We start from the raw sequence: 72,089 nt of genomic DNA, 5'->3' as shown, positions 1-72,089 counted from the left end.
AGCCTGGTGAAACAAGGACAGTGATGGGCGGGATATGCAGTAGCCATAGAAGAAACCATCGTGGAGGCTAGCTCTCTGCCATCACTCTGGTCCGCTCAGCAGGCCAAACTATATGCTCCAATCCAGGCCCTCCAGCTGTCAAAAGGTAAGAAGACAAACATTTACGCAGACTCCAGGTATGCTTTTGCCACACTACAGGGCTCTGTATAAGGAGAGGAGCCTCTGACAGCTAGTGAAAAAGATATTAAACATAAAGAAGAAATTAAGACCCTATTAGATGCTGCCTGGAAACCAGAAAGGGTTGCAGTCATACACTGCTGAGGACATCAAAAGAAGGCTATCCCCCGGGCTCAGGGAACAGACTAGTAGATAAGACCACTAAACCAGCAGCCGAGGGCGTGGGGGTGACAAGTGAAGCCCCTATTAAAGCTTTCATATTGGTGGAGCTACCTGAGCTAACCCAGACTCTCCAAAATACACTGAAGCCCAAAAGCAACTAGCCAAAGCAGAAGGGGCCATCAAGACTGAAAAGGGATGGTGGGAATTACCAAGTGGCAAATTATTGGTACCGGAGGAGCTGGCACCCACTCTGGTAAGCCAGACACACCAAGCGACCCATCTAGGCCATGATAAATTGGAAGAGCTAATTTGAAAATGTTTCTTGTTTTCCCACCTCTCTTCCCTATGCAGGACAAAATCTCAGAACTGCATTGCCTGCTCACAGGTCAATGCTGCCTCTTGGCACAGACAGAAACCTCCAGGGATTCAGGTAAAAGGCACGCTGCCCTTTGAACACCTGGAAGTGGACTTCACTGAAATTAAACCTCACCGACACTACCATTACCTGCTGGTCATGGTATACACGTTCTTGGGATGGGTAGAAGCTTTTCCTACCCGGACTGAAAGAGCATCAAAAGTAGCCTGGTGCCTGCTTAGGGAGACAGTTCCCAGATTTGGATTTCCTACCAGCATTGGATCGGACAATGGCCCGGCTTTCTTTTTTTTTTTTTGGCCCGGCTTTCATAGCTGATTTAGTATAACAAGTAAGCAAAACTTTAAACATCAAGTGGAAATTACATACATCATATAGGCCCCAGAGTTCTGGGATGGTGGAAGGAGCCAGCCGGACACTTAAAGAGACACTCTCCAAGTGGATCTTAGAGACTGACTGTTCCTGGGTGGACTTGTTTCCGACGGCTCTGCTCAGACTCAGGATGACCCCACAGTCCCATGGCTCTTCTCCGTACACAATTGTGTATGGCAGGCCCCCTCCCATAATAAAACAGGTGTCAACAAATTTGCCCCAGGTAAGGGGAGATGAGGTTTCTCAGCAGATGGAACAACTGGGTAAGGTAATAAATCAGGTAACTAAGTTTGTACAAGAAAGAGTGCCGTTCCCCCTTGGGGAACCGATTCACAAATTTGTGCCTGAGGATCAGGTGTGGTCAAGGACTGGAAACACGACTCCTTGGCCCCACATTGGAAGGGTCCATATACTGTTGTTCTAACCAGCCCTGCTGCAGTTAAAGTTGCAGGTGTCACTCCCTGGATCCAGCACATGAGGGTGAAGAGAGCATACCACGCAGACCCGGAGGACGCCAAGTGGACTACACAACAGGATGCCATTGATCCCCATGAAAACAAGATCATCTTAAAGAAGAAACAGTGACGATGCTCTACAATCGACTGCTGCTACAAGGACTTGCTGATATCCTCTTGAGACTAACCATAGTTTCAGTACAAAGAGGGACCTGTGCTATGATTAAGTTTAATGTTGTGTATATAGTCCTGACTTATCTGGCTATATCAGCCACCCTAGATGACATGAAAGGTCAGGTAAAAGTTATGTCTGATGATAATCTTCCTTTTTGGACTTCAGTCCTATCTTGGGTGAAGGGTGTTTGGTGTAAACTATATTTACCATTGTTATAGTTGTCTTGATAGTTCTTCTTCGTGGACCCTTTATTTTACAATGTATTACGAACCTTGTAGCACAAAGGTTGATGTCGTTCTCCCAAACTGGAGGTCGGAGAGTCAGGGTGCAATATATCCCTATGAATGATGCTCACACTATGAGTTAAGAGCATCAAAAGAGGGGAATGAAGGAGGAAACAGACAGAACAGGCTCCATCTTGAGAGCAGGACTCCATCTTGGGCCGGACTGTGGACTTTGAGCTGGACGCCCAGTATCTATGGAAACAGCATACCAAATGGAAAACCAGGCCCCCTGGATGGAAGAGCCCCAGGGTTCGTACCTAGACTCTCTGTTGCCTAAAAGAATACCCTAATTATCTGTGTACTGAATAGAATCATAAATTCTATTATGCTTATGGGGTATGACCACAGGCCTATTGATAATTGTCCACTGGTAACCACCTAGGCTTAAGGCATATGAACCACGGGTTAACTTTGTATCTTTCTTTTCCTTTGTTCAGACTAATTTGAGGGAATTTGGGGAGGTGAGTTTGGGCACGTACACTTAGGGTATATAAGGTTTTCAGAAAAACTGGCCAGGGTCCTTGGCTAAGAGGAGACTCTGCCTTGGGCCCGCCAGTGTAATAAACTGCACTCCCCTATCTGCATTGTCCTTCTGAGTGAGTTTGTTTCCCGGAAGGCGTGGCTACAGCAGAGTCACTGGACACTGTAAGAAAAAAACAGATCATAGGAAACATTCTCTAGGACATAGCCTCGATTTACTAAAAATAGAGACAGAAGCAAAGAACCCAGTCTTATTACAGCTGTTTTTTACTTCACAGAACAAAAAATGCTGGTGTCTACAGTAAAGGCACAGTTGAAGAAACAAAAATAACCCTTGAAAAGTTAAATTACTATAATATATCATCCTCGAGTCTTTAAAACATAATTAAGGATAAGTTTGAATTAGCTGATAAAACTATTTTTACTTCTAATAAATAACTACACACACACATTTACACTCCCACAGACTCTAGCCTTCTATGTTACTTTTAAAATTTTAAACGTCAGCATTTTAAAGCTTGTATATACTTTCATTATGTGTATATTAACATAAGAATGATTGTAAATTATTTACTTTTAATTTTAAATGTAGGGTTAAAATGTTTTTTTCATGGGGTAACAATTTTTAAGCTTGTGTACTTTTAGCAGCTTTCAAGTTTTTACTTCAGTATTTTCAAAATCTTACATTTAAGAAAATTGTTGACTGGTATCTTTAAATATTTCTCCAAATCCTGTGGGCCAGTTTTCATGACCTCTCCTGGGTTAATAAGGTTATGTGGTTATCTCTCACTGTAACACACACTCTACCACCAGGGAACAGCTTTGGAGGTAAAATATAAGTCTTATAGGTGTTCTAGTCCAGGGATTATATCAATAACACCTCAAACCAAGATGCCTTAGGAGTTTAGAACATTTTATAAAAAACTTTTATAAAACACATGTCAACATTGTAACCGGTTAGTAACAAGAGAATGACTTCACAAGATTTTAGAATCTGGTAACTTAAATTTACATAACCACAGCACATCTACTTGCCAACAAATGTAAACTTTATTTTATTTTATTTTTATCTCAGCCTAGGAGTCTGCAGTCCCTGCTTCCACTGGTGTCAAATGGAGCTGTTGTGTTCATAAAGTGTCTTTTGTATCATCACGTGTGGGAACTTAGTAACCTTTTCACCACCACAATTAGAAATAACAAAGAAGCACACATCCATTCAGTATAAATTCTGAGCATTAATAGTTGGCCCAGGACTGGTCGAGTTATTAGACTGGTTCATATCTGGTTCACTGTGTTTCCATCTTGGTAAAACAAGCATTCAGCGAAGGTTCCCATGCTTGAGGCTAGACACCAATTTATGGGGCAAAAGGCAACGGGACAATTTAACTTTTAGTTCAGTGTTTTTCCATTAATTGGGCCACACATTCTTACAAGCACCATTGCACACAGTTTGGTTCTGAGAAGATTTGCAGGCGTTTTGTGTGTCTTTTGTTAGTTCCAACATACAGTTTATCCTTGATTTAGCAGACTACAGTTACACAAGACTTTTCTTAATTGCTTTTCATGCACAGTTGGGAGAAACAGCAGGCAGCCTCTAAGTGAAAGTTTTGTGGCCCTGAAATGGCAGCTTGAAGTGCCTATTTTCCTGTGTTTATTATTGACAATTCAATTAGCATGCCAAAGCAGCTGCAGGCTGCAGAAGGCAGGGTCAACTGAACTGCACAACAACTAATTTTATTAATACACAAAGCAGAGGGGCAAGCCTGGCTGCCATGTATTTTTGTCATGTATTTACTGAAGAGTACAACAGACAGGGGCAAGTCTAGCTAGTTTACCCAAATTTTAATCTTATGGAAAGTCACATATTTAAGCTTATTTTTCCCCACTAGTGGCTGATTAAAGTCATCCATTTTCTTACTCTTCAGGCTTTAACAAAAACCATACCATACTTGGCAACAATGAGATAAAGACCTCATATTCACTCAGGGTTTTCTTTTAATAAAAAGTGATTTTTTTTTTAACCAAAGGCAAATAAAAATAAGAGCTTCCCGGGTGGCTCAGTTGGAGAAGGTGATGGCACCCCACTCCAGTACTCTTGCCTGGAGAATCCCATGGACGGAGGAGCCTGGTAGGCTGCAGTCCATGGGGTCGCTAAGAGTCGGACACGACTGAGTGACTTCACTTTCACTTTTCACTTTCATGCATTGGAGAAAGAAATGGCAACCCACTTCAGTGTTCTTGCCTGGAGAATCCCACGGGCTGGGGACCCTGGTGGTCTGCCATCTATGGGGTCGCACAGAGTCGGACATGACTGAAACGACTTAGCAGCAGCAGCAGCAGCAGCAGCAGGTGGCTCAGTGGTAAAGAATCTGCTTGCAATGCAGGAGAAGTGGGAGACATGGGTTCAATTCCTGGGTAGGGAAGATCTTCTGGAGAAGGAAATGGCAACCCACTCTCGTTTTCTTCCTTGTAAAATCGCATGGACAGAGGAGCCTGGGGGACTACAGTCCTTGGGGTCGCAATAGAGTCGGACATGACTTAGCGACAAAACTAGGGTATTTTATGAACAACACAGCCAGCGATGATGTTTTGGGGTAGCCAGTCAAAGTGAAAGTCGCCCAGTTGTGTTCTACTCTTTTCGACCCCATGGACTGTAGCCTGCCAGGCTCCTCTGTCCATGGAATTCTCCAGGCCAGAATACTGGAGTGAGTAGCCATCCCCTTCTCCAAGGGATCTTCCCAAACCAGGGACTGAACCCAGGTCTCCCGCATTGCAGGTGGATCCTTTATCATCTGAGGCACCAGGGAAGCCCAAGAATACTGGAGTGGGTTGCCTATCCCTTCTCCAGCAGATCTTCCCAATCCAAGGGTAGCCAGAAGCATACTGAATTGTTTGGTTGTAGTAGTAATAGTCCAGTGTAACTGGTGAGAAAACCCAAACAGTGCCAACAGCTACGTGCAGGCAGGTCAGCTGAGAGGACTTCAGGGACAGAGCGGGAGATGCTCCTGGGTGGAATCTGGCTCTGGGAGTGGATCTGGGGCAGTTTCCAGACAGAGGCTTCATGTTCTACTGGTGCAGCCACTCTCCAGAAACCATGTAATACTGGTTCCCCAGGATGCCTGGTAGGGCTCGGAGGTGACAGCTAATCTCCAGGGTTGGTGCTGAGATTGGCTCCAGCAGCAGGAATGATGCTCAGGTCCTTGACATGTCACAGCCAGAAGGTGGGAAGGGTGACTTTTCAGAGTTCACACATAGTGGCATTGGCTTTCCACATACTAACACTCATGTTTTAACACTTCGGTTATCTTATTTTTTGACTGTGGTGCACAGCTTGTAGAATCTTCGTTCCCCAACCAGGGATTGAACCTGTGCCCCCTGCAATGGAAGTTTGGAGTCCTACCCACGGGACTGCCAGGGAATTCCTGCTAACACTTAATTCTGATGCCTTAGTTTGACTTTGGACATAACTCTTGGCTGATGGCTAACAGAGAGTCTGAGCTGCAGGCAGAGACCTCACAAGGAAACAGCGTAGGTGGCTGTTCTAGTTGCTGTTTACATACCACAAATTCTGCAATGGGCAGAATTTCAGACTGCATTACTTTTCTTTCCAGCACCATCAGCAAGGTCTCCTGAATCGTTCCATTCTAATTCTTGCATCGTTTTGCCTCTTTTCCTACCTTTATCGAAAATGTTTTTATCATACCTACTTTGCACTTCTGCAGGGTTTAACACTCCAATGTAAGCAATCCCGAAAGTATTAATTTCACCCCTACTGGTCTTACATTGGCTTTCCGGTCAGGCTCATTTGTCTTCTGCTAACTTCTCATGCCTACCTCCCCCCCACCCCCACCACCACCTACCTTAGACTTCTTGTCAAATCCACTATGCTTCAAAATAAGTGTTTCAGAAACTGTGTGTGTGAGGATAGTGAAGGGCAGAAGTCCCATAATGACAAGATATAAAAACTCCTAGATCACCAACTCTCATCAAAAAACAGAAAAATCTGAAGAAAGGGGCTCAGAAAAAAGATAGAAACTCATTTATACAAAATCCACTCTTGGAAGATTTCATATAGAGTTGAGTGCTAAGTTGAATGTCATTCTTCACATTACATAGTTAGAGATGTCAGTCCTTAAGAAACTTATTTTGCAGCCTAATGATCTCCTTCCTGAATTCCAAGTTTATTTCAATACCTCTAGTTTCTAAAAGCCTAATTAATGAAGCTAAGAATAATTATAATTTAAGAATTATATGACTGTTTAAGAATAATATGACTTTCATTGCATTTACAACTACCAGTTATGTTCATTGCTTTATATTCCCTAAGGAAAGGGTAAGAATTTTCTTAAGGCCAGCATAGCAATTACTCTCTCCTTACAGTGTTTTCTCTTCACAGCTCTTTGGAATTGTCTCTCATGCTGTATATACCACACACAAATATCGATTTTTTAGGATCCTAAACCCTCAGATTGTGTTTAATTGCAGTTAACCTTAGCACTTTCAGTTATACTGGGAAGAAATTAGAGAACCAGATTAGCCAATACTTCTCTTCACTGCCTTTTTTTTTTTGCAAAAATGTGTTTCTAACTCTAGGAAAACATCTCCTAATGAAACCTCCTAAAGTCAAGGTCTTAAGCCACAGGCAAACACAATGTTGGCCACATTTCATGTGAGCTCTCAAAGGCTGATCTGTTCATTGATTGGAATGATTCAGTAGTGGTCATGTAATTGTTTCCCACAGGCCACTAAGAAATGTAAACGAACTGTGATAACAAAGTTAAAGTCTGATTTATGAAGATGGTATACATGTTTCACATACCTAATTCATTCCTGGGCACTCGAGTGGGATTAAGTAACTCGAATCATGTCTAACTCCGTAATCCTGCTCTTACATCACCTTCAAAGAGATGTCAGCTTTGCTGTATTCACATATATAAAGCCCTAGCCATTATATTAATAAGTACCTTCCTAAATAGTCCTAACACAACTTGGGATTATTGCAACCTTCTGGCAATATTTCTGCCCCTCCTCCAATACCTATTAGGTCATCTTTTCTCTTTTATCTGCTCCCTACTATCCAACCCATCAGCTATGATTTCAAAATCTGATATGTATCCTAAATCTTTCCACTTCCCTCCATAACCACTACAATCACCACTCTAATCAAAACCACCATCTCTCACCTGGAATATTGCCACAGTCTCCTTTCTTTAATCATGCTCCCAACCCTATATCAATTCTGAGAAATCTTTTACAAATATAAATCTGATTGTGTCATTTGCCTGCCCAGAACACTCCAGTGGTTTTCCGTATCACTTTGACATAAACCAGACTCCCTCCTGTGACCCCCGTGACCCCCCAGGGTTTGCCCCTGCTACTTTCTCAGAATTTGCCTCCTCCCTCTCTCTCCATTCTCCATTCTACTCCCTCCACACTTCCTCCAAGTGGTTGGGCAATTTCCAGCTTCAGGATTTTCAAATGGCCCTTCAACCCAACAGAACTACTACCCTCACATCAAGCACAGCAGTCTCCTTATCCGAGTGGGACCAACCAAAATGTCTGTTCTTCAGAGAAAACTTCCCTAACCACCAGACATGAATTCAGATGTTGCAAGCTCTGACGCTTATGTAATTTGGGAGAAGTTTTTTTAAAGAAAAATTGTAAATCTTAAATTTGTAGATCTTATTAAAAACACATGATCATAGGGCTCCATGGCTGGAACAAGTGAAGGACTCTAAAGCTTAAGATCATTACCTCCACCATGATTCTTACTCCTTGACTACCCTTGTTAAGTAGGTCCTCTCCACCCTACCCTCACCTCCAGCCCATGGCCTCTATTAGCAAATCCTCTTTACCCTTCTTACCACTTCTCACAATTTGTCAGCTGTCTTGTCTGCCTCCAGCATCAGACTGTGCATTCCAGCAGGGCAGGCACCTTGCAGAAACTCCTATAGCAAATGTCGTGTCAACATGCCATTGAATGAGTGGGTGACGGAATGTCCTTTAACAGTTAACAATGCTAGCTAAATGTAAAGAACTAATTTAAATCTGCACCTGATCAAAGCAGGCTTGCTTTCTGTCCCTCTCTCCCATGATAAGAAGAACCTTACAATATATCATAATTCCTGGTGTGGAGGAAACAATTGCTATGTCCTCTCTATCTACTTCAAGCCTCAAGAATTTTTTTTTTGGTTTAATATTCTTTTTTAAATTTATTTTTTATTGAAGGATAATTGTTTTATAGAATTTTGTTGTTTTCTGTCAAACCTCAACATGAATCATCCATAGGTATATATATATCCCCTCCTTTTGAACCTCCCTCCCATCTTCCACCCCATCCCAACCCTCTAGATTGCCTCAGAGCCCCTGTTTGAGTTTCCTGAGCCACACAGCAAATTCCCGTTGGCTATCTATTTTATATACGGCAATGTAAGTTTCCATGTTACTCTTTCCATACATCTCACCCTCTCCTCCCCTCTCCCCATGTCCATAAGTCTATTCTCTATGTCTGTTTCTCCATTGCTGCCCTGTAAATAAATTCTTCAGTACCATTTTTCTAGATTCCACATATATGCATTAGAATACGATATTTAGCTTTCTCTTTCTGACTTACTCCACTCTGTATAATAGGTTCTAAGTTCATCCACCTCATCAGAACTGACTTAAACATGTTGCTTTTTATGGCTGAGTAATATTCCACTGTGTATATATACCACAACTTTATCCATTCATCTGTTAATGGACATCTAGGTTGCTTCCATGTTCTAGTGGTTATAAATAGTGCTGTAATGAACAATGGGATATATGTGTCTTTTTCAACCCTGGTTTCTGCAGATGCATGCCTAGGAGTGGTATTGCTGGGTCATATGGTGGTTTTATTCCTAGTTTTTTAAGGAATTTCCATCTTAAAAAGCCATCTTCCATATGGCTGTATCAATTTACATTCCCACCAACAGTGCAAGAGGATTCCGTTTTCTCCACATCCTCTCCAGCATTTATTGTTTGTAGACTTTTTGATGCTGGCCATTCTGACCAGTGTAAGGTGATATCTCATTGTAGTTTTGATTTGCATTTTCCTAATACTGAGTGATTTTGAGCATCTTTTCATGTGTTTGTTAGCCATCTGTATGTCTTCTTTGGAGAAATGTCTGTTTAGGTCTTTTTCCCATTTTTTAATTGAGTGTTTGTTTTCCTGGTGTTGAGTTGTATGAGCTGTTTATATATTTTGGAAACTAACTCTTTTTAGTTGTTTCATTTGCTATTATTTGCTCCCATTCTGAGGGTTGTCTTTTCACCTTGCATATAGTTTCCTTTGTTGTGCAAAAGTTTTTAAGTTTAAGCAGGTCTCACTTGTTTACTTTTGCTTTTATTTCCATTACCCTAGGAGGTGGGTCATTGGAGAAGGAAATGGCAACCCACTCCAGTGTTCTTGCCTGGAGAATCCCAGGGACAGAGGAGCCTGGGGAGCTGCCATCTATGGGGTCTCACAGAGTCGGACACGACTGAAGTGACTTAGCAGCAGCACCAGGAGGTGGGTCATAGAGGATTTTGCTTTGATTTATGTCATCAGTGTTCTGCCTATGTTTTCCTCTAAGAGTTTTACAGTTTCTGGTCTTACATTTAGGTCTTTAATCCATTTTGAGTTTATTTTTGTAAACGGTGTTAGGAAGTTTCTAATTTAATTTTTTTACTGTCCAGTTTTCCCAGCTGTATATTGTCACCCTGCTTATTTAACTTCTATGCAGAGTACATCATGAGAAACGCTGGGCTGGAAGAAGCACAAGCTGGAATCAAGATTGCTGGGAGAAATATCAATAATCTCAGATATGCAGATGACACCACCCTTATGGCAGAAAGTGAAGAGGAACTCAAAAGCCTCTTGATGAAAGTGAAAGAGGAGAGTGAAAAAGTTGGCTTAAAGCTCAACATTCAGAAAACGAAGATCATGGCATCACTTCATGGGAAATAGATGGGGAAACAATGGAAACAGTGTCAGACTTTATTTTGGGGGCTCCAAAATCACTGCAGATGGTGACTGTAGCCATGAAATTAAAAGATGCTTACTCCTTGGAAGGAAAGTTATGAACAACCTAGATAGCATATTGAAAAGCAGAGACATTACTTTGCCGACTAAGGTCCATCTAGTCAAGGCTATGGTTTTTCCAGTGGTCATGTATGGATGCGAGAGTTGGACTGTGAAGAAAGCTGAGCACTGAAGAATTGATGCTTTTGAACCGTGGTGTTGGAGAAGACTCTCGAGCATCCCTTGGACTGCAAGGAGATCCAACCAGTTCATTCTAAAGGAGATCAGTCCTGGGTGTTCTTTGGAAGGACTGATGCTAATGCTGAAACTCCAGTACTTTGGCCACCTCATGCGAAGAGATGACTCATTGGAAAAGACTCTGATGCTGGGAGGGATTGGGGGCAGGAGGAGAAGGGGACGACAGAGGATGAGATGGCTGGATGGCATCACCGACTCGGTGGACTTGAGTCTGAGTGAACTCTGGGAGTTGGTGATGGACAGGGAGGCCTAGCGTGCTGCAATTCATGGGGTCACAAAGAGTCGGACATGACTGAGCAACTGAGCTGAACTGAACTGAACTTTCCCAGCACCAATTATTGAAGAGGCTGTCTTTGCCCCATTGTATACTCTTGCCTCCTTTGTCAAAAATAAGGTACCCATAGGTGCATGCATTTATTTCTGGGTTTTCTATCTTGTTCCTCTGGTCTATATTTCTGTTTTTATGCCTGTACCATGCTGTCTTGATGACTGTAGCTTTGTACTATAATCTGAGGTCAGGAAGGTTGATTCCTCCCGCTCCATTCTTCTTTCTCAAGACTGCTTTGGCTATTCTGGGTCTTTTGTGTTTCCATATGAATCATGAAATTTTTTGTTCAAGTTCTGTGAAAAATGCCATTGGTAATTTGATAGGGATCATATTGAATCTGTAGATTGCATTTGGTAGTATAGTCATTTCCACAATATTGATTCTTCCTACTCAGGAACATGGAATAGCTCTCCATCTCTTTATGTTGCCTCTGATTTCTTTCATTAGTGTCATAATTTTCTATGTACAGTTCTTTTGTCTCCTTAGTTTATTCCTAGATACTTAATTCTTTTTCTTGCAGTGGTGAATGGGATTGATTTATTAATTTCTCTTTCTGATATTTCATTGTTAATATATAGAAATACTCGTGATTTCTGTGTATTGATTTTGTATCCTGCAACTTTGCTAAATTTATGGATTAGCTCTCATAGTTTTCTGATACTACCTTTAGGGTTTTCTATGTACAGAGTCATGTCATCTGCAAACAGTGAGAGCTTTACTTCTTTTCCAGTCTGGACTCCTTTTATTTCTTTTTCTTCTCTGATTGCTGTAGCTAGGACTTCCAGAACTATGTTGAATAATAGTGGTGAAAGTGGATACCTTTGTCTTGTTCCTGATCTTAATCTTTTAGTTTTTCACCATTGAGAATAATGTTTGCTGTAGGCTCATCATATATGGCCTTTACTGTGTTGTGATAGGTTCCTTATATGCCCATTTTTTGGACAGTTTTAATCATAAATGGCTGCTAAATTTTGCCAAAGACTTTTTCTGCATCTATTGAGATGATCATGTGGTTTTTATCTTTCAATTTGTTAATATGGTGTATCACATTGATTTATTTGCATATATTGAAGAATCCCTGCATTCCTAGAACAAACCCAACTTGATTATAGTGTATGAGCTTTTTGATGTGTTGCTGAATTCTGTTTGCTAAAATTTTGTTGAGGAGTTTTGCATCTGTGTTCATCAGTGATACTGGCCTGTTGTTTCCTTTTTTTGTGTCATCTTTGTCCGGTTTTGTTATCAGAGTGATGGTGGCCTTGTAGAATGAGTTTAGAAGTGTTCCTTCCTCTGCAATTTTTTGAAAGAGTTTTAGAAGGATAGGCATTAGCTCTTCTCTAAATATTTGATAGAATTCTCCTGTAAAGCCATCTGGCCCTGGGCTTTTGTTTTTTGGGAGATATTTGATCACAGCTTTAATTCCAGTGCTTGTAATTGGGTTGTTCATAATTTCTATTTCTTCCTTGTTCAGTCTTGGAAGATAGAACTTTTTAAAGAATCTGTCCATTTCTACCAGGTCATCCATTTTATTGCCATATAGTTGTTCATAATAGTCTCTTATAATCCTTTGTATTTCTGCATTATCTGTTGTAATCTCTCCTTTTTCATTTCTAGTTTAGTTGCTTTGATTCTTCTCTCTTCTTTTTCTTGATAAGTCTGGCTAAAGGCTTGTCAATTTTGTTTATCTTCTCAAAGAACCAGCTTTTAGTTTTACTAATCTTTACTATTGTTTCTTTCATTTCTTTTTCATTTATTTCTGCTTGGATCTTTATGATTTCTTTCCTTCTCCTAATTTTGTTTTTTTTTTTCTTTTCCCAGTTGTTTTAGGTGTAAAGTTAGGTTGTCTATTCGATGTTTCTCTTGTTTCTTGAGGTAGGATTGTATTGCTATAAATTCCCTCTTAGAACTGCTTTTGCTGCATCCCATAGGTTTCGAATTGTCATTTTTTTCATTGTCACTTGTTCCTAGAAATTTTTTGATTTCCCTTTTGATTTCTTCAGTCACCTGTTGGTTATTTAGAAATGTGTTGTTTAATCTCCATGTGTTTGTGTTTCTTATAGTTTTTTTTCTAGTAATTGAAATCTAGTCTCATAGCATTGTGGTCGGAGAAGATGCTTGATATTATTTCAATTTTCTTAAGTTTACTGAGGTTTGATTTGTGACCCAAGATGGGGGGTCTATCCTGGAGAATATTCCATGTACACTTGAGAAGAAAGTGTATTCTTCTGCATTTGGATGGAATGTCCTGAGCTATTGATGAAATCCATCTCATCTAATGTGTCTCTAACATTTGTGTTTCCTTATGAATTTTCTGTTGTGATGATCTGTCTATTGGTGTGAGTGGGGTGGTAAAGTCTCCTACTGTTATTGTGTTACTGCCAATTTCTCCTTTTATGTCTGTTAGTGTCTGTCTTATGTATTGAGTTGCTCCTATGTTGGGTGCATAAATAGTTACAGTTGTTATGCCTTCCTCTTGGATTGATCCCTTGATCATTGTGTAGTGCCCTTCCTTATCTCTTGCAATATTCTTTAAAAATACGGAATGCTTCATGAATTTGCATGTCATCCTTGCCCAGGGGCCATGCTAATCTTCTCTGTATTGTTCCAATTTTAGTATATATGCTGCCCATCCAAGCACAAGCCTGAGGAATTTTTAAGGCCACCTAATTTCCAGAGATAAAAAATCAATTGTCCAAGAGGGTAGGCCTGTTTACACGAATCAGAATCACCATCCTCTGTGTTTTAAGGGGAGGATCTGCATCAACATGGCTGTGGTGATGCTAGTCAGGGGCCAGGGCTGCAGCCTCTGTGGAGCGTTGGGCTCTCAGCAGTCTAGGCCTCTCCTCTCTGGACACTTTATTCACCCGTTGCCTCATTATATCCCCATTTTTGTTTGCAAGTCTGTCCATATCACTGGAAGAATCATTAAATGACTTCCAGCATACTCTTTGAATAGGAGAAATGATAAACCACTTTTTAAAAATGGTTTAAGTTTGGTTTTATCTGGACTAGACAAGGATGATTGCTCTCAAGTTTAGAATGCTACAAAAATCTTGTTTGCCTTCTATTGAAAATTCTTCAAAAAAGCATAAGTTGCACAAATCCAGAAGTGAACTTGAGGTTCTTCTGTATTTATATGAACAAACTGTATTTCAGTTGTCAAGTGGCTCAGGATCTTTGCTATTCATTTATTTGTGGCAGATTAAATAGTCACCAGAGTATATATTCTATGGTTAAATTAACCTGAACTAGGTTAATTATGGTAGCAATTGAACCTCCCTCTGATACCTTGCAGATAGGACCTTGGTGTGACCATATTCCACTGTAAGCTACGGCTTACCAAACACAAACTTCTGACTGGGAGCAGTTTCAGAATCAATTTAAATTCAAATAAAAAGGCACTCCAGTGAGAGGCACATTAAGATGTTTAAATTATGGGGCATGTGGGATTCATCAAGCAAGGGAAGCTGTTGTAAATCAAGCTTATGGTGAATGGGTTAAACACACAGGGGGGTTTTAATGCATGAGCAACACTTCCTAGTATCTTTTTCTAGTTTGAGCAACTTAAATGGAAATGTTAAGGAAATAGCAATGAGTAAATAAGGTTTATACCAACTACCAACCACCATATTTATAGTTTTTCACGATTACTGTCACGCCAGCTTTAAAAATAAGGAATAATTAGCCCTAGGAACACATTTCAATACATGGAACTAGAATGAACTGGAGGGAGGGCCGGAGAGAAATGAGGCCGGCAGTTTGAGGGACTTTTAAAAAGAATTGCCCTTTGTTCTTGCTTCTTTTGTAGATTCTGCCATTTTGTATTATATGTGGATTTTCCCTGCTGGATTATCCTATTCCACTTCTTACCTTCATTTCCTAGCCCTGAGCCTTGCAACAAAATCTGTGTTTGTTGAATGGGTGTGCAGTGAACAAAGTGGCACCCTCGGTCTGGATATCTGAGCACTCATTCATGCGGGACTTTATTCCTAAAGAATGTGCCCTTGCAGGAACAACAACAACAAAATATTATTGGATGGTCAAATAGATCCTGTGAATAACTGTTTAAAGCCAGGAGACAGACCCCTCCCTTTCATGGCTCACCCCTTTCAATCCTCTTTTCCTTATGCTAGGTACTGCGTATTCTCTGGCAGCTTCTAGGGCCTCTTTCAGCCGTAGCTACTTAATTAATACTAAGTATATATTAGTTAGTACTTACCTAATATTAGTTATTAATACTAATTAATATATTAGTTAGTACTTAATTAATACTAAGGATATATTTCCTAACCCCTTGCATTTTAAGCAGATTCCTAAAGAATGTTCAACACATAAACTGAACTTCTAATGGTAAAATTTTAAGCAGAGTACTCCTTAAGCACAAATCTAACTTTTCTTAGTAGTTAATTTCTCTATGCTACCAAAACCATCTATTTAATTAAATCCAACAAATGATGAAATCATTCAAACTAGGTGGGGAGCGCTTTGATTAGATCCACAAAGACAGGCAAACGATAGCCCAAAGGCTAAATCCAGCCTACCTTCTGTCTTTGTAAATAAAGTTTTATTGGAACAGAGCTCACTCATGTATGTAATGTTAGTGTTTGCTTTTGAACCTCACTAGCAGAGCTTGCAACAGAGACTATATGACCCACAAAGTTTTAAGTATTTACCATGAAACTCCTGGGTTAGGTTGTTCCCTTTTTAGCTGGCTCTTCGGTTATCTTCTATTTTTCCAGTATGTACTAGTCCAAGTCCTTGTGAGTTATCCTTATTTCCAAGTTTCAATAAAAGCTGCCTCTGTTTTGAGAACCCTCAGTGTGTAGCCTGGAATGCAGAGCCTGCACTTTTGAAACATAAACACTTTGTCTCGATATAATTTTAGTACTTCTGGAACTCCCCAGGAAAGGAAAAACACCAAGAAGCTCCTCTGACAGAATTCAGCTTATATTGAGAACACGTATCTTTGCCAGAGGTCTCTCCTTGGTCACCTAAACCATGAACAATAACTTTTTTGGAGAGCCAAACTCTTACCAATAATTAAGAGAAAAACTGTTTGACCTGCTTTGTCCCTTGATGTGAAGTAATTTCTTACTTATAATGGATAATAGTAAAGTATAAAAGCCCAATTATACTTTAGCACTGAAAGATTGAGTGAATTAGCTGAGAAGCTGACATCTCCATTGAGATAACCAGCACAAAGATAGGAAGCTTTCTATAGGTTTACCATCCTCTGTATTTAAAAGTGATCGAAAAAGTATTTTGGTTGGTTTCCAAAATTAATGATGTTTGAAATACCAGTGATACATTTGTAGAATTGAGTACTATGTTATTTTTACAAAATCCTATCTTTTAAAAAACTGAGTAAGTATTCATCTTGTCTCCTGATCATGCTACTTTCTAAGCACATCTGCCTGACTGGAGGAGGAAAAAGAAACCCATTTCAGTTCTCTTCAGCTTGAGGATGAGTTGCAGGGGTGGGGGCAAGGTTTGAGTCTGGCATCTTAAAGATGGAGGAGAGAGCAGGGCCGGGGATAGGATCTCTTGGAAGCCGCTTTTCTTCTCCGGTTAAGCACTCGGGAGAGCCCTGTTTGAGGACCGAGTACCTCACAGAGAGTATTCAGAAATAAAACGTGAAACAGTTCTGACACCTCCCATGCTCTAAGGCACTGCCCAACAGGCTCCAGCCAGCTCAGCTCACCTGATCTCAGAACTTCGAGCGTGCACTAAACAGTTACAAAGAGAGAATTTGAATCCAGGTTCAAGGTGTGGTGAGGGGGCCATTTTGAATGACGAAATGTCTCTTAGGAGAAAGCAGTGTGGGCAGCTCTGGCTCCAGGCTGATGGCCCTGGGTGTTTACAGCGCCAGGAAGCACATTTCCTTTTGTTTTTAATTGGAGGGTAATTGCTTTACAACATTGTGTCAATCTCTGCCGTGCGTGTGTGCTAAGCCACTTCAGTCGGGTCCGCCTCTTTGTGATCCTATGGACCACAGTCTGCCAGGCTCCTCCGTCCGTGGGATTCTCCAGGCTAGAAGACTGGGGTGTGTTGCCATGTCTTCCTCCAGGGGATCTTCGTGACCCAGGGCTCAAACCTGCCTATCTCATGTCTCCTTCATTAGCAGGTGGGTTCTTCACCACTGGGCCACCTGGCCAGCCCCAGTTTCTCCCATACACCAACATAAATCAGCCATAGGTGTACACGGGTCCCCCCACCGCCTTGCCACCCACCTAGGCTGTCACAGAGCATGGGATCTGAGCTCCCTGCCTCACACAGCTAATTCCCACTGGCTCTCAGTTTTACATATGGTAATGAATATGTTTCAGTTTCACTCTTTATTTTTTTATTAGCAATTGCAACAGTGAAAAACATATAACTGGGGAGTAAGAATAAGATGGTCTGAGGCCCAGCTCTGCTACTTACATAACTCTGAAGTTCTAAATTCTTGATTTCTTTCTCCGTAAAATGGAAATAACAATTCCTCCTTCACAGATCTGCAAGGATTACGTGAGGTAATATACATGCCAGTGTTGCGTACAGTGCTTGAGCCACTATCAGGCTTTATTACCCTAAGAGGAAAATTATCAAAGGGAAGACTATACTGTTTTTGGTAATATTAGTACAGCTGGCAACCATATTTTCAAATCCTATCGGTTGGATTTCAATAACAGTATTAGAAATCCCTGCTTTACCTCATTTTCACCCAGGTTCTTGAAAGTTTGTATGATTAAAATATTAAAATTCTGTCTAAATAAATATCACTCTTGAAATACTTTTCAGTCATTTTACTTGTTGAAAGATAATAGCAAATAATGTCTTGCAGAAGACAGTAAGTAGTGCTGTTTACTCACCGTGATTATAATTTTTGTATTTGCTTTCTTAATCTATAGCAGATGTGGAATGACATGGCTTTGTCCCACCCCACCCCCAAATGCTCAGTGCAACATATGGCACTGAATCAGATTACACTCTGGTTGAGACACAGTGAAATACTCACATATCCGTGAAGAGAATCCAAGTTTGCTGTTATCTTAACTTTGTCAGCCTGCATCTAAAACATCATTTTGATGTTGTTATTTGGCTAGGAAAACTAAAATCTTAAAGGTGAACAAAATTTTCCGAAGAAATATTATATTAAATTTGTAAATCTCAAGGTTACTGACAAGGAAACATGTGTATTAAAATTTTAGTGGCTTTGAAAGTTAATACCTGTCAGAAAAGCCCGTGGAGGGGCATTAATTAAATGTATTTCTGATACGGCAATTACAGAGTAGAAATGATTTTGCAATCTGATTAGAAATGTGACCATTAAGATAAAACATTATGACACCTTCGAAAGAGGCCTATCCTTACTTTATTAATGGAGACATTGCAACTACCAAACTTCAAAAGTAAATGTGTTTTATTCATGGACCTTATACCGTTAAAACCTGTAACTGACAGAGCCTCACACTGATGAGACAAATGGTAAGTGGAAAAAAAAACACTGCTGAATCTTAAATTCTGGTCCTCTTTTGCTTATAAATATCATAATTGTATATGTATTGAGCATAAATTGTATCAAATCTCTACACAAATATTATTTCCTTCTCCCCAGAAAAAGAAAACTTGAGGAGCTGGAAACATCTGTGGCTTTCATTGAACATCAGAAGATTTTGCTACTTAAATTCCTCTAACTAAGGTTTGGAAGAGCTGATGACATTCTGTGGATCTGAGAAACCAATCCCTTTGAATCTCCTGCAGTGATTTCTTGCCCTTCTCCCCATCGGTAACATGAAAAAGGCAGGGGACAAACAGGAGAATGCAGAAGCACTGTTTCCCAGTCCTCAGTCCTTGAAGCTCAAGTTGAAGTCAGAATGAACACCGAGGTGCAGTACTTCCTCTGCAGGACTTCACTACCACCCCATGACACCCAAACTCCCCCTTTAGGGCTACAACATCCACATCTGGAAACAGATGACCTGTCTTAGCCATCTGAGAATAAAGCCCAACAGACAGGTTGTGACAATACCTCAAAGCAACCATATGGCAGCTCAAAGACTAGGTGGTCCTGCTGTAGCAAAGGTGAGAACTCCTTCTGGGATCATGGAGAGTGTTGGGGTTTGGGAGTTAGTCAGAAGGCAAGGGTGCTCTCTTCCTTTCCAAAGAGAGAATGTGGATGCATTGTTATCTACTATTTTAGGAAACTTGTTCAGGAATGAACTGCATTCTTGCAGGTTTGTCTTTATAGAAGGAAATAAAACCATTTGCTTCGTAAGTGTTTCCAGCACACCACAATTTAGAAATTTGGTTCTATTAATATCAACTATGTAAATTTAAGAGAATGAGACTTTCAGGTATTGGGCACAGGCTCCAAAGAACCCTACTGGAGGAAGAAGTAAGAGCATCATTTGTTCCCCATGGTCCCTGGGGGATCCCACTGCACCTTGGGTAATGAGAGTGAGCATTTGTTTCAAAAGTCAGAATCACCTCTCTCCTGACAACCATAATTCCTTTTATTAAGCATATTTTACTGAGCATTAAACAGCACAAATCCAAATGATAAAGTGCAGGCCAGTGCACAGGCCTGTCATTCAGTTCAGCTTGAGTGTGAGTGTATGGGGACACACACACATTAATACACACACCCAGAATCCTGCACATTTTACCATCTTTTGACTATAGCATTTTATAGAGCTACATATCTTAAAAATAACAGCCTGGTGCACATGCATATATGCTTTCTTTTCCTGGTCAAATGCAGCAAGGGAGATTTATTTTAAAAGAAGGAAAAAAAAAAGACACCAATGGGTTCATCTAAATGGAAGCAAATTAAACAGAGCTATGCTGATAACACCTGATGTCTGGTTACAATCCACTGCTCTAATGCTGATCAATATATTCACAAACAAATCAAATGCATTCTCAAAAGAAAACTGCTGCTGTTAACACCCCAACAGCTACTGGTTTCAGTTGTGCTTCTCAGTCAGGCAAAATGCTCTATCCCCAGCTCCTAATGCTATTTATTTTGCTTCCTGCCAATCTTGCAAATAATTCATCTCATGTGTCGTTTCCTCATAAATGCTTCCTGGTGCTTGATTGCTCTGCCTGTTGGCATTTGATTTCAAACTGTCATTTTACCTTTATAAACATTTAGAACTTTCTAAGCGTGAGGAGAATGCCAAAAGGCATGCAAAAATAAGGCTGTAATTAGATCAGCAAAGTATGCTTTACAGCCTATCTAGCTTTCTCTGTATACCAGAAATCTCTCTTTGCATCCAATATTGCATTCCCAATCTGGGTGCAGAACAGCAAATTAACATTTACTCCAGCAAAGAGGCCCTGGTATCAACATGTTTAATTTATTATTATTGCAAAGAACAGTTTTCCCATGATTAGTGAAATAGAATACATATAATATATTTAAGGATCTGTACTCAGACCACAAAAAAGGGAACGAGGGAAGGAGAAAAGCAGAAAACAAAAGAAAAAATAGAAGTAATATCAGTTACCACCTGATTTCTGTGGCTAAAAAATAGACTATGACGTGCAATAGTGCAATTTTCCTTTGCTAGTCCAGCAATGCAAGTCTTAATAGGAAGTCCACTGAGGATTTTCTGCATTTCAGGATTTAGTTGCGCACTTGCCGGGAGTTAGAGTTCCTGCCAGGCTTCTGACTCTGAGTTGAATCACTATGGCTAGAATCACTTGTATTCAGTCCAAGATGACGGAGCTTCATATCCCAGCGCTGTGAAATTTAAAACGCAGAACAGTCACAAGCACATATTACCAGGGCCATCATTTCTATTATTCTAACAACTAGGACTGCAAAATCAGATCTCAAAAGCATTTTACTACTTTTCCAAAAGTATAATCTACATCCCAGGGGTAGCAATGAGATGGATGCTATGTAAATGTAATACTTTAATCTGAAAAACTGGCCACCTACAATATATCAGTAATGGTTTCATATCAATTTTTAAACTTTAAATCTCCATGTCAGTAAATGGTGACACAAATAAACATTGATATCTGTGGGTATTTCCTGAGGTAACGTACACAAGTCTGATACTTCACGGGTGATCAACAAATAGAAGATTTCCATAGAGAATTTGAAGAAAGTGCCATTTTTAATTTTCTTCTCTTGTGACACATAAGAGCACAGCCTTTTAAACCAAAGTGATTTGAGCAGTGAAAAAAATGAAAGTGGGAAGAGAGGATAGGGTACTTTAAAAATATCTTTCTAAGTTACATCTACCAAATACAACAAAACAGAACAAATTTCTGCCCTCATTCTAAGTTTTATAAAGGATCACATCACAAATGGTTTTAATAACTACAATCAAGTTTACTAATATTTCATATTGACAGCTTCAATAATGTTCACATGTAATATAATAAATTAAAAGGAAGTAATATTATGGATATTATAGGTAGTAAATAAGAATAAGAGTTATAATAAAATTCTTAGTACATAACAAATTCTCAAGTTTCAATTACTTTCAGTAATTCTTCAGTTTAGCACATTTTTACTCCACAATCATATTGGGTTTCCATATTTAAAAAAAAAGAAAGTCAGATTTTCAACTCCCCAAGGCAAGTGAAATATCTTGATTTGAACAACATCTTATAACAGAGACTTAGGTTAAATATTTTTTTGCATGGAAAGACCATAAAAAAAAAAGTTTTTATTGCTCTTGATCTATCCCAGAGAGCAAAAAAAAAAAAAAAAAATCAGCTGAGAAGGACAATTCTTATTTGAAAAAAAAAATATATCCTCCACAAAACTCTTCTTTACATCCTCAAAACTGACTGGAAAACCACAGTAAGAATTAAAAATTACTCAAGTTATTTCTTCCCATCAGCAACCAGATGAAACTGTAAGTGATTTTACAATAATAACTGAGAGCTCCCTGTAGAAAGCCATGAAAAAAAAAAAAAGCTTGCCTAACTAAGGAACAAGACCAACAAGCCATGATGTCCTGTATCTTTACATGATGATAATTGTTTTGGTACCAAAAGAGAAGCAGCAAGCCATGTTACATGCTTTGCAGCAATGATGCTGAAAGCTTTTCCAACTCATACAGGAATTTAGGACAAATTCCTATTCTGCATTAGCAAGCAGAAAACGAAATTAAAAGGATAGTTTAAGAGATTCCCACATACTAAAGAAGAGTCACTTTTTAACAGAAACCAAACAAATTGAAGAGACACAAATAGAGAATTCTCATAAGTAAACTTGAAATACATCACACTTTTGACATAATACTGAGGGGAATAAAAGAACGTATTAGAGGGTATTTTCTCCCTGCAAAATAATGCCCTCTCTATTTTTGTAGGTCACTTAAACTGAAATGTGTCTGCTGTGTCAAGTGCCAGATGTATAAGATAAACTGTCCAGGGGTGTTTAACTTACCCCATAAATGTTTCCCAAGCCTTCAAACTCACAGAAGGAAGAGGATGTATTATGTCTAGTACAATCCCTACTCTCCCCTCTCCATCCTGCCCCTGCATCTGTGCATGCACACACACACCCGTGCACACAAACCCTTCTTGATTCTTTGTCCCTCTGAATACGCCCCCCACATTCCTTTTGTTGAAACAGATTTACTTAGTAAAAGAAAATGATACTTTCCATAATAAGGTGGCTTACTGTATTTTTTTTAATGCATCACTTTCAGAATCTAAGAGTCATTGGTTTTAAAATAAAGCTACATTACTGCTCTAAGAACCTAATTTGGTCAGATCTCTTATATACAGATGACTGTGGCTGCACTTTGTACATAGGAACTGGTGTCTATACACTGGGACAATATCCACAGTTTTCTACTCATGCTTTATTCTTCCCATCTTCTCTGACTCACAGAACTGCAGTTGTTCAAGGAATCAACATATCCAGCTAAAAAACAAAACCAAACCCTGTATTTTCCAGCTTCTCTTGCAGCTAGGGATGGACCCAGTCCTAAGTAATACGTGGTTGGGTAGGACACTGGGAATCTCTTTTTACCTCCTTTTCGTTTCCCCTGAAATGTAGGTGTGATGTAGAGGTGGGGCAGCCAAGCTATGACCTCCAGCTAAACTTGATTATGGAAGCAGTATCTTTAAAAATGACAATATCTTCTAGCTTATTTAAAAATAAGCTAGAAAAAGCCTGGAGCTCTACTGAGAATATGAAGCCACGGGAACAAGGCTGGTCTAACTACAGCTAGATTTCCCACTGTGAGAAGTCAGGTATCTGCAGCTAGATCTCTGACACACATACAGAGAATGTGCTCCTTAAATGAAACAGACATTACAGACAAAGTTGGGTTTTGAAATTAAAAATATATATATATATATATTTTATATTCCAAAGCCTGACTTTGTAATGTCTGTAATACATACACACACACAGACACACACACACACAGACACACACATGTATCAGGTTTTAATATTTTTCATGTAGTTGAAGGAAGCTATTTTGTTTAAATGACAAATGGCTGGCTTTCTACTCTAATTTTCTGGGTATCACTTTCAATATAAAATTCAGGCTGGAACTTCCCTGGTGAACCAGTGGATAAGAATCCACCTTCCAATGCAGGTTTGATCCCTACTTAAGCAACTAAGATCCCACAGGCTGTGGGGCAACTAAGACCCAATGCAGCCAAATAAATAAATAAATAATTTACAATTAAATAAATAAATAATAAAATAAAATTTAGGCTTACCTTAACTTTTTTACCAAGTCGATCCTTCCATTTCTCAGCAATAGAACCTTCCACCAACAGTAATCTGTATTTTAAAGAAGCAGCCATTTTTGAAAAATTAAAACATATTACTGAAAACTACAAGGAATCATTGTCAAGAAACACATACTGTTTATACTAGAAAGGGACAGCCATGTTTTAGAACAGTAATTCTCAACTACTTGGGAGTCATGGACCCGTTTAAGAACAAAGTTATGATCCCTCTCCCCAGAAAAATGCACACCTAGAAATTTCCCACATATACTTTCCTATCTAATACATGAATTGAAGGATCCAACTAAAACTGATCTTTAATTCCCCAGAAGGTAGACAGATCCCAAAGAACCACCTCCAGAGTCAGATCTCTAAAGAAATGCAATAAGAATGGGATGTGCATAGAAATTATTCTGAGTCCTTAGGGAGTGAATTACCTGGAGCGCTCTTCATCTTCATAGCCCATGATGAGATATTCCTCGTTAACGTTAAGTGGAGGACACAGGCAGCCGGAGCTGGTGTAAAGGTTCACAGTCTCCCTTGGAATGTTTACCAGAGAAGCCTTTAAAATCTCCTTCACCTCCACTGCTGCAGTCACGTCATGGCACTTGGTCTTTATTTCTTTCACTTTAGCCCGAATGACTGGATAAAAGACAGTAAAGCTGACATGGCAATATGATACACAATAGGTGCCCCATTCAAAAGAGACAAGTAGACTTCTTTCTAGTCAATTCATATCCACTTGATGTTCAATGAATGGAGAGAAAAAATCAAGCCGATATTTTCTCCTTAGACAGTAGTGAGTAACACACTATACAGCACACCTGCCCCCTTAATATCCATCCCTGATCCCCTGCAAATTCGCATGTACATTTATATTTGTGTGTATATATGCATATGTTCGCGCATGTATTTCATGATGAGAACTGTTTAGGTATGTCAGGTTTTAACTGTGCCAAGAGGAATTTAAACCATATTAGTTTCACTATATGTAAAGACCTACCACCTAAATAGGCTTTGTTTCACTGTCGGCATTTTTTCCATCAGGTCTACTAATAGATTTTCTAACCAGTTAGGGTTTTCTTTAGTGTCATAAAGCTGTCCTGTTCTACGATGTTCTCAGGCTAGTTCTGCACTCTTTCCACCCTTTTCACCTTAGCTCACTGTTCAGACATCAGCCCCTTTCCTCCTTTGTTTCAGTACAGACTATCTTTCATACTCTCGTTTAGGTATACTGCATTTTCTGCTTGAATAAAAACTGTCCCACTCATGTGCTATGAAATACAGTCTAACACGTCGATTGCATTAATCTACTGTCTCAGTGGGTATTCTGGCAGCCAGTTTATCTCATAAGGCTGGGCTTGACTTCTCAAAATAAAGACAAAACTGCTTTAAAAAGAATAAATTCAGTTGCAAATTCAAAACATTTGACTCAGAATCTAGAAAGTACTGTTCTGCTTCTTTTCTGTATTTCTCTCCTTTGGAAGAGCCAAATTCTTTAGATTCCTACTTCGGGTAAATGAGCTTTTTATTTTTTTTTCCTAAGGAGATTTTGAAAAGGCCTAGGAAGAAGCAAAAAATGTCAATTAGTAAGAAGCCAACAGCTTTTGCCCAGGCAGCCTCATTGCTCTAGTTCAATATCCATGGACTTTATACAGAAGAAAACACAACATATCCAAATGAATGTACTTTTTAAAAGCCTCTTAGGCACATATCTGCCAACCACTTTCATCTGAGTTCCTTCCCACATATTTTAGGGGTTTTGGACTACAAAGGAAAAAGTAATCCATGAAAACATAAAGCCAGCTAATAAACCATTGCCCTCCATCAATGCCCCAATTCCATACAGAAATTTATTCAATAACATTCCACCAGTACAACACACATACAATAAGAATTAAGCTACTAATTCTAAAAACTTTAGAACAAAACCTCAATTTTGCTTCACAGGTATTTCAATCTTCAGAGAATTAGTTGTCTCAAGTATGAGAGCTTATAGCAAACAAAATGTAACTGCCCAGCCTCTCTGCTTGGTATGATTTCTGAGTGAAGGGGTCTTTTTTTATGAGTATTCTATTCTTATTTTAACAAAAGATAAGGTTGCCCTTTTTGAAATGTCATTTGGGAGAACCAGATGATAGATTCACAGCCCCAGCTAGCACACATTTTTGTGTGTCCTGGCTAATGTGACTGTGCTTCACAGCATTCATCAACTATTAGAGATTAGTGAACTGTGCAAACGTTCTCAAACTAATGATTTATTTACCCAGTGTGTCTACTATTTTCATTAGAAATTTTTAGCACATGTACCCACTCCAAAGTAAATACCTCTCTACAAGACTTACTTTATTATTCAAGTAATTTTGTTAAAGCTCAAGAGCTTTTACCTGAATTAATCTGAACGAAGCAGAGGCCTCATCTGAATTATCAATTTGCTCCCACCTCTACTTTGTTTTCTCAATAGACACATGTAGATATTTAAGAAAGATAAAAATCAACATATTTTAAAATTTAAAATACATTTTCTTTTCAGGAGTTTTCCTTCTCTTTTATAATTTCAGTGCCTGTCTTCCTCAAAGAAGCTCTGAGTAAGACTTAGAGAAGTGAAAATTCTTAAATATGGGAAATCTAGTTATTGTTTAACCATAAAAAAGAAATTATCTTTTTTCCACTGCCTGTGATCTGTATCCTATTTTCTGTTATAATACTCACTCCACTATCTTGTTGGAAGATTTTCTCTTCCTATGACTTGTAACCATTAGTAACCATTTTACCTTTTAACAAAAATAGTAACACTAACCATTGGAGCACTGACTGGATAAATAAAAATTAATAATAAGTAAAACAAATACAAACTAAGCAAAATTTCTGAATATAAAATTTTTCATGTTTTTGACTTTAACACAACTCTTCATTAACTTAAAAGTTCATATAGCATTTTTCAATCTTACAAAGTTAATCTCCTAAAAATTAAAAGTTTCCTTTTCTTGTGATATTTCACATCAATTTATAGAGGATAGCATCCTCAGATGAGCAGCCAGGCATCTGATTTCTTACATTTCCACCTTAGAAAGTGTGTCTACCATTGGCTAAGAGAAACTATAGATTCCTCTAAAGATAATTAGTAAACAAAAAATAAAAATTGAATCCACTGAAGAAAAATTTGAGGAACTAGGTATATTTATTTTAAAGAGATTTAACTACACTGAATTTTTTACTTGATATCTTTCAATCTACAGTATTTTCAAAGATATCAAAGGTTACTCTTACAGAGATTTATCCATTTCTCTCCTTCCAATTCCCAAATAATAGAAAAGGAGGAACAATTCTGTTGTGTGTGTGCCATATTCTCTAAAGTAAACTCAATCATAAAGCCTTCATTTTAGTAATGAAGGCACTTTATAAATGCATTTAATTGCCATGTTTATTCGTTTACTCAGCACTGACAGTCTTCGGCAGAGACAGTAACATGAACTTTATTAATCTCATAAATGCCAGAGTGGAAGAACCATAATAAAATGCCAACAGAATACAGCAAATACTGATTTGTTGCTCATTTTATCAACTAGAAAGCTCTATTAATTGACCCTTCTAAGTATAATAACAGTGATTGATATTTGTGACTCTGAAGCATTCCAGAATCCAAGAGGACATTCTGACTAATTAACGGAAGGATAACTTAGGTTCAATAATCACTGATAAAATAGGGATAATAGACCATTTCACGGTGCAGTTGAGAAAACCACCTAAGACAGTGTTTGGAAGCCACCTAACACGTTATCTGGCACAGAGACACAGCTTTCTCTTCTCCAGTTAAATTTGTCAGCTACATTTAGACTGGTAGCTCTTCAGTTAATACTTTGCTTATCAGAACAGCACATGTCTAGTTCAGGCTAGATAACAAAACATTTCCTTGAATAACTTTTCAAGGAGTACAACATTTCATTGAATACTAACCACCTCTGTGTTATTTTCCAACTCTGTCAATGTTTTCCACGACATAGAAGGTTTGAAAAAATCCAGTTTGACTCTTTTAACCACGCCTTATGCATTGAAGTGCTGTTTACCCCACTGACTGTTCACCCCAGTGACTCACAACTGCTGACCCACTGCAGCTCCACATCCTTGCCGGCCTATCAGAGAGGGAAGAGCCCCTCTCAACCGCCTGTGTGTCCCTGCATGGTTCTAAGATGCCAGACGTGCTGCCTGAAATGCATCCCCAAAATCAAGCATTTGTTAAGAAGAGTGCCCATATCAGACATTTTAATTGTTCAGAACAGAGAGATTGTGCTCTTAAAAGCTGTCCTTGTTTGTTTTTAAGCCTTATTCGTAAGTTGTTCTATCAACCTGCACATACACATAAACCCCTTTCTGAACCTAGCAGTTCAGAAGTTGATCACAGAGTCATCCTTACCGTAGTTATAATTGTTTCGGAAATAGGTCTTCTGTGTAGCTCTGACTGGTTTACACTTGCAGCGTTCTAAAAAACATAACATTTTATCTGTTATGAGCAAAAGTTCAACATTAGCTTTCTTTTGTTTATGCACATTTTTTGGTAAGATCAGACCCAAACCTAGTAGCAAAGGAAGCTCATAGTCTATGTGTCTGGTCCTTTTCTCCTGCAACTACATTCACATTTGTTCTGTCTACAGGGCTGCCTATTCAGTCAAAGTTCCCAGTCCTGAGGAACCCTGTTCCCCACCATGTATGAAGAGAGCATGCCCCCAGAACCCTGAAAGAGACACGCTCAGTGCTTCAGGCAGCTGAATGAGTGCCCCCCGAGAGGCAAGTGATGCTTAAGCTCAGCTAACTAGTTACCCCTGTTCAAGGCCACCTGCCCTCACAGACATTTTACAGACTATGCAACCCACCTCCAAATATTAGCTTTTAAATTCAACACAATAAGATAAGCACATATTATTATAACCCAGTGAACTTTTTGAAGTTCTTAAGAGGCATGACCCCCTTCTTTTTTGGATCTAATTTTTTAAAATTTTAATTGAAGTATACATGATTTACATTATGATAATAGTTTCAAGTATACAACATAGTGATTCTCATGAGCACTTTCTATAGACAGAATAACTGGTATTAAACACAATGGTATCGCATGTACACCCGTGGTGGATTCATGTCAATGTATGGCAAAACCAATACAGTATTATAAAGTAAAATAAAGTAAAAATAAAAATTTTTTAAATAAATAAATAAATAAAATAAACTCAATGGTAGTTTTATGTTTACAGGAGGAAGTTCCTATATACATATTTTGAAATAAGATACTATTGTGTTTTTTAAATATCTGGTGAGTAGTGACCAGAACATTTTCTATGTAATATAATACAAGCATATGTAATACAAGTTTTAATTATCTCAAAGTGTTTCATATATAGGATAAATCATTTAACATTTTAGAGAGTAGATTACTACATTGTTTATGACAGATTACTTGGCTAAGAAATATACCTCAGGTGTACATCATAACCATAATAAAATCTTAGTCATTAAAGTGAACATAAAAATTGGAGATAATACACAATTACCTGAGAAAGCATTCATTTATATAAAGATTTCTGGGCACATGAATCACAGAAAAGAAGCCAACACAAATTTTTTTGTTTAAAAAGTGTTTTATGTTAGCATGGAGACCAGTAAAAAACAGAAGGTTTTGTTGACAATTTGACATTATGTTTTCTAAGTGTGTGTATGTGTGTGTGTGTGTGTGTGTGTGTGTTAGTCACTCAGTCGCGTCCAACTTTTTGTGACCCTAGGACTGTAGCCCCACCAGGCTGCTCTGTCCATGGGATTCTTCAGGCAAGAATACTGGAGTGGGTGGCCGTTCCCTTCTCCTGGGGATCTTCCTGATTCAGGGATCAGACCCAGGTCTCCTACACTGCAGGCAGATTCTTTACCATCTGAGCCACCAGGGAAGCCCTTCCTTATCATAATAAATGTTATTTCCAGCTGAACTCACGGATACTGTGCTTTGAAGTAGCAGTCCTTTGGAGAACAGCACCTCACTACCCTCTTTTCAGCTCTAGAGATAAGCATCTCTCCTGGGGACAAGCACCGCTGTTCTCACCCGGGAGAGAGGCAAGGGTGTCCTCAGCGCTACACACAGCAGCGCTCTGACTCTGCAGATAATTTTTAACACTGTTTCTGTGGAATAACGATCTCAGTAGACAATAAGTCACATCAGTGCTGGTTGCTATTTGAAGAAGATTCCTCACAAAATGACGTTTTTATTAGCAAAGCATTTGTACTCCCACTTAAAACAAACTGAAAAGTGATCTAGTTCCACCGTACAGTTGCTTTCTTTTGTACCAAAATGTTACACATTTTTGAAAGAGAGATTCTTGAGATGAGACTATTTCCGAAGAAATAAATGCTATGGTCTTTGACTTACAAATTATCCTCACCTACATATAGATATGGATTTGTGCTTTTCTATCTCTTTAAAAATAGATACTACTCACTGAAAATAATACACGAAGATAAATTATCTACATATTTGTAATTCTTCAGAAATCTGCACATATTCTAATAAAAAATTCTTGGCAAAAATACACCAGCTGCCAATTAAATAGATTTTGAAAAATACACCAACTATCACTGGATTGATTCTAATATGATTACTTGAAGCATAAACAATGGATTCCACAAAACTTCCAGGTGGAGATTTTTTCCAAAATATTATACCTAAAATAATTTAGGAAGTTTTCAAGTAGGTATTTCCACAACCATATGTACAACTACATATATTAGCTAGACTCCTAATAGCTAATGACCTAATATATCCATTATACTCTTTGGACTGAATTCTGTTCCTCCCAATGCACTTGTTTCTCCTGCTGGCCTCAGAGGTAGAAATGCCATACTATGCACTTAAGGCCTTTCCTGTGTGCCAGTCCCTAGCTCTTGCTAGAAGCAAATATCTCTCTAGTTGAAGTATCTAGTAAGTCAATAAAACAGCAGAGTGAAAAGGAGGATGGAATATTATATCCACAAGGCTCAAATACAGAAGAATTTTCTTTCACTTATCTATGCTGACTCAACCCAAACATATTCGTATCTGAGGGTATTCATGAAAAGTATATCTTAGATCAACAATTCTGGAGAGTTATCTTTCTTATAAAGTATTTCTATTCACATCTACATATATATCCCTGAAAGCCCAAGAATTGGGAAATGGAACAAAAAAAAAAAAACGGAGGCATACGCTGAATGTGTTAGCCACCCTAAATCAGACGGCAACAGCTTCTTTTTGTTTATTACCAATAGTTGATTTCTGATTTGTATTGCCAATAATCTTGCCAGTAGTCTTCCTCCCCCAGCTTCCAAATGGTACAACGTCTAAGTTTTGTTCCGCTATCATGGCAAAATAAAATCTATTCTTTTACTGAGCTTTGCACAAAGACCAATAGGTATTGATTTGCTTGCATTCCACTGTCGAGAAGAAAAACATACAAAGGAACTGCTTTGGTGCTCTTATCTAAGGAAAATATGGAAAATTTAAAGAGGCTGGCTGTGACAAAATAAAGTGACAAGAGTTCTTCAAATGCAGGGAAGGTTTTAATATTAGCAATTCATTGCCTCCAGTCTAGCATTAAATACAACTCTCTTGAGTCGCATAACAGCATGTGGTCCTGTATCACACAGCATCCTTGGAGTGGGACCAGGAAACTCTCTTGGGCAGCTCTCCCTCAGTCCTCTAGCTGGGTTCTCTCAGCTACTCTTCTAGAATCAATGATCTCCTACTTCTCTGCTAATGAAACTGAAAACTGTTCATTATCCTAGTATGAACATGAGTTTACCCCACTAGAATGAATGTGACTCTGTAAAATTAACATGCCCAGTGCTGCATACAATCTGGTCTGCAATTCTGGGGGCTGCCTTACTGTGCACTGCAGTGCTTGAGCTGGGAACAGCCTCACTCTCTCAACACCGGGGCTTCTTAGACACAGTTCTGAGTAGAAGTCACCACATCCTTCTTTAGTCATTTGTTTACACATAAATATCAGCTCACTTATTGAAAACACACAAGGACAACAGTCTTTTTTTTTAAGGGTTCTATAATTTTACAAGATCTAAAAGTTATAAATATCTGACAATTTTGAAATTTGATGCTCACTGGCCCTCCACTATTTAGGGCAACCTTGTTTGAGTTCAAGCTTAAGTGTGATACAACTTTCTAACTAATCCTGACCTTTGTTTGAAACTGACTTCTCTTGGGTCTCCTCCAGAGCTGTAAGACTATAATTAACTTTGGCAGATTCCAAAACCCCTATAACTTTTCATGTCCCATGACTTTGAAATACTACTGTTAGTGAATATTTTTCTGCTTTTTTTTGGAAAAGGTCTTAGATCTGTGCTCAAGATTTATTTTCAAAAAGTAGGGGCAAAAAGAAAACATAATTCTATTTGTATTACAATTTCTATTATAACTCTTAATATTGGTTCTTTCTAATTGGGTCAGAGTTTAAATAATTTTAATCTGTACCAAATGAAATATATGTTTTGTATTTGATCCTGGAAGCCCACTTCACTCCATTTTAAGACACATAGGAGCAGACCACAACAATTTTTAAAAACAGATGTAAAAAATTAAATATTATGATCGTTAACTCTGACTTCTTTACTGAGATCCAGATCTATACTTTCCATTGCCTATAAATGGTGTCTATGAGCATGGCTTAAATAATTTAAACATATGTCAATATCTATCACATCATAGAACTGCTTTTCTTCTACAGAAAGAGTGTTTTCTGACTCTACAACCTTGGGATAACTATGTTTCTCTAAATATGAGATGGGAAAGGAAAAGAGAACTAACATTTGTTGAACATTTTGAGTCATTTACATAATTCATTCATTCTACAAATATCTCCTGAATGTCTCTTACATGCCAAGCTCTGTGCCAGGCATAGAGGACACCTGATGAGCAACACAGACAATTCAGAACAGGATACAGACATTGAACAAATAATTACACACAAAATAATCTATGTTCATGTATAATACCTATTATGAAAGAAAAGTACAATGTGTCATCAGAACATACAACTTGATGACCTACACTAGGCTGGTCTTCAAAGTCCTCTGAGGAAATGACATTAAAGCTTGAAACCTGAAAGATCAGCTGTTATCTTGGTAGGAACTACATCTTCATGTATAAGATAGTGAAGAAGTCACAAAGCAGACTGGGAAGGAGCATCCAAAAATGAGGAAGAAACACAGGAAGAGTGTAGTAAAAAACCTGAAAGAAGATGGTGTTGCAAGAAAAGAGGTGAGCTCTCTTTGAGGAGAACACCCTCAAAGTTCAAATGACTTAAAAGAAAAGGAGGTCTATCAATTTCGGTTGGCAAGGGGACTTCCCTGACAGTCCACTGGTTAAGACTCTGCACTTTCACTGCAGGAGGCATGGGTTTGATCCTTGGTCAAGGAACTAAGATCATTTAGCATGACATGGCCAAAAATAAAATTAGTTGGCAAGGAAAAGATGGATGAAAATCAGAGAAACACTCCATCCGCTGCATAAGAAAAAGGAGAAAGGGGTACTGATGTTGACAGCTTATAAATCTGTTGGTAGGGTGATAAGAATTCCTTCTGATAGCTTTTACTTTCTCATTAAAGGATGAAGTTATCAGCTGCAGGAAATGAGGGGCTAAAAGAAGCAGGGTATAGAAGAGAAAGGAGAGAAGTGAAAGTATAAAACAGTTATTGAGTGGAAGGCAAACTTTCTAGAGATACAAGGTAGTACTGCTAGGCAATGCTGACTATGTATTCGAATTTTATCTTGAATTCAAAGTAAAACCAGTCACCACAGCTAAGTAATTTTCTCCAGCAACAAGAGCTGAGAATTTCTCAGGTGACTATGGCAGAAGAAAAGATTGGCAAATGAATTGAAGGTATTTTCAAGGAAATGAGTGTTACAATAGACCATGAAATCTCAGGTAGGCAAGGAGGTTAGGGCTGAGCAATAATAGTAAGTGGTACATGATGAGCAGGCAGGCCCAGGGGAGCAAAATTATAGCAATGATGAAACTAGAGCAAATCTGCTGGGATGAAAAGAGACGGTAGGCAACGAAGGGTACACTTGAAGTTAGGATTACAGAGCTGGCACTACTGCTCGACGGCAAGGTACAGAACGTGCCCCTGGAGCTAGATGGCTGGGGCCGAACAAACAGGTCAGTGAAGTAAAGAAGTCAGTGCACTAAATGGATGATCTTTATCATCAAAGTCGTCAAAACGGCAGCAGAGATGGGGGCCATTATGGAGCATGCGCAGAGAGAGCTTAACGGAGGATAGGCAATTTATCACTAGACCTTCCAGAGATCAGTTTCACTACCCTTCTAAAAACAAAGAGATGGCGAATCAGGCCTGGATTCCAGCCCTAGGACTACATTCTCTCCTCCCAAAATTATAAGTCAGGAAATGGACACTTTATTGAAAATCTAAAGGATATTATTATTCCTGGTGCATTAAAAAAAAAAAAAAACAGTCAAGAAAACAGAACCCTCGTGTCCTGATTTCAATGATGAAAAAACACTTTTATTTTTTAATATTTGTTTATTTATTTATTTGGCTGCACCAGGTCCTAGCTGTGGAACAAGGGGTCTCCAGTCTTTGTGGAAGCATACAGGATCTTTAGTTGTGGTATGTGAATTCTTAGTTGGTGCATGTGGGATTCAGTTCCCTGATCAGGGATCGAACCCAGGGTCCCCTGCACCGGGAGTGTGAAGTCTCAGCTACTGGACCACCAAGTAAGTCCAAAAAAATTTTTAAAAAAACAACAATGCATCTCTTACAGAATCAGGAACCATGCTGATCTATACCATTAAGTAGGTCTATACCATTGAAGCAGAGTCCAGAAAATGCCATGATTAAAAGGATGGACTTTTATGATCAGACACAGCTGGATGTGAATGTAGCCTCCATGCCTTACTATTTATGTAACTTTTAATATCTAAAAAGTGGCATCTTTTTAGATACCAGATCAGCAGAATTACTGAGAGAATTAAATAATAAACATAAAATACGTTTCACAGTATCTAGCACACAATGGCCCATAAACGTCGGATTTAATTTTGCCTAAGATTCACTGGGAATCCCAATCCTTCATCTGTAAAGACCATTAATGAGTAAGAGAAGCAATATTTTCCCAAGGCTGCTTGCCATCTGCAAGAACTGTGGTACCTACCATAAGTAAGCAAATAATAGGATTTTTTCAATAGTGCCTGACTCTGCTATTTTCAGTCAAGTTCACAAAGCTAATTTCTGTCCTGATGCAGGAAGTCCATTTGAACTATCATGTCCATTTCCAAAATTTGAAGAATCAAAGTTAGCAAGCCAGAATGATCATATATGTGGCCATTATATTAATAATAAGCATTAGCACAAGAGAGTATGGCAAATTGATTAAGGACACATGAGTTTAAATCCCAGCTCTGTCCCTCTTTGCTTATGTTGCCTTGGGCAAGTTACAATACCCATTCCTAAACTAACACTGGCTACCCCATCAGGTTATTATAAGAATTTAAACAGTAATTCACATAAAGAATTTGGCATATTGCCTGATATTTAATCACTCATTAGATGCTAGCTAGTTATATATAAACAAGCAAAAAGATCAGAAAATACTTTATGCAAATTTAAGAGCAGTTTATGAAACAAAAAAGAAAATTTTCCAACAAAAAAATCATCTCTAAGTTTGAGGACAAAAATCTGCCAAGTTTTTCCTGGAGATAGAAAGTTAATTTAGATTATTATATTTAGTTTGGGGGGAATTACATAAAAGATAGAATTTAGAAGTCATATTGGTATTATGCTCACACAAAGGCAAACTATTCCACAATAAAATGATGCACGTAACTAAAAGGGTAAATCTCAAAAGCATTATACAAAAACAAGAGCAGCCAGTCACAAAAGAGTATGTGCTGTATGATTCCACCTGCATGAAGCTGAAGAACAAACAACATTAATCCATGGTAATAAAAATCAGACCTGTGCTCAACTCATGGTGGGGTGGGTGACTGAGTTGGCACAAGGGAATTCTCAAGGGAGATGGAAATGTTCTTTATCTTGATCCGGGTGATAGCAACACAGGTATATATATTTGTGAAAGTTCAATATGCCATACACTTAAGAACTGTGCATTTTACTGTAAGTAAATTAACATACGAATTCATAATTATATGAATTCCTTTCATTTTTCCATAAAGTGTGTCATGACTTAGCAGCTGTTCATTACGTGTTTAATATTTATTTCCTAAACATATACATTAGGCAAAGAGTATCATATTGGATTTTATTCTGGATTACTGCTGTATATGGAAAATGCAATTAAGTCAATTGCTGAACTCAGGTAATATAATAAAGCTTTCAAAAGCAAAACTAACATTCGCTCAATTTAGCTGAAAAAACAAACCTCAAATATTGCAATAAAGGTCTCAGTTCATAGTAATTTGCACTTTGTAAAAGGGAATTGCTTAAGGGAATTAACATTATATTAAAAATAAAAGGAAAGTTAGTTTTATTTCTTTAGGATTTCTATCTTTGGAAAATTTTAAATAAACTGCCTTTCAGAAGGTTTCTGGACCCAAGAGTCATTCGGGATACACAAAATGTAAAGAACCAATGCAGCATGCCTATTTTCTCTTGTGAGCTCTGAAATGCTAGTTTTGTGCTGTACAGGTACTCTGAGGTAGTCAATTAAGAAGGCATTCCCTGGTGGTCCAGTGGCATCAAGTTTTCACTACTGAGGCCCAGGTTCAATCTCTGATCAGGGAACTAGACCCCTGCAAGTTATGCAGCATGGCCAAAAACAACAAAGGTCAATTAAGAGAAAAGCAAAGTAGGTCTTTCAGGACATCATGCATCTACGCGATGCCAACCACACAGAAAAGAGGCAGGAGAAAAAGCACAATCAGCTGTTCACTCCTTCACTCCCTCCCTGTTCCTGGCATCGAGTATACCAGTACAAGGGGTGGTCGTCACATTTGTGATGAATGGGTGGGGAGGATGGACTAAAGAGTTTATTGGTAGATGGACGATGAAGTTTAAGTGTTGAGGATCTGGGAAACCAATGGTGCCACATACTAAACAAAAGTTGCAAGGGGTAAATTTTTAATGAAAAGAAAATTATTGAATACATACCCTTTGAAGTACAAACAGATTGCCCAGGTAGACATATTTATTGGAGGTGAAACATGTAGCATCCAGCCTATGTAGCTGGATGACTTCCAACAGGAAGAACTCATTGTAAGGAGGAGCAGAGGCCAAGCCTAGAACCTTGGGGAATGCCCACAGCTAGGGGACAGGAAGAGAACTAGGACAATTTGGGAGAAGAATTCTTAGGAATGAGGATTCATCCAAAGTGTCCAATACTGAAAACAGTGAAAAAAGCATATATTTGTAAGTAAGTAAGCATTAGTTGCTCAGTCATGCTCGACTCTTTGCAACCCATGGGCTGCAGCCCACCAGGCTCCTCTCTCCATGAGATTTTCCAGGCAAGGATACTGGAGTGGATTGCCATTTCCTTCTCCAGGGGATCTTCCCAACCCAGGGATTGAACCCGGGTCTCATGTACTGCAGGCAGATTCTTTACCGACTGAGCTACAGGTAAGCTACTATGTAATTACAAAATATTATTTTTATCTATCCCAATTTTATGTTCAAATAAAGGGTCGAAGTTACCACAAATTAATTCAGAGTTTATAGTGAACAAACATTGCACCAAAGGAAAAAAAAAATTGGAATCCTTCCGCAGATTAGTAGGAAATAAATTGAAAAATATCCTGATGCTGGGAAAGACTGAGGGTAGGAGGAGAAGCAGGCAACAAAGGATGAGATGGTTGGATGGCATCACTGACTCAATAAACATGGGTTTGAGCAAACTCAGGGAGATAGTGAAGGACAGGGAAGTCTGGTGTGCTGCAGTCCATGGGGTCACAATGAGTCAGACACTTAGCAACTGAACAACAACAAATTTGGAGAAGGAAAGAGAGAGAATGGGTCCATACTACCCAAGCTAGGCATTGGTTGTCTCAGTAAGAGGAGGTTGGCTGTTGCAGGGCAGAGGGTTGGGGGTAGGGGCGGGGTGATGGCCAGCACAGCCCTAGCAGGTCCAGGCAGTCAGGTATCACTAGTTACTCAGCTCCTCAGAGGGGTTTCTCTGAAGCACCTCTGAAAAACTACCAGAAAGGCGTTAGCTAAAACTACAAGAATATCCAACTTGTGTGTGTGTGTGTGTGTGTGTGTTAGTCGCTCAGTTGTGTCCAACTCTTCGCGACCCCACGCACTGTACCCCACCAGGATCCTCTGTCCATGGAATTCTCTAGGCCAGAATACTGGAGTGAGTTTTCATTCCCTTCTCCAGAGGATCTTCCCAACCCAGGGATCGAATCTAGGTCTCCTGCATTGGAGGCAGATTCTATACTGTCTGAGCCACTAGGAAAGCCCAGCAGATATTACTCGTGTTTCCCTAATTTGAAAATATACCAGAAATAAATATCAGAACTCAGCAATCAATATTATCTGATTTTATATTTAAACACAGATCCAGAATAACAGGTTAAGTAATTTGGTCATGCTCATACACTTAATTGGTGTCAGAATTTACTAATTATTATCACCTCACTGGGAAAATGTATTTTTCAAATACAGAAGTCCATAAATTGGCCACCATCACCAAGTAGAAAACTGGGGCAAGAGAGGGGATTCTTTTTCAGAATTGTTTTAATAAACAATTTATCTTTTCATTGCACCATCTGAATACCTGCCTTAATTTTCTGGGTTGATTTGACCAGACCAAGTGACTCAGCAGAACAGAACTAAAATTGTTTTTCTCCCTATTCCATGTTATGAAAACTCGAGAGAATCCACCCCTTATTATGATAGTGAATTTATAACAGCAAAATACACTCATAAACTGGAAGCTGCTCAGACAGTCATTAACTCCAAAAAAGAGAAGACTGCTAGGCTTTGAGGCAAAGGATAAATTAACTGGAGTGAAAGAATTTCTTTTCCAAATTCCAGACATAAACAGCTTGACACTTTTGAAAGAGGGGTTATGAGGGTGACAATGTTTTTGTGCCTTCCTCATTTCTTCTATCGTAATCAACTTCAGCTGTTATATTACTCCAAAGTATGACATGTTGAGTGTGAACAAATTTTATTTTCTTCTTCGAACATGTGACTATGTCAATGTGTTTCTCCACAAGCAAGTGAGCTTGGTTTTGCCTGTCTCTTTGTCTTTATCACTCCCATTATACCAGGGAACAGGAAAACATTCCTCTTTTACAAAGAGGAACAGTAAATACTGAACACAGGAACCACATATTCACTCTAGCTTTTACACATTGAACTGTATTTGTATTTAATTTATAGTGTCATTAACGTCTTCTCTCTTTCACACATTGAAGTGCTGTATTATTCTAACCATAAGTTCTAGACAAATTGATAGAACATGCATGTACTTGGCCTGAAATTTTGACTCACTAAGTGTACTATATACAATACAAATGAGCTTTTCAGTTTGTTTTGAGCAACCATAACAGGAGTAATCCTTAAAATAGCACCACTGTTGGACACCAGTGATTTCCAGCTGATTTTACGACACTATAAACACTCTCAGTTGCATTCAAAAGCAACATAATTCTAAATAAGTCATTTTAATTCACTTTTGTTTTTAAAAGCTAACTGTTTGAGGTACCTTTGATGCACATTGCCTTATGTCAAATACTTGTCACTCTGATAAGATTCAGTGAAAATCAACAGTGAAACTATTCCAGTCTAATGACAATTGATGCTTCAAACTCATTTACAACTTAAGAAAGATTCCACTTCCATATATGACAACTTACAGACCAAATCAGTACAAATTACTATTTCAAGAAAGTAAAAAAGAACTAGTTGTAGTTACAAGGCTTTTGCAGAAACAAATGCAACATTAGTCATACTTTTTTTTAAAAAAAAGGAGAAGAAAAAAATGATGCAAATTTCCAGGACCCTGAGAATGAATAAATGAAGAGTAGTATATTCGTATGATAGAATATTATTCAGTAATTAAAATTTAAAACTTCTGCTATAGACAGCATAATGAACGGAGGAAGGCACACACATAGACACACTGTCTGTATATATAATAATGCCTCTCATAAAAGTTGAAATCAGACAAAATTATTCTATGCTGCTAGCACTTCTGCCAGAGGTTACCTCTGGGAAGAAAGGTGGACTCAGTGACCTGGAGGTGGCACAAGGAAGTGCTTCTGGAGTGCTGGTGATGGTACCCAGCTTGATCTGTGCAGTGGTCACATAAGAGTGTTTACTCTGTGAAAATGCACTGGGCTGCATGCTTAGGATGTGTTCCTCTCTGCACATGCGCTATACTTCATTTAAGGGTGTATTTTATGGAAAGATGGAGTAAGTAGACTCCATCTCATCTCTCCCACTGAATGCAGTTATAAAACAGAATCTGAGAAGGACTCCTCAAGGACTCTGAAAAGTAAAGAGTAACAGAAAGTTTGAGAAAGAAGCCCAGCCCCATCAAACTGATGGGGCCTTTGTCATTCTTTCCACTTCTAGTACCTTCCCGCCTGGTTTCAACACAGCCTGGAAGTAGATATCATGCAGACAGTCCTCTAGAAAAAGCCCTCTGGTTCTAACTCGGGAAGTGGGAAGGGGTCTCCTAACACTCCAGTCCTTCCATCCCATCTGTGAAGCAATCCTGGGACAACGGTGGCAGCAGCAGCTGCTGCAAGGGAGGTCCTCAGACGCCTAGAACGCTGATGGAGGAGAGCCTTCCTTTCTGAGACTGGGGTGAGCCCCACCACTCTGTCCCCACCACTGGGCCCCTGATACACAAGAAGTCACAGGAAGTGCCTCACAGAGTGGGATACATAAAGCCCCAGCTTTCTGGCCAAAGAACCAAAAGGGGGAGCCCCCCAAAATTGAAGAGTACTGAGACAGTTATGGAGAGGGAGGGGCTTGGGAAATGATCCCATGGAAATATTTATGAACTGCTGGGCTCACTCCTGGGTATGGTGACTCTGACACTAAAAAGTATAAGATAGACTTTGAAAACTGAACTATGGTACAAATCACTGCCCTGATCTCACACTGGTCACTGAATAGTATACACATGGGATAGACCTGAAAGGCACTACAAATGCCTTTGGAAACCAACCCTCAGAAGACTAGTCAGAATTTGCAGCCTAAGTCAAGTTAGGTTGACTGCTGCCAGAACAAAAAAATAGCATCATTTTTCATATGATCTTAAAGACCCAAAGTCTTAGGACATAATATTCGAAATGTCCAGGATATATGAAAAAACTATTCTGCATATGAAGAACCAGGAAAATCTCAGTTTGTATGGGGAAAAAAAAATCAGATGACACAAATGTTGAAATTATCCAACAATGACTTTAGGCAGTTTTCTAAAAATTCTCCAAAAAGTAAATGGTGAACACCCTTGAAATGAAGCAGATGATAGAAAGACTCCAAGAAACTCAAAATATCATAAAGAATCAAGAGAAAAATCTTAATTAAAAAAATTATAATAACTGAAGATTTAAAATACACTGGATGAGTTCAGCAGCAAAATGGAGATAACAAGGAAGAAGTCAATAAACCTGAAGGAATACAAATAGAAATTATCCAGCCTAAAGAATAGAGGAAGACTGGAGGAAAATGAACAGAACCTCTGGGACCTATGGGAAATACCAAAAGATCTAAACTTCATATAACCATATACTCACAAGTAAAGAGAATGTGTTATAAAAGTAAATATTTGAAAAAATAACTGCTGAAAGTTTCCCAAATTTGAGAAAAGGTATAAACTTACAGATCCAAGAAGTTAGGTTAACCCTGAACAGTATAAACCCAAAGAAATCAACATCTAAATATACTGTAATCAAACTGCTAAAAACTAAAGACAAAGAAAAAATTATTGAAAGCAGCCAGAGAAATCTGATGCGTTACTCACAGGAGAACAGTGACAACCAATTTCCCATGAGAAACACTGAGGACAGAAATAAAGGAAATAGCATAAATGAATTCTATATCCAGTGAAAATATCCTGCAGGAATGAAGATGAGTAAAGACATTTTTATATGGAAGAAAACTGATAGAATTGGCTGCCAGCAGAACTGCTCTAAATATAAAGGAAGTTCTTCGGACACAAGGAAAATGATACCAGACGGAAGCCTAGAACATCAGGAAAGAAGGTGGAACAATAGAAATTATTAACATCTGTATAAATACAGTAGGCCATTTTTCTCCTCTTGAGCTATCTAGACATATTTAATGTTTGAAATAGACATTAATGGTTGAAAGAGAAAATACAGCATTGTCTTATGGAAAGATATGTATCACACAGACACATACATGGATGTGTCTGTGTGTGTGTATACACTCACGTTCACAAGGGTGAGAAAGAAAGACGGAGAGATACATTCCAATAACCCAAGAGAAAGCTAGGAAATAGGGCACAGGGATGAAAAAGAGAGGGAGCAAACATAAAACAAATAAAATAAAGGTGTTAAATGCAAACATATTAATAATTACAACAGACGTAAATAATCTAAGCATACTAATCAAAAGACAAAGACTGACAGAGTGGATAGAAAACCAACACCAACCTAACAACCAATCGCATTATGTCTAGAGGAAACTCATTTAAAACATAATGATACAGATATGTTCGAAGAAAAGAATAGAAAAAGATATACCTTGCAAACATTGACCAAAAGAAAACTGGAGTAGCTATATTAACACAAAACAAAACAGACTTAGAAAAGAGAAAAAGCACCAGAGATAAAGAGGAACATTACATCATCATTGGGTCAATTTGACCAATAAAACATAAAAATATTAAACGCATACACCCAAAATAGTATCCCGTTTGGCTTCATGGAACGAAACTGACAGACTGAAAAGAGAAATAGAAAAATTTACAATATTTGGAAACGTAAACACTTTTCTCACAGTGATCAGTAGACGTAGTAGACAAAAGGCTAATAAGAATCAACTAATCTACTTGACATTTAAAGAACATTCCATCCAACAATACCACAATACATATTTCCCAAGGACACACGAAACATTCACCGAGATAGATCATATCCTGGGTCTTATGATAAATCTTAACAAATTAAAAAACTAAATTCATACAAATTATATTCTTGGACTATAATGGAATTTAGAATAAAAATTAATAACATAAGAACAGAAAAACCTCCAAACAGCACCAGATTTAACAATGCAATCCTAAATAATGCATGAGTCACAGAGGTAGTCTAAATGGAAATTATAAAACATTTTGAATTGAAGAAAAACCAAAATAAAAGCTTTCAAGATGTGTGAAATGCAACTGGAGTCATTCTTAGATGCAGAGCAACTGGAACTCTTAACTGTTGCTAGTGCAACAGTGAACAGTCATTTTGGAAACAGTTTGGCAGTTTTTTTATAAAGCTCAACATACCCTTACCATTTAACCCAATAATCCTATTCATAGATATTTACCCTAAAGAAATGAAAACTTGTATTTACACAAAAACCTATACATAAATGTTTATAATAGCTCTACCTATGATTGCCAAAAGCTAGAAACAACCCAAATATCCTTTAAGACATAAACGGACAAGCAAATGGTAATACATCCAAGTAATAAAACACTTAGCAACAAAATGGAATAGACTACTGATACATGCAGAAACATATCTCAAAGATATTTTGCTGTGTCAAAGAGGCCAATGTCCAAAAGTTACATACTCTATCATTCCATGCACACTACAATCTCAAAAAAACAAAAGCAGAGCAATGAAAAACAGATTAGTGATCGCCAGAGGTTAAGGGTGGGAGAGGCTTGTAATCATGAAGGAATAGGATGAGCTGAATTGAGTTTTTTGTTTGTTTTGAAGTTATGGAACTGTTCTGTATCCTGACTGTGTTGGTGCTTACATAAATTTAAATATGTGTTAAAATTCAAAGAACTACATACTGAAATAAAAGATCAAATTTTATCATTAATTTAAAAAATAAAATTAATACAAACAAAGGAACATTTTTATAAGTTCACATTTAATATGTAAGGCACTATGCAGTCCATGGAATTCCCCAGGCCAGAATACCAGAGTGGGTATCCTTTCCGTTCTCCAGCAGATCTTCCCAATCCAGGGATAGAACAAGGGTCTCCTGCATTGCAGGCGGATTCTTTACCAACTGAGCTAACAGGGAAGCCCATGCAGGGCACAAACGTCCCCAGATAGGATTTCAATATCTAGGTAACATCAAGGCTAGTCTGACCACAAGTGAAAACCAAAAAGATAGTGGTATACTCACCACTGCTTACTCCTCTACAGTTTCCATTGCTAGAATCCATCGGAAAATCTGAAAGGAGATGACAGAGTACAGTAAGAGTCATACTATTCATTATTATTTCAAGAATTCTCATACTAAAATCTAATTCAGTCACAAGTTGATCTGGATAACAACCCAGGTGTCTCAAGGAAATGCATTCTTATTAGCGTCACGAGGTTGACACTATCTTCTGTAGGTCAAATAAGGACAAGATGCATTCTTTCATGTGATTTTCATGTGATTGAAAGCTGATATACTCTTGAATCCTCATCAACTGTGGATACATTTTTGGATTTAAGAAACAAAGTTTTTGAGTTTCATGAAAATTTCCAACACTTAAGCATATACTAGGTACTCACCCAACACTTCTCATGACGGCTACAGTAACTAAATACGCCCTTTCAATAACAGATGTATCACACTTTACTGGCATACATTTTAATTCTTAGTCCTTAAGGAAAATGTGCAGAAAGTGTTCCTGTGCTCCTGGTTAAGTGCACACTAAACGGGTGTTTAGCAGAAAGGGAGTCTACCATTAAGGGACTACTCAAGCCAGTGTAATTAATAGACATAATAATAATTGGAAATTTGCCATTGACTCTTTTTAAGATCCCCAAATCCCAGAAAATGGTAACATGATTAATGGTAATGAAAATGGTGATTATGTTAAGTTCTTCTTTGTTCTAGTGAAGAAAGCAGCCTCTGATGAATAATACTGACTCCCTCACAAAGCATTATGCGGTACATAATTATATGTTCTTATTGACACTTAACTCAGTACACTTACACCAGCATTTTCCATTTGCATTAATACCTTGTGTTAAATGAGTTTAATGCCTCTGTTTATCCTAGTAGAAAATAATGTTCTTCCTCTGTCCTTTTCCTTCATAGGTCATATCATGAATAAATGAAACCAGAAGGTATAACACCATTTTAGAACAATAACACTCAAAACTACAATTAATGGATTACTTTCCCAGGCTTAGTAATCATCAGCTGGTATTTTAAAATCTATATCCTAGGGAGTTCCCTGGTGACCTAGTGGTTAGGATTCCGGGCTTTCATTCCTGTAGTCAGAGTTCAACCCCTGGTGGGAGAACTGATATCCTGCAAGCTGTGCGGTGTGGCCAAAAATGAAAAAGAAAAAAATAAGAAAAGGACATCCCTGGTGGTGCAGTGGTTGAGAGTCCGCCTGCCAATGCAGAGGACAAGGGTTCAATCCCTGGTCCAGAAAGATTCCACACGCTGTGGGGCAACTAAGCCTGTGCCCCACAACTACTGGAGTGGACATGCTCAAGAGTCCACGCGCTGCACCTACTGAGCTGGTGCACCCAGAGCCCACGCTCCAAAATAAAAGAGACCACTGCAGTGAGAGGCCCAGGCACTGCGACTACAGAGCAGCCTAAAGAAAGCCCACATGCAGCAGCAGAGACCTAGTACAGCCAAAAATTAACAATAAACAAAAAATTAGGAAAAGCTCTATCCTAGGAAAATATGTACATGATTTATCCAAAGATGATCTCTCTGTAAATTAAAAAAGGATACTGACCCACATGTAAAGTAATTGTTTAATGTCAACAGGTTCAAATAAAACTGAAAAAATTCTTCTCTTGGAAAATGAAAACCCCTTTAAAGCAGCTGATCCCAGGAGTTTGGTTTTCTTCTTTTATTCTTACTCATAGGAAAATGTTTCTACACTTTTTTAAAGTGCTTAGACATCAGCTGTTAGAATTATAGAAGAGAAAGCCAAAGTTTTCTGATTATAAATAATCCAAAAACATCCTGTTTTCAGAAAGTTGAACTTAGGAATTCTAACAAACTATCCTAAATTAAAATAGCAGGTATTACTAGCAGGTTTTAATGCCCCATGGATTTCAAGTAGGTGTCATAGAGGTTTCCAGAAGAAGAGTTCTAAGAAGGAGCTGGGAAAAGAAGAGAGGGTTTTCCAAATAGAAAATAGCACGTGCCAGAGTCTGGGGTGAGAAACGAAAGCACTCGTGGAGTGGAGGGACCTACAAGTCTTCCAGTGGGGCTAACAGAGCAGAGTAAGTAGACAGAAAGGAAACTAAGGGGTAAGAAGGCATGAGATCATGAAGGCTAGCGGCAGATACCAGAAAATTTTAAACAACAGATTTGTATTTCAGAATGATCACCCTATTGGAACATGGAGCAAGCCAATTATCATTCTAGCTCCACAATCTATGGAAGAAATGGTGAGATCTAAAGAAAGAAAGTAGCATTAGAGAAAAAGGGGAGGGAACTGTATTCAGAGTTGACCTAAAGCACCTGATACCAACTGAATGTGGGGGATAAAGAAAAGGTGGAAGCAAGGCTGCCTTTAGACCTGGAATATGGGTGGGTGTGCCCCTTAACAATATAGGATTTACTAGAAGAGAACTGACCTATGAAGGTAAGGAAATGAGGAGTTCACTCTGGGGCCTGCAGAAACCGGGGAGCTCAGGGATAGACAGGAGAGTACAGAATGTATGTTCTCTCCTGTCTCAGAAGTGCAGAGAAGTACTTATCTCTCATCCCTTGGAATTCATTGTCCAGAGTTGCCTTCTATTCTCTAAAGCCACATATAAATCAAAATACAATGAAAACAAAAGGGTTACTGTAACTGAAATCTGATGGTCAAAGTGAAAGTCGCTCAGTTGTGTCTGCCTCTTTGCAACCCCATGGACTATCCAGTCCATGGAATTCTCCAGGCCAAAATACTGGAGTGGGTAGCCTTTCCCTTTTCTAGGGGATCTTCCCAACCCAGGATTGAACCCAGGTCTCTGTATTGCAGGCGGATTCTTCACCAGCTGAGCTACAGGGAAGCCCAAGAACACTAGAGTGGGTAGCCCATCCCTTCTCCAGTGGATCTTCTCGACCCACGAATTGAACCAGGGTCTCCTGCTTCACAGGCAGATTCTTTACCAACTGAGCTATGAGGGAAGCCCTCGGATGGTCAAAAGACACCGATTCTCTGTACAGTTAACATCACCTGTTTCTTCATAAGAGAGGAAGTATAACTTCGAACAGGTCCTGGTTTGAATCTTCTATTAATAGTTTAATGGACTTGGTTCACTTAGCTTCTCTATATCCCTCGGCTTCCCTTTCTGCAGAGAGGAGTAATAGTACCTACCAAGTAGTTATTATGAGAATTAAAGAAATTAACATGCATCACATACTAAGCAGCACATGCCACCTACTAAGTGTTGTTGGTTCTTCTTCTCTGGCCAGTAATGATTCCTGGTCTGAGAATGATGTCTTCCCAGTCACACTGCTATCGTTTTCCCCTTTATCATTCACTTCATATAGCTATTTCTTTTGCTCTTCACAGCCTCTATGTTAATGCCACACAACTTGCTCAAGGTATAACTGGTTTTTTTTTTGTTTTTGTTTTTTTTGCTGAACCGTGCAGCATATGGGATCTTCGTTCCCTAACCAGGGATTGAACCCACACCCTCTGCAGTGGAAGCACTTAGTCTTTAACCACTGGACGACCAGGGGAAGTCCCTCAAACTATAACATTAATGGCAAATCTTGGATTCCAACTAAGGGCCAAAACTCTAAAACTGGTTTTCTTTAAACTAAAGACATATGGCCAGTTTTTAATCATTCAAAACTCTCTATCTATATGGTGGTAATTGGTCTCCTCTTTCCATACACCTAGTAGGAGAAAGGACAAATAAAACTTAGCCAATTTTGCTATGTGTAGCAAGCCACTATTTAGAGTTTTGTGGAAACAAGATAGAAAAGAATTATTAATATACAATTTGGAGACTACCTAAGATCCCATTACCACTGATAACTGTGTTAGCTATACACATAATTTAATATCATTGTATTCTAGGGTACTCCTTCCTACCCCCATCCAGAGTACCTTTCAAAACTTCACACAATGAAGTCTTACCCTAAAATTTCCATTTCCCCTTTCCATTCCATTTTCCTCCTCATATCACACTAAATAATTCTCCCTTCTTGCTATTTGGCCCCTCAAATATTTGTAGACCAGGGCTAAAGAAAAGGCTGCCTGTTCCCCAGAAAGTGGAGAAATGATTAAACAGCAGCGCACGCATGTGAAAGTTGGCGCAGCTCTGCCAGGCGAGAGAGGGCAGGGAGAAAAGTGCTGCGCAAGAGCTGGGTGACAACAAAAAGCAGCAGTGACTGAGAGGCAGTTATAAAGCCCTGGGCATGGCAACCCAGGGGGCAGCATAATTGCTGTGAAATATCATACCATACATTTTCTTAAACACTCAATGTCTACATGTCTGAGATAAACTGTTTGTAATTAACAGACATCCGTCAAGCTCATTCTTTATTCCTATTGCTCCCAAAGGGATTTGTTCTTGAGCCCGAGGTCCAGGTCAATTTGTGTAAAATGAAATACTAAGTTTATATTCAGAAGAAATAAGATTGGCCTACGCAGGGCGTTCTCAGTGTGAAGCTTGTTTCCCAGAGTTGAACTGACAAAAGCTCTAAGCTCTATCTGCCTTTACCAACAGACTAGGTTTGTCCAAATAAACAAAAAAATAAATTTTAATACCAATGTAATAATGGTAAAATAGCAATAGCAACAGCAGCAATTTGTTGAGGACTAACTATGCATGAGATACTACAGATGCTGTTTAACTCCCATCTTCACCATCTCCGTGGGATGTAGGCAGTATGTTCCCATGTCACAGATTAGAAAACTCTGCATTGGAGAGGCTATACAACTGCCCTATCGTAATAGCTGATATGAGGCTGTCAAGATTCAACATCTGATCTTTCCCACTCCACGCTCATACCCTTTATTCATCACACAATATTAAATATTTGACTATTAACTGTCTGAATGACTAAATTGAACTGAATTCACAGATAAAGCAGGTGTCCATGCAGTCACAGGTCTACAATAAATACAAAATGTAGAAAAAGAATAAATTTAATGTGAATTTATTAGTAATCATCAAGAGGATATGATATTTTCTGTATAAAAACATGCTTGCCCTTAATACTTCAAAACAAAAAGTAGACTGAAGCAAAATTCCATTCAATAAAATTCTGCTTTGTAAAATGTCCTTAAACTTGTTGGTGGAGTCATAATATCCTACAAGGGAATAAATTTGTGTAAATGGTAGGATTTGAAAATCCTCTTGACATTGAAGGTACGTAAACGGTGGTTCTATTTTATTCAGGGAGACCTCATTTTTATATTCTGCTAGATTCTAGGCATAAGACATAGGAACTCTGTTTATACTTAGAGGAAGGGGAAAAAAAAAAAACCCTGCTTCATGAACTATCATATCCCACTGAAGCAAGGCGCATATTGCATCGTAAATTAAACTGGCCACATGTGGTAGTTCTTAAGTAATTCCAGGTGCCTGATAGTTTGACCCAGCATAGGGAATGTAATTTTCAGCAAGCTGCAGCCTTGGAAGCCAGGGGACCCTTCAGGCTAGAATCCACCACTCCATTCCCTCCCCCCTCCCCTTCAGCTCCCTCCTGCCACCACAGTCTCTGATTCACACTGGGGGACACGGTAAGGGGAAGGGAGAACGTCACTAACAAACGGTTCCAACTGCCACCTACCCCTACTTCTTTTTCTAGCAGGGGCAACTGTCAGCAAAGCACATTACAGCCTTTTAAAGCAGTTTAGTAATCCGGGCCCATGGACTGACAAATTGTTTCCATGCATGTCTTATTTGAGTGCTTCAGTGAGGCAATTGTTCTACATTTGGTCCACGATGATGGGTAACTCAGGGACACTTAAGGAAACTGCTTCCTATCCATACTGACCATGGATTTTGAGAACCACTAACTTTGCCAAACCTCTCTCAGTTGAGGTCCATCTCTAGGAGAGGTTTCAGAGCAGAAGGAGGAATGCATTTCAGCGTGAACTGTGGCCACCGCATTCCTAGCCCTTGGCCTGAGAGGAGTGTCTGCATTTAACTGATCTAAGTGCCTGACAGTCCAGCGCAGCTCTCTCCCAGCATCTGTACAGCCTGTAACATTAATGAGTATAAAAGCTCAAGTGCTCTTTTAGCCCAAAGATAAATAAGAAATACATTTCTTTGTGATTTGTTTAATCAGTTGTTGGTTGATTATTAAAATCAAGACAACAAAAGGTGTAGTCAAAGGTGATAAAGTGAGGTGACCATCAAAAACGTCTGGAAATCTTTCTGTTCAGCTTGGTTTTGCAGCTATTTGTACAAGTACTTCCCCCCGCCCCCCATAGTCCTCTATGTTAAGTGGGTCACTGTGCACAGAAAACATTTTTTCCAAATCAATTCCTTGACCAAGAACTGTTCACCTAAGAATGGACTGATGGCATGAGCTTAGGCTGAGCAAGTTGGGAGGCAAAAGAAGAAAAAGTTGATGCCCAAGAAATGAACAGAGAAGGAGGTATAAAGTCATCACACCTAAGGGCAGAGATGATCTGGGGAGGGTGTGAAAGAGGACCAGACATAAAAGATTGGGTTTATTTAAAGTATACAAAGGGTGAAATTTTCGGGTTTTGGGTAATTGGTAGGAATGACATTGAGTTAGAATTAAATGGACCATAATGAACTAGGTTTAGTTGGACTCTTACGAGTTATGACTATCCTAATTAGACCAAACACTAGTGAGAAAGCAACTCGTGACTGATTCCACTGAACACAGAACTGTAATAAAGTTTTACAGTAGGGGAAGAGCGAAATGAATCTGTGGTTGATGCACACAGAGAAAGGTACTGAAGACAAATTGTTTGCAGGGCATAAGAGTGGGATAAGGGGTGAGATTAAAAATAACATTACATGAGTGTATGATGATAACATGCCTTAAATATAACTCCTTTCATCCATATGTCATTTACAAAATGACTTGAAGGCATGTGGGACTGTGAAAAGAGCCCAGCAATTTCACTTCACCAGCTCTGTGGCTGGAGCAAGTCTCAGAAACTAATTAGCAGTGCATACCAATGTTTCACAGCTATTTCAGTCTGGAATGGAAGAACAATTTATCTCATTGAAAGGAGGGGGAAATTTAAGGTGAAGGTAATTGCTCAAATTGGATGTTGAGCAAACACATACCGCTAAGATCTGTGGGTTGGGGTAAGGTTACTGAAATTATCTTGGCATTTTTAATGATAAGAAGAAAACAGTGCTTCAGTTTTCCGTTTTCACCATACAGTCCTTACAAGTAGCTAACCACGAGGGATACAGAAAACTGACGGCTGAGAACGCAAAAAAGTTCAGTGATTATAAACAAATAAAGGGAAGAAAAGAGAACCCTATATGTGGCTACTAGGACATGTAAAGAGGGGAAGTGAAGGGGCAGTGTTGAGCAGAAGTGCGATGGGGGTGGAATGAACTTGAGTGTTTTAGAAAGACAGATCGCCTGCAAGAATAGACTGCATCGGTTTAGAAGGGAGGTGAAAAGAGAGAAAAAAGGCACGGTGTTCGATAGAGGCGTAATTAAGACAGAGATTAAGCGAAGTGATCCGAATCCACAGAACCAGAGTAAATGGGAGTAACAAGGACTCCAAGAAGCGAGCGGTTGGAAGGCAGGGAAGTGGGGGCAGTCTGGGCAGTGTCGCACTCACCGGCTCCGTCGGCAGTGACGATGGCCTCCGGAGAGATGCACACGCCGCGGTCATAAACTGGCAGCTCCTCGCAGGCCAGGCTTTCCGGCCACGAGTGGCGGTACTTGATGAGGATGGGCTCACAGCCCTGCCGGGCCCGCTCGCACACAGACTTGCAGGGCTTGATGGGCTCGTGCTGGAAGTCAATGGTGCAGATGGGCGCGTACATAGCACAGAGGAAGAAGAGCAGATCCGGGCTGCAGTGGGTGCCCAGCAGACCTTCGAACTGCTCGATGGCCAGGATGGCGTTGGCCTGGGTGCTGTGGTGCAGGTGGTTGGGCATCTTAGTCATGTTCCAGGGCAGGGACTTGCACAGGGGGATGCGGACGGGCTCACAGGCGGCCGCCCGTGCTCCGGGCACGCGGAGCAGGCAGAGCGCAGCCAGGGCGAGCAGCGCGGCCGGCAGCAGCAGCATCCCTCCCCGGCTCCCGCAGACCATGATCTCGGCAGGACGGGGCAGGGTGCAGCAGTGCGGAGAACCCCGAGGCCCGCTCCTCCGTCTCCTCCTCCCCCCCTGGAAGAGGACACAATGATATGGGAGCTTCTCCTCCCCCGGCAATCTTACAGCTTCCTTGGCTCAAATTCCCTCAATGGGGTCCCAAAAGCTGCGCCGAGCGCCAGCCGCCGCCGCCCCTGCCGCTCCTGCCTCTCCGGCGGCTCTTTCCCGAGGTCTAAGCCTTCTGGGGCCGCGGCATCTATTTAATTCCTCGCTCGCTCTGGCAGAAGCGTCCGACTTCGCAGATGAGGCGAAAACAAGAGGAACCGAGGGAGAAAAAGAAAAAAAAAAAGAATTCAGCTGAGGTAGTTGGAGCTCTGGGGTGTCACGTCCCCTGGATTACAGAAAAGTGCTAAAAGCAGCATGAAAGTCTCCCAAGTGAGGAGGAGGACGGGGGGTGAAGGAGGGGGGAACGAGAGGGCAAAGACTCCTAAGGGAGGACTAGGGTGCAGTAAGAGTTTGCAAGTCTGGTCGGCTGAGCAAAAAGACCCAGCTGCGGGTCTTTGGTGTGAGCCTCGGCTGCTGCAGCGACCGCCGCTGACAGGAGAGGACCCGTCCGAGGAGCCGCGACGGGAGGTCTGCGCCTCGGATCCGCTGCTCTCCGCTTTCCTACCTCCAGGAGCGAGAGGCAGCCCCGCCCCCGTGCGGTCCCAGACCTCCAAGCGCCCGCTCCCCTTCCCGGGAAGCGGTCTGTGGTTTGGAGGCGGAGGAAGCAGCAGCCTGCAAAAGCAGACAGGATGCGATAACCCGAGACAGAGTGGACTTGAGCCGACCCACACCGGGGAGCACCGCACCCCCCTATCCCCGGCTCCAAAGGAGAGCCCCCAGCCTCTCACTGAAGAGCCCACCCCAAATCTCCACGAAGGAGTGCCCCCAGTTCCCTACTTGGGAACCCACCCGAGCCCCCTGCTCCCAGGAGGTATTTCCTTTAAGCAACCTCTAGCCTCGCCTCTGTGATTACCGGTTCTGCAGGAAGAACTGAGGGGGAAGATTTAAGCAACGTCACTTGAAAAATGTCCAAGTCGCAGAAAACAGGGACTCCTGCAGCGATGAGGGAGCCTTATCAATCCAGAACTCCTGACTGCGGAGGTCTGCATTTTTAATAACTAGGTGGTGGCGGGGTGTGGGGGACCGGGTTAGGGGGTGTGGGGGTGTGGGCGGAAATCGCCTTTCATAAAAAGAAAAGAAACACTGTACATAATTACAAATAGGCCACGAGAAGCAAGTCTTTTTTTCTCATTTTTTCTTTTGCACTGCAGAATTAAAACTTTTGAGTTTTGTATTTTAAGCTTCAAAGTGAAAACTGCTTTAAAGTACTTGGGTTTCCCCCACCCAGGCACCCCTGATTTTACTAAAATAAAATGGCACTTATTAACTCTTCTACCAATAAATTCACCTCACACTTGAGACAAACGTGTAGGAAAATTAGACCACACTGGTAATGATAATGATGATAAGGATAACAATAAAATCCTTTCCATCCAAATGAACTCAATCCAGAAAAGAAAATGGAAAACAGATCCCCTCCTGGTCTGCTCCTTCCACTAATGAGCTTCCTCTTTCCCTCCCTTTCCCCCCTTCCTCCCTTTTCAGGACATATTGTAAATGGAATGACCTGCAGAGGCCCTCCTACCCTGCCCTTTCAATGGGAAATCACTGAGCAAAAAGATTGCAGAATGTCAGAAAACACAGCCTTCATTGAGAAGAGAAGGAAACAAACCCTAAAACAAAACAGGAAGTCACCTTTGCTCTGCATCACTGAAACATTTGGAGGCTTTAATCCGGCCATTTCTCACAGTCAGTAATAAGCAGACAAAAGATGCTTCCACTTTAGAGAACCCAGTGAGATGGTTTCCATTCCCCAGCCTTGACATGACAGCACTTATAAAATGTCGGTGCTAACTTGAACTTATGGAATTTTATCTCTAAAATGACCATAAACAGCCATTTGGGACTGCAGTAAATTATTTCAGAAGGAAGTTTCTTCCACTTGGGAGAAGGAAAAAAAAAACAAACAGACTGTAGATAGGGAGTCATTTAAGTGAGTGTACAAACTTTGCCTGGTCTACAATTATTTTGTATCATTTAACAAAAGTAAGCCAAAAATTATATAAATAAATTAGATGAAAAAAGATTTAGCAAGTAACATTTAGGGAAAGAAATAAAAACAGTCAATATTTGAGCATTTGTGGGCTCTGTAAAGAAAATGTAGGTGGGATTTTCAATAGTTTAGAAGTGAGGAGTAGATATAATAGATTGTTTGATAAATATATTTTTCTATTTATCTTATATCTTAACAGCATGAGAAAAAGAATGAACCAGTTGTTTTAATGGTTCTACAATTATCTGAAATAAAGTGTGTTTTCCTTTTCTTGCACAAAAGTCAAATATCTCCTTTGTCTAACATGTACCCTCACAACATTTTTCTAATCCAAATTTGTCTTTGTCAAAATCTAAAATAAATTTCATGGCTTCCTAGAAGTGTTTTTTTTTTTTTTTAATTTTTAAGTATAGTTGATTTACAGTGTTGTTACTTTCTGCTATACAGCAAAGAGATTCATATATATGTAATCTTCTTTTTCCTATTCTGTTTCATTATGATTTGTTACAGGATATTGAATGTGGTTCCCTGTGCTACTCAGTAGGACCTGTTGTTTATACATTCTGTATACAATAGTTTGCATCTGCTAATCCCAATCCGTTCCTCCCCCAACTCCGTCCCCTTGACTACAAGTCTGTTCCCTATGGTTTTGAGTCTGTTTCTGTTTTATAAGTTCATTTGTGTCATATTTTAGGTTCTACATATGTGATATCATGTAGTATTTGTCTTTCTCTTTCTGGTTTACTTCACTTAGTAAGATAATCTCTAAATCCATCCATGTTGCTGCAAATGGCAATATTTCAGGCAATACTGCATTCTTTTTATGGCTAAGTAGTATCCATTATATATGCATATATATTACATTATATGTATTATCTATAAAGGCACATATTTTTAATTTATTCACCTGTCTGTAGACATTTAGGTTGCATGTCTTGGCTACTGTACACAGTGCATGTATCTTTTTGAAGATCAGTTTTTAGTTGTTGTTGTTTTTAGTTTTTTTCTGGATGTATGCTCAAGAGTGGGATTGCTGAATCAAATGGTAGTTCTATTTTTAGTTTTTTAAGTTACCTCCATACTGTTTTCCCAGTGCTCACACCAACTTACACTTTTACCAGCAGTGTAGGAGGGTTCCCTTTTCTCCACACTTTCTCCAGCACTTTTTATTTTCAGACTTCTTAATGATGGCCATTCTGACCTGTATGAGATGGTACCTAATAGTAGTTTTGATTTGCGTTTCTCTAATAATTAGCAATGTTGAGCATCTTTTCATACGCCAACTGGCCTTCAGAAGCTTTTTTGAGTACCCTGCCTGGTTCTGTTCATTTTTCTAGTTAGTTCCCCTTGAACATCATTCTTTTTTTTTTTTTTTTTTGGAAATTATTCTTTAGCACTTGCCAATTTATTGCTTCAAAAAATTTTATTCATTATTCCATCTGGGTGTGCTCTGTCTTCCTAAATAGTAGGTATTTCTTTTTTAAGAAGAGATTTCATCTTCTATTTCTTTTGAAATAGTCATTTAAGAAATGTTGGCTGATGGAACTTGGAATGCAGTATTTTAAATATTAACATATACATCTCTTATAGAGAAGTACAGTACAAACTGAGTAAATTACAATAGCCAAATTTGAAAAGTAGGCTGTGGGAACATGAAAGAAACAAACAAGACATGGCATAATTTCCACTAATGAATGAGCTGACCCCCTCAAAGCTGAGTGCCTTCAAATTGGCCCACACTAGAGTCAACTCACTGGAAAAGACCCTGATGCTGGAAAAGACTGAGGGTAGGAGGAGAAGGGGATGACAGAGGATGAGATGGTTGGGTGGCATCATCAACTCAATGGACATGAGTTTGAGCAAACTCTGGGAGATAGTAAAGGACAGGGAAGCCTGGTGTGCTGCAGTTCATGGGGTCACAAAGAGTTGGACAGGACTTAGTGACTGAACAAGAACAGGAGAAAATTAAAGGAAGGCTGAAACCCAGTGCCTCAGAAATAGGTCTTAGGTAATTTGTTTCTCTTAGATTCTATTTTACACTGTTTTATTTAACCAGCGTTTAACTGAGAGAACACTGATCTTTGTGTAAAACTGCTCCTGGGCTTGTACTTGAAAGACAGCTTGAGGCATTTCTCCCTATCTGGTGAAGAAATTTCAAGGTAGATAATCTGTAGGCCACACAGAAGGGGCTGGAGAATTGTAACTTTTAAATGATATTTTGATAGGGATCTTTAACAACTCATATTTTAAAACTAAGGATGAAAATCAGAGTTTTATGCAGTGGATTTTATATTTGAGGAAGTCATTAAGATGGTAAATGCAACTTGTTGATACCAATACCTTGCTGAAAAAGATCTTATGAAAACCAGATTCCAGGACTTCGAAGGGCTCCCCAAGGCTCCTCCAGGGGTCTCTTCCAGGGATGAGGCCACTTCAGAGTAACCTCGTGGCACCTGGAGTCCCCTCGAACCAAGTTCAGCCTGTGGATCAATTCGGGGCTCAATGACTGCTTAGAAACTAAATCCAGACACAGTTACAGCCAATCATTCTTTTTTTTTTTTACTTTATTTTACTTTACAATACTGTATTGGTTTTGCCATACATTGACATGAATCCACCACGGGTGTACATGCGTTCCCAAACATGAACCCCCCTCCCATCTCCCTCCCCATAACATCTCTCTGGGTCATCCCCATGCACCAGCCCCAAGCATGCTGTATCCTGCGTCGGACATAGACTGGCGATTCGATTCTTACATGATAGTATACATGTTACAATGCCATTCTCCCAAATCATCCCACCCTCTCCCTCTCCCTCTGAGTCCAAAAGTCCGTTATACACCTCTGTGTCTTTTTTGCTGTCTTGCATACAGGGTCATCATTGCCATCTTTCTAAATTCCATATATATGTGTTAGTATACTATATTGGTGTTTTTCTTTCTGGCTTACTTCACTCTGAATAATCGGCTCCAGTTTCATCCATCTCATCAGAACTGATTCAAATGAATTTTTTTTTAACGGCTGAGTAATACTCCATTGTGTATATGTACCACAGCTTTCTTATCCATTCATCTGCTGATGGACAAAATGCCTCCAACACCGCAGTAAGTGCCATTCCATTTAACTTCCTGACAAGGGTTCCTGTGGAGACATCAGAAAAAGATCTTGTTAGAGGTTATCACTGTGAAATAGTCATTTTTCAAAAATTTAAGTTTGACCAATTAAAATAATTTTTGCAATATCTTGTTTTGTCAGTTATTTAAATTTTAACGTTATTTTCATCTGTTAAATACACCTTAAACTTATCCCAGGAGCAGTCTGCAAGGCTGTCCACATCTTGTCCCATTAAGCAAAAGTGTGGGGCTGACGTGTGGAGTAACTAACAACTAGGTCGGCTCAAACACTGAGCAGTCAGAATGACTGCAGCCATTCTCATTCTGTACGAGCTGAGCAAGGGGACCCAGTACCCAGGGAACAAGGGGACTAGTCTTTATTAAGCACTTACTATGAGTGAGGCATGTAAACCATACCATGCTTTGCTGGAGGTATAGGTTCCATAGATGAAGAAACTGAGGCTCAGAGGAATGAAGGAATTTCCCAAAGCGTCCACAGCTGGCTAAGGGCCAGTTGGAAGCGGGACTTGAGTCCACGCTCTTCACAAGTTCAACAATCCCACTTCTTCCTGGGCAGAAAGGAGCTGGGAAATGGGAAAGATAGACAGGACTCTATGTGAGCCTGGGTCTCTGTCTGAACCCAGCCATACTGGTTGTCAGCCTCCTGCTCTGCTGCCTAGGAACAGAACCCAAAGCCTTGAGCTCCAAACAGGGAGAACTTCCTGCTTTGTGGCCTCTACCTGAGCTATTCTGCAAACCTCGTTAATTCCTTTTTGGGAAGATCAGACCTTTCCAGTCTCCAAGCAACCCAATAAAACCCCCCACCCGTTAGCTATATCAACATCAGGGCAGAGACTCTCAAACTGTAATGTGCAACAGAATCCCCTGCAGGGCTTCTGAACACGCAGACTGCTGAGCCCCATTCAGAGTTTCTCACCTGGTAGTTCTGGGGTAAGGCTTGAGAATTTGCATTTCTAATGAGTTCCCAAGTGATGCCAATACTGCTGTCCAGGAACAGTGAATATCACTGTTTTTAATTAGGTATTAGCTCTGATATACCTTTAGCAAACTTTACATGCTAAAGAGATTTCATGATTTTTATCTCCTGGTTGTCTTCTGTCACAAAGACTTTGAAACAAAATTTCAATAAAGCAGCCTAACAGCTAATGACCCTCTGATGAGAGGTAGGAAGGTAGAGAGGACTAGACGCCTCAGTTAGTTAGTTATTCAAAGGCTGTCTCAGAGCCCCAGTGAGGCCTGACAATGAAATCAGCTGGCTTTCTGACCCCAGTGTACTTTTCTAAAGGAAAACAGCACCACTCCACTCCAATTGCAACAAAAGAACAATAGATCCAGCTTCAAGGAAGTTCCAGAGGGAACCATAGTAGCTCAGCAAATGAATGAAGCTCAGCAATATAACCCACCCACCTGTTCTTCCTCTGTAACCTCCCAGCCCTTCCTATCTCACTTGAAGAGAAAACTCAGAGATAAAATCATTTATGTAAAGTCATGAACTCAGTTACTGGTGGTTAAATGTGCCTGGTTCAATATTCTTTCTCTTTACACCATCCTCTTCTCTGTTGAAAATGTGTATGGTTTTCATTCATTTAAAAACACCAAGTGCCTATGTAAAGTATATCAGTTCACACAATCCCTTAAAATCTTACAGACCTTCCAAACAAGCAGGATTTGGGAATCCAGAAGAGACGGTATGGGACACCTCCAAGGAAACCTCCTCGCCCTTCCTGGGCCTACTGTCAGTTGAAACCCAAATGATCCTGGATTTCTTTCTAATCTCCCTTCGACGAGATCTAACTGCAGAGGATTTCTAGAATACATTTTCTATCATTTTGCTCTAGAATAGACATACACGTTTTGCTACATCTTTCAACTTATTCTATCTGTAGAAGTCTTGAATTACTCCTCAGCTCCCTCTCTTACGGTGATGGAGAAGTCAAGTAGCACACACGTCACTGCAACCTTATTTATAAACAACTGAGCAACTGACTGTATCCATCAAGGCCACATTAGAAAATGGCATTAAAATGATCCCCACAAGATTAGAAATCCTGCAAAAAAAAAAAATTAATAAGATGCAATAACCCAGGATTTCCTTCACAGTCCAGTGGTTAGGAGTCTACTTTCACTGCTGAGGGCAAAGGTTCAAATCCTGGTCAGATAATCCTGCTAGGCCTCTGTCATCTATGATTTGTTAAATGTGAGCTGTACATATCGTATTTAAGCTGGAAGATGAATCCGTTTTTTTCATAGTTAGATAAATAATGAGAACATGATTCTGCCAACTTGGCAACTGTATCAATTAACTAAAGCCAGAGAATTTTTTTTTTAAATACTTTTTTAGTTTTGAAGAATGCATGCTCATCAGAATTTCAGAAATAGGTGCTAAAAGATTTCTACAGAGATAGAAGAGATAGAAGGTAAAGATTTCTACAGAAAATCAGCCATTCTTTCCCTTGGCCTGATAAAGGTAAAAACCTGACCATTGATTCAGATCATCCAAATACTTCTAAGCTTAGACGTTTGGTAAATCCTTCATCTCTCTTGATAGACATTCAGAGTTTGACTAGTTTTTACTAGTAATTGTCAAACAAAAACAATTTAATTCTTTAAATATTTTGTAAGAGTGAGAAATAGCGTCCCTTTTCTTAGATTCCCTTTCTTCTCAATTTTGAAACTAAAACCATTTAAATTTGAAAGCTTTGAATGAAAACAAATTCTAGGTGTCTAAGAGGATCTTGTAGTAGAGTGCCACTGGAGTCCATTTATACTGTTTTGTAAACAACATAAATGTTCTGCTGTTTTTGACTATGATGATAGTGATGGTGATTAACAATGACAACATAGCTATCAAGGTCTAGAATATTGTGTCTAATTGGACCAAAGTAAACAGGATAAAGAGGAAACAATGAAACTTCTATTTGGCAGTGGTGAGGAGGTAGAATATAATCTCTGAAGTTTAAAGGCATATTGTGATCCTGGAAAAGGTGATTCATCCATTCATTCACTGAACACGTATGGCTGCCTTCTAAGCGCTGGTTTTTAGCTGTGGAGATGACACAATAAACAGAGCAAAGTCTGGGCCATCATAAAAGGTACGGGGTTACACGTTTTCTCTACAAAATGGAAAGAACTATATAATGGTTGGTCCTATATCATAACTGAGGAAAGACTAAGTTATAACATTGTAACTTATAACATTATAAAGAAGATTTACACTAGATCTGAAGGATATTCTAGGTTGAGGTTGATAAAGTCCTGAAATTGGTCCCTTAGTGCAGAAAGACAGAACACCTTTGTCTTCTAGGTGTTTAGATGACACCACCTTATAAGCGCAACCACAAACATCACTGTTTTCTTCAGATGAGCCCCAAACTTGAAGAGGAAGGAGGAGGCCTGGGAGGTGAGGCTCTGATAAAAATGGCAGGTGGAAAATGAGTTAAGTTGGCATTTTTGATAGTACCTGTAAACTTCTCTTGAAAAACTGCTTATATTTCCCTTACATATTTTCTGCTTGGCATATGATCATGGGTGACCTTGGCCTGCAATGGCTTGGAGCGGTGCTTGGGTTCCCAGTCAAAGACTGAAGCTGAGTCGTGGTGGTGAGAGCACCAGGTCCCAGGCACCAGACCAGTGGTCAGTGACAAGGGTGCTGGCTCTTTGGCTTTGCAGAAAAGAAGTGCCATAAGATGGAAAGTAGTGAAACAAGTAAAGTATTTATTAAGAGGAAAAAGAGTACAGTATGTGCAGATAGACAGGCAGACTCAGAGGGAGAGTCCCCAAGTTGCACGCTTGTGGAAGTCTGCATTACTTTTATGAGGTATTTCTTCCAAGTTTCCTTTGGACGATCATTTTGATTTGCCCGTTTTACAGTCCATAATTGCTATATCTCAGGGTCTTCCCATGTATGCGCACACAACTCTTAGTCAACATGGATTTTACTGAAAAGCTTTATGGGTAGAACATCCCCTGACATCAACCCCCTTTGGCCTCCAAGGAGCCTTTCTGTGCGTGTGTGGTTGGCAAGGTCTCCTGACTTGGAGAATGAGAACTATATGGTCTGGGCAGGGCCCAGCCGCCTCTCTTAATTGTCCTGCTATTCTTGTCTTCTAGTTTCAGTCCACAGGGAACATCTAATCACTTTGTCCTGAGGGGGTGGGGCATCTACCTCCTACCTCAGTATATGCTTATTTAGTCACTTTTTATATAATAAGAGCCTAAGTTGTGTACATTTGAAATGATTCTTTGTCCTATAGGTAGCATGTTTCATTTTACCAAATTATAGGTCTGTGTTATTTTCACTTCTTTCCCCACATCATCCATGGATATTCTTTTTGCAGAAGATTGCATTTCCTCTTCTTGGTATAAAAAATTTTAACTAGAAGTATCTGTAAGACCATAATTGCCAGGGCAGTACGCGCCTCAAGGAACTCCGTCACGCAGCGCCACATCAGTCACTCAGTGGGTGCTGCTTAGTGTTAAAAATATCATTTATGGTGAAAGGTTAGGTGGGGAACTTTGCATTCTTTACATCTGCTATGCATTTTGTTTGAGAAATCATTTTTCCTCTGAAGAATGTGGTCAAGCCAACAACAGGCTAAGATTTTCCCTGAAGTATTTAAGAAGAACCAAAGAAAACCATAAAATTGTAACACTTGATTTATAGTAAGACTATGACTAAGGCAATCAAAAAACTACTTTACATAGAAAAGTTCAATCACATTTAGAAAGAGAAAAGTATCCAAATAGACAGTCAGTCCATTGTTTCTATCTAGCTATTGCTGCCTCCAGGGAAATACAGTTTGTAGGTTTTCTTTATGAATGAACTTATTCTAAACATTTTAGGATGTAGTTATTCACACATTCCATGTTTTCAACTTCAGTACAAATTTACATTTTCTTTCCTGACTATAGAGAACTAAAGAGAAGGCAATGGCACCGCACTCCAGTACCCTTGCCTGGAAAATCCCATGGAAGGAGGAGCCTGGAAGGCTGCATTCCATGGGGTCGCTGAGGGTTGGACATGACTGAGCGACTTCGCTTTCACTTTTCACTTTCATGCATTGGAGAAGGAAATGGCAACCCACTCCAGTGTTCTTGCCTGGAGAATCCCAGGGACAGGGGAGCCTGATGGGCTGCCGTCTGTGGGGTCGCACAGAGTCGGACACGACTGAAGCGACTTAGCAGCAGCAGCATAGAGAACTAAGGTTTGTGTCGTTTCATATATAGATCTCAAAATATACAAAGTATATGTTTCCACTGTTGCATTTATAAACGGGGCTCTCCTGGTGGCTCAGTGGTAAAGAATCTACCTGCCAATTCAGGAGACGTGGGTTGGGAAGACTCCCTGGAGAAGGAAATGGCAACCCACTCCAGCCTGGGAAATCCCATGGACAGAGGAGTCTGAAGGGGTTCAGTTCATAGGGCCACAAAGAGCTGGGCATGACTTAGTGACTAAACAACAATATAACAAATAGTATATATCCTTACATGATTGAAATAAATTATTAAGACAAAAAATATTTGATAGCTGCCCCTGGAGCCCCCCTCCTGCACCCCAAGCAGGGAAGAAGAACAAAGGAAAGAAAAGAGGTGCAACAAAGACAAGTTGGAAGGATACTAGGGATCAACTTGCTCGTGGGGAAACAAGAAGATAATTCCTCAGAGAGTAGGAACTGTCCTCCCCCCAGGACCAAAAACACAGGAGGAAGCTGACCGGAAGAGCCTCTTTCCTGGTGACCTTGAGTGCAGAAAGCTGCTGGGCTTTTCCTTCTCCTTTGGAAACCTTCAAACCCTCTGATGACCAATCCGGTCACTTCTAGAGTGGTACAGCCTCTGCAGGGAAGCCCTACAATGGCCCAGCACTCCTATGACTGGGGATTTAATTCTTATTAGTCCTGCAATCAAAAGCTATATAAAAAGTCATGTTCTCCAATCGACTTTGTTGGTAATCATATCCATCAGTGTCTCTTCTGATGCTCCATAAGGTTTTTTTTTTTTTTTTCTAATTGAAATCCTAATTTGGATCGGTAAGAGAGGGCTTTGTGTGCTAACCCCCTTCAAGATTTCCCCGGTGTCTAATTTCATCCCTCTAGTTCCTCTATAATAGGGACAGTAATGACACCTCTGTGCAGTGCCTCAGCAGTATATCCCCACAAAGGATACAATCCCAAAAAGATGATTCCACATCAAAGTCCTACTCTTATTAATAACATTGTTTATTTTTATAAAAATGATTACAAAGAACAAATAGGTCACAGATGATAAGTATAAAGTACTATTTACCAGAACTTCAACTCTCACCATTGAAATTTTTCTCATATGTGCCATGACCCCCGACCAGTTTTCCTCTTATATTGCCTGTTCTTGGCCTATCTATAAACAAAAATGCCCTGGAGATTAAGTACTACAGAAATATAAGATGGAACAGATGGTGTGCTGAATAACCCTTTCCCTACCTCTGGAAAAAGCCTAGGACTAAAGTGCTTTTGACATACTGTATGTTTTTATAAGGCCAAAATTGTGTTACACCTTTTTTATGATATGAGTACTATTCAGGAATCCGATCTATACTGTGGCTAAAGCCGTAAACTATTATAAGATTCTGGGGTAAGATCCTTGAAAACCGCTGAGCTTCTGTGTAAATCTGCTTGTAATTCAGCATATATGCCACCAGGTTTATCATTTACTGTCACTGAGACTCTCCTGCTTCTTTTATTTGCAACTCCCCACTGATAAAAGTAATGAATTCCAAGCATGATCATTTGGGCCTGTAAACTAAGGCTCAACTCAAGACATACAAGATATTAACAGTTCCTATACATTTTCACTATTAATTAGTTTATAAATTGTTTCTAAAAAATGCACATCTGTTGAAACCTTAGCTCCCCAAAATCTTTTTTTTTAGAGAATGTCCACCCATAGATACTTATTTACTAGTTAACAATAGAGTGTAATTCCAAAGGAAATGGTAAGCAGTGCTCGGTTCGGTTCAGTTCAGTCACTCAGTCGTGTCTGACTCTTTGCGACCCCATGAATCGCAGCACACCAGGCTTCCCTGTCCATCACCAACTCCCGGAGTTCACTCAAACTCACGTCCATTGAGTCAGTGATGCCATCCAGCCATCTCATCCTCTGTCGTCCCCTTCTCCTCCTGCCCCCAATCCTTCCCAGCATCAGAGTCTTTTCCAATGAGTCAACTCTTCACATGAGGTGGCCAAAGTATTGGAGCTTCAGCTTTAGCATCATTCCTTCCAAAGAAATCCCGGGGCTGATCTCCTTCAGAATGGACTGGTTGGATCTCCTTGCAGTCCAAGGGACTCTCAAGAGTCTTCTCCAACACCACAGTTCAAAACCATCAATTCTTTGATGCTCAGCTTTCTTCACAGTCCAACTCTCACATCCATACATGACCACTGGAAAAACCATAGCCTTGACTAGAAGGCAGTGCTAAGACATTCCAAAATCCTTTATCATGTGGACTGATATTTTGGTTGCCTAATCATTAATATTAGACTGTGTTAGGTTAAATGTATCCTTTTGAAAAATTTTAGGTGACCACTACAAAAACAGCAAAAGAACATATAACTTTCAAACTAAGGAAGGAGAAAATACAAGCCAGGCAGAGATGAAAAGGAAACTAAAAACTTCAAAATGTATCTCTGTACCTGAAAGCAGACATGGTCTGAAATTATTTACATTTGCAAATATTCCAGAAGACACATGACTCTTCCACATTGTGACCTGCAAGCCCCACTTTCTTGCCAGACCCAGGGTTCTTCTCTCTCTCCCCTTCTCTTTTTTCTCTCACCAAGTGTATGTAAGTAAACATACACAAATATAGGTATATCTTTGTATTTCTGTTTATGTTCTGTATTTATTTTAGATCAATTTTATGTACACATTTTAAGCCCTTAGACTGACTCTACATGTTTATAAACAAATTTGCTAATTAAGATAAAAATAATATATTTGAGTTCTTACTTATCTGGCTGTCAACTCTCAACTAAATTTATATAGCTTAAATCGTTCCAGTAGCTCCAAAGTATATATTAATTATTTCACTGACAATGATAATTTAGGGGAGAAGGAAGAAGTGGAACAAACAGGTCATTGAGACCTGCAGAGAAACTATCCAGGGTTGCAATCAGTTGCACTAACAGAGTGTCAGAAACTTCCATGCCAACTTCATCAGCCATTTATCAACACCACCTCTTTCCCTCTTTCTAGTCCTGATGAGATGTCTCTGATTTGACAAGTAAAGCATAAAAACGGAAGTAGATTCTGTGTCTCATTATTGTGGCCTCTAGAGAAGATAAGACAGTGTCTTCTTGTGAATAATGTCATCAACTATGGCTAAGCGCTGCCTAGAGCCTTCATCTTGGCAGCAAGGCAGGAGGCTTGCAGTTGGATTAAATATGAACAGAACACAACTCTTTAGAGAGGCATTCCATTCAGGTTTTAAAAACAGGATTTTTAACATGTAATTTATATAGCTCTTCAAATCAACAACAAATTTTAAGTCCATTTGGTTTAAGGTAAACTAATTAGAAAAAATTTAAAGAGTTAGACTTTCCATCACAGTTTGATTAATATGCCAACCTAAAATTGAAGCCTTTAAAATAACTTATTCACATTAAACATTTTACAGAAACCCATAAAATGTTACATTGACGTGAGAATTCTCCTGAACTGACATTTTGTTTTAAGGTGGCATCAGTTCAGTTCAGTTCAGTTCATTTCAGTCGCTCAGTCGTGTCCAACTCTTTGCGACCCCATGAATCACAGCACGCCAGGCCTCCCTGTCCATCACCAACTCCCGGAGTTCACTCAGAAAAGATGGCATACTGAACTACAAATTTAAGTTACTTTGTGTATTTGATGATATTTGATAGACCCATATTAGGGAGTCTTTTTCAGACAAACATGAACTATCAAATGACTACAAAACACTTATATTGCTACCATTTAAAGGTTCCTTAGTGTACTGTTTTGAAAATGACCCAGAAATCTCAATTAAAAAAAAAAAAAAAACGAATGAGCTTTTGCTAAAGTCAGTGTGGCTGCACTTACCTAGTTCTAAATAGACAATAACAGGAGTTATGGTCCTAAGTGTTAAGAATGCAAACAAAAAACATTTTAGATGAAGTATGCCAAAAGTTCTGGAGCTCATCTATTTCCTTTTGGCTTTGTTGGGTGGCAAAGAAGTAATGTGAACACTGAAACTTACGAAATGGTCACAGTGTTTATCTTTTTTTATTAGAGCAGTTACAGCACTTAAAATACATTCTGAAGTTCAACGTGCTCTTCCCAAAATAAGGCCTTCAGAAGAAAATCTGATGTTGCTAATCATGGAATCAAAATGCTTTGATTAGAAAAGTCTTAAAACCGCCTATCCCACCATATAAATGTCTTCTGCCTCTTTCCCACTCAATGGAAAACATTCCTTGTTGTAGGAATAAAAGTATAAAACTAAGCAAGTTTCGCACTATTTTTTTCTGTAGGCCGGTAACTTTCAGCATGAGCACAAGGGCGGTTTCAGCCCTGAGACTACAACAAAAAGAACAACTTGGCTTTATTCAACAGAATATCTGCTCATTAGTTTCTCCTCTGAGGCACACAGGTGCAGGGAGTGGCTGAATTAAACTGAACCCCTGTTTAAGGTTATGAGAGTGGATGTGATGGTGCACACACTCAAGTGAGGTTTTTCCCTACCAGAAAATATTCCAACTATAAGATAGATGATGTGAGCACAAGCCAGGGGCCTGCAGAGGAGTAACGGAATGACGCTCCATCCATCGTGGCCTCAGCTCGATATTTCCCAGAATAGATGTTCAATACATGTAGGTTGTGGGGGTGAGTACATAAGATAAATAAGTAAAACAAAGAATATGTATCATTGTATCTAGTTTAACAATCTTTTTTTCCTTCAAAACTTTCAATATAAAAAAAGAAAGCTTTTTTTTTTTAATTAAGAACACATTTTCCTACTGAAGTTAAACTTAACACTAGTAAGGAGTGAGGGGATGAAATAAAACAGTCCTTCAACATCACCTTCTGTGCCTCTCATCCTGAACTTAAGGGAAGACCCAGGAGTTCAGTGGTGCTACTCAGCTTCCACATCCACTGTGAGAAGCTGGTATCCAGTTCCCCCCAAATCCCTCTTTAAATTGGCATAGGTCCGTCTAGTGAAGGCTATGGTTTTTCCAGTGGTCATATGGATGTGAGAGTTGGACTGTGAAGAAAGCTGAGCACCAAAGAATTGGTGCTTTTGAACTGCAGTGTTGGAGAAGACTCTTGAGAGTCCCTTGGACTGCAAGGAGATCCAACCAGTCCATTCTGAAGGAGATCAGCCCTGGGTGTTCTTTGGAAGGACTGATGCTAAAGCTGAAGCTCCAGTACTTTGGCCACCTCATGCGAAGAGTTGACTCACTGGAAAAGACCCTGATGCTGGGAGGGATTGGGGGCAGGAGGAGAAGGGGAGGACAGAGGATGAGATGGCTGGATGGCATCACCGACTCGATGGACATGAGTTTGGGTGAACTCCGGGAGTTGGTGATGGACAGGGAGGCCTGGCGTACTGCAGTTCATGGGGTTGCAAAGAGTCAGACATGACTGAGCAACTGAACTGAACTGAACTGAAGAAGTGGGCTGGAGCTGCGGCTTACCCTTGGAAGTTTTTGTCAAAATGCTTTTATTCTGGGATAGCCAGACCCTTGACACTCTCCCATCAGTCAAGCCGTGCTCCCATCACCAACCACCACCACCCCAAGACTCCCTTGATCCTGGTCTCTTCATGTCCCTTACACAGACCTTGCTACTCCTTCATCCAAGCCAACACACAGCTCTTTCTCAATACATATTCTCTGCTCGAGGAAGGCAGTTGGATAAGGATGACCTTCATGAACTTTTCCCCAATCTTGGCAACCAGTGACTGTACTTACTTATGACTCATCACTTAATCAGATTATCTCTTGTTATAGAGGCATGTAATAATTTGTGATGCCTCAAGGTTGAGGGCCATATAGTAACTCTTCACGTACCCCATTATACCTTGTATTGTGCTGGTCCCATAGTAGATGATTAGCATTCATAATCTAAATAAGAATAGAATCTTTTTCTACTAGCTTCTCTATTTGAGGCATGCTAATCCAGAGCAAAGCCCTTTCTGGACCAACGTGTGATAGTAGAACAATCAGAAGTGTTCCTTGTTATGTGAATATCAGTTAAGAAATTTCTCCACTCAGCAAAGTTACCACTCTCCTGGACAGGCAAAGAGGTGAGACGTTAACTTGCTCTGCACAGCACTGCAATGGCAGATCCAGTTCACATGATCGACACCATAGAAGAGTTATGTGGTCATGGAAGTGATGATGGTGGTAGGAGTGAGGTGATGGGGACAGACTGTTTGGACACCCAGGAGAGTCTTGGTGTATTTTCTTTTTTTTCCTTTGTATTTTCTATTTAAGAGATGATCCTGAAATCCTCATCTCCTTCATTTCCTAATGTTGGAGGACCGCAGGACTCAGTCCTTGATCCCCGTATTTCCTCTGTATTTAACGCCCTTGGCAGTTTCATGCAATCTCACAACTTCTATGTTCCATCTAGAAACTGCTGACTCTCAGATTTATGTCTCTTAGCTCAGACTTTGACCTTGAAATGTACTCAACATTTCTACTTCGATATCTAGTAAACACCGCAAATTTGGCATGCCCCAAATTGTGCTCTGATGTTTCGAAACTACCATGCCAAAACAGAAAGGAAAGAATAAAAAGTGTAAAACCTGGCCTACTTGCAATCTTTTCAGTTTCAGTTAATGATAGCTCCATCCTACCATGGGTTCAAGACAAAATCCTAGGGGTCATTCATTCTACCTTGTGTCTCTACCGTCAAAATAATATATAAAGAACCAGACCACGTCTCATCACCTCAACTGTTAGAACAGCGGAACAAGTCTATGATCACAGCAGCCTTGTGACCAGTCCCACTGCTTCCACTCTGTCCCTTCCAGTCTAATCACAACACAGCAGTGAAAGCGACCCTTTATAAATACAAGTTGGATTATGTTACACTTGCTTCATTTTTACTTAAAGTAAACATCAAAGTCTTTCCAGCAGTCCACAAGACCAGCTGAATCGACTTTCCCCTTTCCTCTCTGACTTCATCTCCTACTGTTTTTTCTCTCCTTCACTCCACTCCACCACATACATTCCCTTGCAGGCTCCTGAACATACCGGGAACGAAAATGCTCCTGACTCGTGGATTTTGCCCTTGCTGATTCCTCGGTCTGGAGAACCCTTTCTCCAGATAGGTATATGACTCAGTCCTGTACCTCCTTCAAGTTTTTGCTTACATGTGAACTCCTCAAGGAAGACGTCCCTGATGACCCTATTTAAAAAGATAAATGCCCAGTCCTGTCTCTCTTTATCCCCTCTCTTCCACTGCTTTATTTTCTCCTAACTCAGCACTTTGTTAATATTCTCTATATGTATTTATATTATTATCTATCTTCTTCCCCTAGAAGGTAAGCTCAATGCAGGTAGTGATCTGACTATTTGTTGTAGTGCCTACAATGGGCACCTAGAAGGCACTCAAAAAAAATTTGTTGCATGAATTTGTGAATGAATGACTGTGAAGAAGTCTTTACTGATTGTTATGGAAAGGAATGGTAACACTGAGAAGTTATTCACTATGGTAACCTCGCCAAATATGAACACTAGCAAGGCACACTGGTTTGAGTCATGGTTCCATCTCATACTAACATAATGACCTTGTGCGAGTCATTCAGCTTCTCTAAGCCTGAATATCCTGATCTGTAAAATGGTCATAATAGATCCTTCTCATCTGACATCAAAAGGCAGTTTTAGGATAAAATAACACCTACAATGGCACCCCACTCCAGTACTCTTGCCTGGAAAACCCTATGGACAGAGGAGCCTGGTGGGCTGCAGTCCATGGGGTCTCTAAGAGTCGGACACGACTAAGCAACTTCACTTTCACTTTTCACTTTCATGCATTGGAGAAGGAAATGGCAACCCACTCCAGTGTTCTTGCCTGGAGAATCCCAGGGACAGAGGAGCCTGGTAGGAGGCCATCTATGGGGCCGCACAGAGTCGGACACGACTGAAGCGACTCAGCAGCAGCAGCAGCAACATCTACAAAAACATCCAAGTCTCTGTAGGAACAAGTTGGAAAGGATAAAATGAGGAGGAAAGGATAAAATGAGTATAAAAGGATAAAATGGAAAGGATAAAATATTTTCCCCTTGAGAGCAGAATTAAATGTGTGTGCGAGCAGGAAGAAGAATTTAGCCGCTTACCTTATACCATGATGATATAAAGATGGGATAATGGCGTTTACATTATATTCCCATCATTTTTCAAATACAATTTTTAATAAGCAAAGTATTTCTACAGCTCTTTAAGCACTCTTAGCAAGGCTTCACAATCAAGTCTAGGGGAAGCAGTCTCCTATGTCTGAGTAGTTGGAGTGGGTGTGGGGACAGAATATTTCAGATGCCGTGGCCAGGACACATGAAACCACATGTCCTTTTCAGTGATAATATAAAAACAGAGCTCTAGGAAATAAGCCCCAAGTCTAAACACCTTCAGAAAAGAATATTCCACAACCTCTCTCAAAGATGCCTGAGTCTGCATCCACGATTTACATAATCTCATATCCTGGAATTATCTGCTCATCTCCACGGCCTCTTTACATGCCTGTGCCTGTGATTTCCTTTTCCCAACAGACCAGGGACCCAGCCACCATCCCTGACCTGTCTCTTGGTCCCAAGCTCAATTTTCCTTACTGCTTCTAGGTATAAGCTGTCCAGTTCATTTCACTTAAAATTGTAAAATGAACTTGTGACAGGGGTTGAGAGGAATAACAAAGATAGCCAACATCAGAGGTTACAAAGTTGGCAACTACTAAGAGTCATGCTCCCAGGTTTATGCCTACCAACTTACTTCTGGAATAGAAGCATAAGTGCCTAAAATCTTAGCCGTTCATGTTAATATTTCTGGAGTTGGAGCTTACCAGATTGCCTATTTCCCCCATTCATCAATAGAGGAGGCCAGCAATACACTGTAACCTTGAGTAAGTGTTTCAACCCTTCTCAGCCTCATTCTCCCTCTTATCAACAGGAACGTTAACAGTATTTGGCTTCATGAGGTTGTGAGGTTTAAATGAGATAATATGTATAAACAATTAGAACAGTGCCTGGTCTGATCAACGTTAGCTATTATGATGATCACTGATTTTGTCTGAGAAAGTATCTCTCCTCATCCTAAAAATGCCCCGCCCCTTTGTTAGGTGGGCACATTACCTGTCCAAGTATCTCTCTTTTAATGATACCTGCTCTTCCCACATATAACATGGACATTTCCCCTACCTGCCCCATTCTGAACTCAATACTGGTATTTTCTCATCAAAGGAAATAAGTAATTAATAACTGCCCATTCTTCTCTGTGTAAGAGATAATCTTCATAGAAACTTATGGAACTAACAATAGATTTTTCTGTGTAATAATAGTTCTAGTGCTTGTCAATGAGGTGATTTCTGGCTTTGGATGAGTCACCTCGGCCAGCAGTACCTTCATGACCAAGGAGATCACCTTCATGGTTC

General features: G+C 39.7%; 1 protein-coding gene and 1 non-coding gene across 5 annotated transcripts; both read right to left on the bottom strand.

Moving 5' to 3' along the window:
* Positions 1-13,618: 13,618 nt before the first annotated feature.
* Positions 13,619-13,725, bottom strand: LOC138434795 (U6 spliceosomal RNA). The gene has a single exon (XR_011254876.1). It is a non-coding gene; the product is annotated as a U6 spliceosomal RNA (small nuclear RNA).
* Positions 13,726-19,561: 5,836 nt separating this feature from the next.
* On the bottom strand, positions 19,562-53,344 carry FRZB (frizzled related protein). Of its 4 annotated transcripts, none has more exons than XM_069574262.1 (7): positions 53,198-53,344; positions 51,702-52,473; positions 44,129-44,176; positions 28,203-28,268; positions 24,226-24,430; positions 23,777-23,840; positions 19,562-20,814 (listed from the first exon to the last, which is right to left on the bottom strand). In XM_069574262.1, the coding sequence occupies exons 2-7, from the start codon at positions 52,177-52,179 to the stop codon at positions 20,698-20,700; spliced, it is 978 nt and encodes a 325-aa protein (XP_069430363.1). In that variant the 5' UTR covers positions 52,180-52,473; positions 53,198-53,344; the 3' UTR covers positions 19,562-20,697. The 4 variants fall into 4 exon arrangements, with proteins under 4 accessions (XP_069430363.1, XP_069430360.1, XP_069430362.1 ...); XM_069574259.1 differs by having other exon boundaries at positions 53,134-53,311; XM_069574261.1 differs by lacking the exon at positions 53,198-53,344 and adding an exon at positions 52,850-53,119.
* Between the last annotated feature and the right edge of the window lie 18,745 nt (positions 53,345-72,089).

This window comes from Ovis canadensis, chromosome 2 (assembly GCF_042477335.2).
Source record: "Ovis canadensis isolate MfBH-ARS-UI-01 breed Bighorn chromosome 2, ARS-UI_OviCan_v2, whole genome shotgun sequence".
NCBI classification, from domain to species: Eukaryota; Metazoa; Chordata; class Mammalia; order Artiodactyla; family Bovidae; genus Ovis; species Ovis canadensis.
Note: the sequence above shows the minus strand (reverse complement) of the source record. Positions and strands in the feature narration are given on the sequence as shown.

Coding starts and splice junctions, on each gene's coding strand:
- FRZB (XM_069574262.1), bottom strand. CDS start 52,179: ATGGTCTGCGGGAGCCGGGGAGGGATGCTGCTGCTGCCGGCCGCGCTG. Junction 24,431..28,202: donor CCGAAACAATTATAACTACG/GTAAGGATGACT, acceptor TCTTTTATCCAG/TCATTCGGGCTAAAGTGAAA. Junction 20,815..23,776: donor GACTTGGTAAAAAAGTTAAG/GTAAGCCTAAAT, acceptor TAAATTTCACAG/CGCTGGGATATGAAGCTCCG.